The sequence below is a fragment of the Choloepus didactylus genome, chromosome 4 (assembly GCF_015220235.1).
Source record: "Choloepus didactylus isolate mChoDid1 chromosome 4, mChoDid1.pri, whole genome shotgun sequence".
NCBI lineage: Eukaryota > Metazoa > Chordata > Mammalia > Pilosa > Megalonychidae > Choloepus > Choloepus didactylus.
In genome coordinates this window covers 190,848,418-190,920,506 of record NC_051310.1, presented here as the reverse complement: position 1 = coordinate 190,920,506, position 72,089 = coordinate 190,848,418, and the positions used below count along the sequence as shown (strand labels likewise).

Genomic DNA, 72,089 nt, shown 5'->3' with positions numbered 1-72,089 from the left:
TTTATAATCCTCCCCTCTTTCCTGTTGAATACAATCAATCCTTCCCTAGGCCTCAAGACCCCATTTCCCACATTTATGCTATCATACCCATTGGAATGTCTCTATCTTTAAGCCCCTATAAGTGTCTTGACCAGTCCACCCAAAATTGTGGTGTACCTTCATACTGAGCCCTGAACTGGCTGCCATTCAGAACAGCCTGACTGACTTCCCATTCCATCCCTGTAAGTTTGCTGTGAATAGAAGCTCATGTCTCAACCATAACCAGCATCTTCTTTGTCCTCTCATGTGCAAAAGCCCCTTTGGGCTGTAACAAACTGGATGAAATCCAACTGATTGAAACCTCTTAGTCAATCATAGATGTAATCAACTACAGATATCAATCAATTGACTGATGATTTAATCAACACAGCCTTCTGGCTTATTAAACAGCTCTGAAATGTCCTTGCAGTAATAGTTAGGTCCATGCTGCTTGACCAGACAACTGGGTACCATCACCTGGACAAGTTGACACATTAACCCAACAATCATGACTGTGATAGAAAGCACAGTCAAGGGAAAAAATGAAAGGAATATATGAAGAAAAAACAATTTGAAATGAGAAAGAGATATAATAATTTGAAACAAGTGACAGAATTAAAAAGTTAAACTGTAATTTTCAAAATGTTAAAAACTGGGCTCATACAAATATAAAATGAACCCATGGCAAATATTTATTTACTCTTTCATTAAAAGGAGAATCAGCAGAAAGATAAGAATGTTTCAAAAAGCATTTGAAAACAGAGATTTATGGAATTTATTTTAAAAGATGCAACAGCATGAGTTTTTTTCCTTTTAAACTGTTATTGAAGATAAAATTCATATAGACAAGAACATGTACCATATGTAAGGGGATTTTGCAGACCAAGGACTAAAGAAAGTATGAGACATGTTCTGAGACATGAGCTTTTATTCAGGACTTACCTAAAGGGTGGGAAGTCAGTCAGATTGCTCTGAACTCAGGAACTACTCTGAATAGCAGCTGGCTCAGAGATCAACATGTAGATATCTGCAAAAGCAGACAGTGCCAGGGAGTGGTTTATTAGGGTTAGGGCAAAGACATTCAAATGAGTATGAGAGCATAAGCACAGGAGTGGGGGTCTTGTGACATAGGGAGGGATCAATTGTACTCAACAGGAAAGATAATATTATCTCAAGGAGTCTCAGGGAGGAGATAGTTTCAGGACAGAGGTAAGCTATAGATTACATTTACCACCAAAGGCCTGATTTTACAAGGACAGTAGGTCAAACCTTAACTGACCTAGATTATACAGGCCGCTGTGTACATAGTCTCCAAGGGCATCTGGGAAGGCCCTGGGCCTGGGGCTTCCATAATCCCCCCACACACAAAAATTTGCATTGACCATAGGACAGCCATTGCATGCATATTCCACAATAATAAAATAAACAACATAATATGAATGCACCAATACAGAGAGAAAGTAAACCTATTAATAAGTGACACCATGGCCAAGTTAAAGAATTAAATCATTTAGACAAAGGATCATCAGATAAATGTTCAATATTTTGTATATAGTTTTCAGTGATTAAGAGCTTGTGTAACATTTTGGGAATTATCAGGTATATTAACACAACATTGAATATCAATTAGAGCACAAGTACTGCCTTGGGCAGTGGTTAGAACATCTAATGCCATTCAGTTTTGAAAAACTACTTTTCTAAGTTGTAATGCTTCTTCATTAAGCAATGATATAGCTAGTTTTTACCATTTTCCAACATTGACTGCAGAAATAAATTTCCCTTTTGGCAAACTTTCTGTGACTTACTGTATTCATTCAGGTTTTGCCCCATATTTTCTCCTTCTCTTCATTCTGAAACAACCAGTCATTTAGGAAAAACAAAACAAAACAAAAAAACTACTTTCTTTTCCTTTTAATTAAAAAAAAATCTCCTTTATACCATTTATATTTGCTTGCCAAAATAATTTTGGAAACAGTTTTCAAGCAAACATGCTATAACATATAAATACCATTAAAATTAAAACCTTTAGAATAATGCTAAATATACAAAACACTTTATTTAGTGCATTATTGAAACAGTAATATACAATTTTTGACAAGAATTAATTGCACATGTAGGCATTAAATGGAAGGCTGGGTGGTTTAACAATTCATAAGCTAAGTTTTCATTAGTAGATAGAAGAGCTCCAGGTGATTTGGTCTTAAACTATATTTTCTCCCCCTCCAGTGGCAGGGAGTCTTTTGGGGTCAGATCTACAGTCAGTTTGTGGCATAATGCATGTTTACAAAGTTATGCATACAGTTTCCTTTGGGGTGGGGGTCCTTGATTGGTAATACAAATAATGTTTGACATTTTATGCAATTCTAATAAATCATGACTTAGAATTCTCAACCAGTGTGGCTGCATGGACCAGAACCAGAGCCAATTGACCTCATTTCCCCCATTTCTCATCTTGTGACACAGGCAACAGTAAATTTTTATCATTAACTCATTGCAGTTGTAAGGTTGCTGGTCCCTTTACCTGAATTTGCAAAGCTTGCATGGCCCAGCAGTTACTATGTTGACTGGAGCAGGAACATCCATCCTAGGCCTGAAGTTGATAATTATTAGTGCTGAATACAGTAATTGAGTCCATTGTGGTAGATAAGGTTTATCATCTTTCATCTGTTCTTTTAAAAGGCAATTATTTCTCTCAATCAACCATGACAAAGTGGGGTTTTTGGGCAGGTGGAATGTCCAGAGGACATCATGTTCAGCAGCCCAGGCTTGACTTAGCTGCCTAGTAAATGGGGTCTCTCTATTACTGTCCACATGTGTGGGGACCCAAAAGAAGACACTCAATTTTTCCAGGCCACATATTATGGCCCATTGGTTGGCCTTGCCCACCGGGAAACAACCCTGTAGCTGTATCTATGGTGGTGAAGGCATATTTTGCCCTTTTGGACAGAGAAAGGGGGCCAATATAGTCTGCTTGCCACCACATAACAGGGATCTGGTTTTGACTGATGTGCCCAAGTTGGTGAGGAAACATTCTGGGCCATCAGAGTGAACAGTAAGGGTCAGCATCAACTACTCCTGTTAGCTTTTGTGGGGTGATAGGCATCTGAAACTGCTATGCCAGCTTCCACAAGATCTGGTACCCTCACTGATCAGTTTTTCAATGCAGCCATTCAGCTGCTTCATGCATCATTGGTGTTAGGCTGCAGAATTTCACTAGTGCATCCAATTCTACATTGCCAATGAGTTAATATTATGGGTATAAATATGGAAATAATTACCTTACATCTCAGGCAGGCTGTCCAGGTATATTCCCACTGTTCCTTCACCTATAGGGGGTGGCTGACCACCATCCATTGTTCCCGCTTCCACGTGGCCATCTGTGCCAGTTTGAATGTATTATGTCCCCCAAACACCATTATCTTTGATGTAATCTTGTGTGGGCAGACCTATCAGTGTTGATTAGATTGTGATTCTGTGATGGTTTCTGTGGAGATGTACCCCACCCAGCTGTGGGTGATGACTCTGATTGTATAATTTCCATGGAGGTGTGGCCCCACCAATTCAGGGTGGGCCTTGATCAGTGGAGCCATATAAATGAGCTGGCAGTCAGAGGGAACTCAGTGCAGCTGTGAGTGATGTTTTGAAGAGGAGCTACAGCCAAAAGGGACACTTTGAAGAAAGCACAGGAGCTGCAGATGAGAGACAGTTTGAAGACAGCCATTGAGAGCAGACATTTGCTCCAGACAAACTGAGAGAGGACAAATGCCTGAAGTGCAACTGAGTGACATTTTTGAGGAACTGCAGTCTAGAGAGGAATGTCCTGGGAGAAAGCCATTTTGAAACCAAAACTTTAGAGCAGATGCCAGCCACATGCCTTCCCAGCTGAGTGGTTTTCCGGACACCATTGGCCATCCTCCAGTGAAAGTACTCAATTGCTGATGTGTTATCTCAGATGCTTTATGGCCTTAAGACTGTAACTGCGTAACCAAATAAACCCCTTTTATAAAAGCCAATCCATCTCTGGTGTTTTGCATTCTGACAGCATTATCAAACTAGAACGCCATCCATACTGTTATGTCTTGATATATGTCCCAGTTATCTGTGCAAAGAGTCAAGGTGTCTTCTGTTTCATGGACAATCACCATTCATACTACCCACAGCTCACACCACTGATTTGCAAATATTGAGTTTCCCACCAGACGGTGTAAGCATGTGGGTGGAGAGCCATAGCCACCCAGGTAGCAGGTTGCCCATGTGCCAATCTCTCAGTATACCATGCAGAGTCAGGTATACTTCCTTCTCCATCAGTGGTGGACAGGAGAGGAGCTACCAGTGGAGGATCAACAGGAAGTGGGGCATGCTGCTCTTCCACATGGGAGACTGGTCCTAAAATTTCATGCATCTCTGCACTCAAAGTGCTATTGTTAAAAATGCTGCATTGTAGGAGTTAGGCTTTTCAGTTTTTCAGTGTGCTTAGCTGGGCATTCCCTGAATGGGCCTTCTTTATAGTGCCCTGTATTTACTCCTGTATGAGTATGGCCATGTGTAAAGTGTCACTGGGCACCATTGAGTTAACCCTTCAGCTTGTAACAGAAAATTAAAAGCTGCACATGATTTCTTTTCCAAGGGGCTATATCTGAGATCTGTGCCCTTCCATAGTCGGGATCAGAATCCATTAGGTACACATTTAGCCTTTTGTCTATGCCACAAACCTGACCCAAATCCAGTACCAGTACTGTCCACTCCCAATTCAGGGTGTATCAGGAACCACCCCCATTGAAGCCCGTGCTTGTGCATTAGTTTGTTTAGCTTTTTTAAACACAGCCTCACACAGGAAACCCCATCCCCACACTTTTCCTTTTTTAATTAGTGTGTATAAAGTTTAAAATTTTGTATTAAATAGCATATAAACAGTTTCCAATAACCTAATAAACCAAGCAAAGCTATTAATTGTGTAGGAGTAAGCAGTGTCACATAATTTGTATTTTAACAACAGCTGAAGGAATAACTTTGGTTTTACCCAAAAGGACAAAACCCAAGAATTTTGTAGAGTAGTCAGACCCTGTTGGAGATTTCCATACTTTAAAATCTTGAGTTAATAAACCATGGCAGGTTGTAGGACTATGAATGTATCTTTTTTTAGAAGCAAAGCAAATGTACATTGTTGTCTTTCCCATGTGAAGGTAGATGTGGGTTGGCTGGAGGGATCTAAAGATATACTAAATAAAATATAAGCAAGGTTTAACACAAAGTTAAAATGGCTTAATTAAGTACTTATATACTGCAATAATGTAGCTATATTCAACAGAGCTGCAAACAAAGGAGGAGTTAGTATATTAAGTTTGTTCTAATTAGTAATCATTAGCCAAGTACCATTAGTTTTTTCATTGGCAAGATGGGGCTATTAAATGGCCATGGTAGTTTATACTGATATATTGCCTCAGTACAACTGGAGGAAGGCATCTTTTGTTGGACCAGAGGACATGCATGCTTACTTTCCTTAATTTTAATTTCCCAGTCAGATGGGGGCTCATTATCTTTTGATGAGGAATCAACAGATTCCCACACTTTGGAGTTTCAGTCAGAGGAAGCTAGGATATGCCTAAATTGACTTTTGGGAATCTTATGCCCTCTTACTTTAGTATACAGGTATGACAGTATTTCTAAACTTTTATCTGGAGCACCTTTCAATTCTGCTTGGGTCAATTGCATATCCCTTTCTAACATTAATTCTTCTTCCAAGTGGCAGAGTGCTTCACTGGTCATTAAGGCCTTTTCTGTAGCTGTATGCACAGCCTCCAAGAATGGCCAGAATACTGCAGTAGCAGCCTGGTGACTTACCTTTTTCTAATGAAATCCTACTAGTCCTGCATCCTGTTGCAAGGGGGCTATTAGTCCAACCAGAGAGTTATAAAGATTTCCATACTTCCTTAGCAGATTCCATTCATTTTGGAGGGTAGACACCCCTCCCTACATAGACATTCCTTCATTCAGAATGTTAGGCACCCCTCCCCAAATAGATATCACAGACCACCCTGGTATCCCACCTGGGGACTTCCCCTTTCCTTTCACCAAGTTCACATCAACAGTGCTTGGGATTTCTTTAGTCTCTGGGCTGGTGGCTAGTTGATCCTCCTGGCTATGGTCACCAGCTGTCATTATCCAAGGGGCTTTTGCAGCTGAAGAGCTAAAGAAAGCACCAGACATATTCTGAGGCATGAGATTTTATTCAGAACTTACCAACAGTGTGGGAAGTTGGTCATGTTGCCCTGAATTCAAGAGCTACTCTGAATGGCAGCTGGTTCTGAGCTCAACATGAAGATACTTTATAAAAGCAGGGAGTACCAGGGAGTGGTTTATAATGGTTAGGGCAAAGACATTCAAATGGGTATGAGAGCATAAGCAAGGGTGAAGGGGTCTTGTAGCATAGGGAGGGATTGTTTATAGTCAACAGGGAAGAGGGGAAGATTATAGATTATCTTTTTGTGGGAACCCCAAGTCCCCAAGTGCCTTGAAGACAGCACACAGCAGTTTTCTTGATCTAGGACAGTTAAGGTTTGAACAATTCTACTTGTAATATAAGGTGCTAAATGTAATCTATACCTGAAACTACCTCCACCCTCCCCATTTTATGATCTCATACCTGTTGGAATGTAGAGCCTTTATAACCAGCTTATTCAGCCCCTCAAAATGCAGACTATTTCCGCATTGTGTTCTGAACTTGCCACCATTCAGAGAGGCTCCTGAATCCATTCAGAGAGGATCCTGATTTCAGGGCAACATGACTTGACTTCTGACCCTGTTGGTGAGCCCCATAATAAAGGCTCATATCTCAGAACATGTCCAGTGCTCTCTTTAGTCCTTTGGCTACAAAAGCCATCTTAGGCCATGACAATTGGCATGCCACCCTGGAGACTAAAGAAATTCCAACCACTGATGACATGAACTTGGGGAAGGGAAAGGCAACATTCCCAGGTTGGATACCAGGATGGCCTGCAACACCTATGGGAGGAGGGGTTTCTATGCTCCTAGATGAATAGGGTATGCCAAGGACATATGGACATGCATATAACTCCACAGCTGGACTAATTGCCCTCCTGCAACAGGCTGCAGGACTAGTAGGATTTCATGAAAAAAAAAGGAAAGCTGCCAGTCTGCTGCAGCAGTAGCCTGGCTGTTCTTGGAGGCTGTGTTTGCATCTACAAAAAAGGTCTTAATGGCAGATTTGTCAGTCTGCTGCCTAGAAGAAGAATTGAAGTTAGAAAGGGATATGGAATTGACCCAAGTCAAATTGAAAGACACTCTGGATAAAAGTTTAGAAATACTGGCATGCCAGTACACTAGGGTAAGAGGGCATAAGCTGCCCAAAGGGTAAGTTGGGCATATCCTAGGTTTCCCTGACTGGAACCCTAAAGTGTGGGATCCTGTTGATTCCTCCTCAAAAGATGATGAGCCCCTGTCTGACTGGGAAATTAAAATTGAGGAAAGTAAGCATGCACATCCTCTGGTCCAACAAAAGGTGCCTTCCTCCAGATGTACTGTGGCAACATATTAGTATAAATTACCAGGGTCATTTAATAACCCTGTCTGGCCAATGGAAAAAAAAAAAAACACCAACAGTACCTGGCAAATGACTATTAATTATATTGAACTTAATTTAATAACTTCTTTGTTTGCAGCTGTGTTGAATATAGCTACCTTATTGCAGGATATGAGTACTCAACCCAATTACACTTTGTGTTAAACCTTGCCAATGCTTATTTTAGTATTTTAGATCCCTCCAGGCAGACTGAATTCAACTTTATATGGGAAACCAACAAAGAACATTCACTGTGCTTCCACAAGTATACCTCCACAGTCCCACCATCTGCCATGGACTGGTAGCACAAGATTTAAAGAAAAGGACACCCCCTATGTTTCATTATAAGGATGATATCATGCTAACCATTAATTCTTTTCCAGAACTAGAAATTGCTGCTAGCACAGTGGTGACCCACCTTGAAAGTCAAGAATGGGCAATAAATCAAACTGAATTACAAGAGCCTGGACATTCTATCAAGTTCTTGGGTATTGTCTGGTTGGGTAAAACTAAAGCTATTCCTTTAGCTGTTGTTAAAGTACAAAGGAGTCCTATACTGCTAACTCCTAAACAATTAATGTCTTTTCTTGGTTTATTAGGTCTTTGGAAACTGTCTGTACGCTATTTAAAAATTTTAAAACCTTTGTATTCCCTAATTAGAAAAGGAGAAGCATGAGAAGGGGATTTTCCACATCAGGCTGTGTTTATAAAAGCACAAGCACAGTCTTTAAGGGGGTGAATCCTGATATATCCTGTGAATTGAATGTGGCCATTGCCAATACTGGATTTGGATGGGGTTTGTGGCAAAGACAACAGGCTAAATGTGTAACTATTAGATGCTGGTCCCAACTTTTGAAAGGCACAGAGCTCAGATATAGCCCTTTGGAAAAGCAACTGTGCACAGCTTTTAATGCTCTGTGACAAGTAGAAGATTTAACTCAAAAATGCCCAGTGGCCACACTCATACAGGGATGAGCACAGGAGACTATAAATAAGCCCTATTTGGGGAGTACTCCACTAAGCATGCTGACAAAATGGAAGTCCTGTATCCTACAATGCCAAATTTTTAACAATAGCCCTGTGAGTACAGAGATTCATGAAATTTTAAGACCAGTCTCCAATGTGGAAGAGCAGAATGCCCTGCCTCCTGTTGATCCTCCTGAAGTGTCTCCTCCCATATCCACCACTGATGGACAATGGAGTATATCTGACCCTGCACGGTATACTGATGGATTGGCACTTGGGCAACATGCTACCCAGATGGCCATGATTGTCAGGTCAAGTACTGACGTCATCTGGTGGGAGACTGGAACTTTGCAAAGCAGCCAGTGGGCTAAGCTGTGGGTTGTATGAATGGTAATTGTCCATGAACCAGAAGAAACCTTGACTGTCTGCCCAGATAATTGGGCTGTATATTGAGGCCTAACAATATGGATAACCACATGGAATCAGGAGCAATGGATGGTGGTCAACCACCACCTATGGGGGAAGGAACTGTGGAAAGATATCTGGATGGCCTGACAGAAATGTAAGGTAACTGTTTTCCATATCTTTGCCCATAGTGTTAACTTATTGCCAGGTAATGCAGAAGCAGATACCCTAGCAAAATTCTGCAGCCTAACATCAATAATGCATGAGGTGACTGAATGGCTGCATCAGAAACCAGGCACTATGGGTACCAGACCCTGTGGAAGCTGGTACAGCAGTTTCAGCTGCCTATCACCTGGCAACAGCTAGAAGGAGTCAAGGATGCTGGCCCCTCTGGCTCACTGTGATGGCCCAGAATATTTCCTCACCAACTTGGACCCATCAGCCAAGACCAGGTTCCTTTCACCTGGTGGCAATAGACTATATTTGCCCACTTCCTCTGTCCAAAGGGGCAAAATATACCTTGCCACTGTAGATACAGCTATAGGACTGCTGCTAGTCTTCCCAGGGGCAAGGCCAACTAATGAGCTACCACACATAGCTTAGAAAAATTAAGTGTCTTTTTTGGGACCCCTACACATGTGGACAGTGATGGGGGACCCCTTCACAGAGCAATTAACCCAGGCCTGGGCTACAGAACATAATATCCTTTGGATGTTTCACTTGCCCTAAAATCCCACAGCAGCTGGGTTAATTGTAAGAATGAATGGTCTTTTAAAGGAACACTTAAAGGATGATAGAAACTCCTTACAACAATGGACTCAATAACTGTACCAGCTTTAATCCAGACCCAAAGCAGTGGCTCCTGCTCCTGTGGAAATGGTAACTAAGGTGCCCATGCAAGCCTTACAAATTCAAATAAGGGAGGCCAGCTGCCCTCAAGCTGCAGCAAGACAGTGATAACAATCTGCTCTTGCCTGTGCCATAAACACTGGAAATTGGGGATAATAAGTTCAATTGGCTCAGGTTTTGGCCAATGCAACCAAGCTGATTGAGAATCCTAAGCCCATGGTGTATTGTGCCAGAGGTTATTTGTATTCCCCATCTGGGACCCCCATCCCTCACGAAACTGTATGCATAACTTTGAAACCCCAAACTCTAGATCTGAACCTGAAGGGCTCCCCACAGGGGAGAAATTATGGCATTAAAAAAAAAAAAAGAAACCCTCACCTGGAACTCTATCCACTAATGAAAACAACTTATATATTGTTCCTACATGTGCTACTAATTCTTGTTAAAAAAAATTGCATATTACTGTTTCAATAATGCATTAACTAAAGTGTTGCATTTAGCATTATTCTAACAAGTTTTAATTTTAGTGGTAATTTTATGCTCTAGAATGTCTGCTTGAAAAGGATTTCCAAAATTATTTTGGTAACTTAAGTATAAGAGATATAAACAATGTTTTGTATGAAAAAGAAAAGGAATGTAGTTTTGTCCTAGATGACTGGTTGTTTCAGAATAGAAAAGAGAAAATGTAGGACAAAAACTTGGATGGTTATAGAAATTTTCAGAAAGTTTGCAGAAAGGTAAATTTATTTCTGTGGACAAAGTTAGGAAATGGTAAAAAATAAGAGAGATATAGAATAAAGCAGACTGCCTGGTAGTTTTATCCTTTAGCTATTTTAGCCCCAGGTGTGCCTGTGCTTTAATTAATATTCAATGTTGTGTATATGTACCTGATAACTCACAAAATATAACAAAGCTCTTGATCACATGCCAGATCATATACAAAATATTGAACATTATCTGATAATCCTTTGTCCAAATGGTGAAATTCTTTAACTTGACCATGGTGCCACTTGTTAACAGGATTACTGTCCATATGTATTGGTCTACTTGTACAGTGCTGTTCACTGTATTGTGAATTATGGATGAAATATCTGCCCTATGGTCAAAGCAAATTACTGTGTGGGGGTGGACTCTGGGAGCCCCAGGCCCCCAAGTGTCTTGAAGACTGTACATAGCAGTTTACTTGACCTAGGAGAGTTAAGGTTTGACCAATTCTACTTGTAATATCAGATGCTAAATGTAATCTATACCTGAAACTACCTCCTCCCTGAGACTCCTTGAGATACTGTTATCTAAATAATCTATAATCTGCCCCTTCTCCCTGTTGATTACAATCAGTCCCTCCCTACATTGCAGGGCCCTGCTCCCCACCATATGAACTCATACCTGTTGGAATGTTGAGCCCTTATAATCAGCTTATTCAGCCCCCCAAAGTGCAGACTATTTCCATTTTGTGTTCTGAACTTGCCACCATTCATAGCAGCTCCTGAATCCCATTCAGAGATGCTCCTGATTTCAGGGAAATGTGACTTGACTTCCCACCCTGTTGGTAAGCCCCATAATAAAGGCTCATGTCTCAGAACATGTCCAGTGCTTTCTTTAGTTCTTTGGCTATAAAAGCCCTCTTGGATTATGATATTTTTAGATAATTGTATCTCACAGAGTTTCAGGAAAGAGGTTGTTTCAGGAGGGAGGTAAGTTATAGATTACATTTAGTGCCAGAGGCCTGATTTTACAAGGATAGTAGGTTAAACTTAACTAACCTAGGTCACACAAGCTGCTGTGTACAGTCTTCAAGTCCCTTGGGGAAGGCCCTAAGCCTGGGGCTCCCACATAAATGTAAATGAGCTTTCATGAACAGAAAATAATTCTATAAACAGGACCAAAACAAGGGAGTGGATTATTGTCAATCATTCTGGAAGACCCCATTATGTTGTTTTCTAGTTAGGATTGAAAATGTATTTGTCTAGGAAGGATCCATGGTAAAGACTTTTGTCTGAGAGCCTAGGACCCACTGGAACTTCATGCAAAATTGAAATGTTTTTTGAGAATTTGGTTTGAGCAGACACACTGCCAGGCTGGAAGAAAGGAGACAGGGACAGGACAAAATGATGAAAAAATGACATCCATACTATAAATGTAACAGAGAAGTTAGGATTTAATGAATGATTATGACTACTGAATCATATAAATATGTCTTTTTCTTTCTATTATATTAGGGCAGACAGAGAGAAAATATCTGAAGTCTCTGAATGTCAGTTATGGAGTTGTCCTGATCCCTGAGAATGATTGTAAAAGCCCTTATCTTGTGCCTTTTTCTGTTTATTTTCACTTTAGAAACTTGTAAAGGCAAGGCCTTAATTCTAAGCGAGGTACTTGAGTTAGTCACTAACTGGTTCCAGCCCATTTTCACTCCTTTGCATTTGTAAATTGTTTCTGCCTGCACTTGCTGTTGAAATGATAGCTCTGTGTCCCTTCCTTGCTGCTTATACTAGCAATTGAAATTTTAATGAGTTCATCTCTCCTTGTTAAAATCCATAAAAACCTTGAATCCCCTAAAATCAGGGAGACAGATTTTTGGGCTGATAGGTTATATGCTCTCCTACTTCATGCCTAGCAATAAACTCTCTCTCTTTGTAACTCCAGTGCTTCAGGAATTGATCATTCAAACACATCAGGCAAAAAATTCATTGACTTCATCCTATATGAGAACCATGGAATACATTTCTCCACAGAGAAGTGTAGATATCCTCAGGGCAAGGGAAGATTTCCTGCCAAGCCCTTTGTTAGGACAGGATTTCTGACCCAACACTAGGAGGAATTGGGCTTACTATCAAAATATTTAGGGAGAGTTCATCTGCCACCCAGAAGTAGCATGTTGTGTTTCATACCCCATACTTCACAAGGAGTCTGACCACATTCCAATTCTTGGAGAAGGTGGGCCTAGACCCTGTTTTTTGCAGACAGTAGGACCACTGACTACATACAAGGAAAGGATGGGGCCCATCAATTTTGAAGGCCCTGAGGGCAAAGAATTGATTCACAGTTGACTATCAGACCTTGAAACATAATTGAGTTTACTAAATTTCAAACTTGCTTGGGAACATTCATTTCCTTTTTCCTTCCAATTTTTCCCCTCTGGACTGGGAATGCCTATCCTGTTTCACTCCCACTATTGTATTTTAGAATTATATAACTTATTTTCTAGGTTTCACAGATCCACAGACCAGACCATAATTATACCCCAGGGTGAATCATACCAACTGATTTTGATGAGACTTTGAACTTAGAGCTGTTAATGAAATAACTTAAGGATTGTGGGATATTTGGAGTAGTGAATATATTTTGCATATGGAGAGAACACGTCCTTTTTCTTCCCAAGAGAGGACTCTGGTAGATTGAATTATGTACCCCAATTTAGAATTTTTCATCTTATTTGCATTCCCCTGAGTGTAAACACTTTTATAAATAGAACCTCTTAAATATATTATTTTTATTAAAGTGTGGCTGTAAGGAAAATCATTTCTCTTGTGCAAACATTGTTTCACCCATTCCTTCCCCTTGTTTTCTGGGATGAGTAGAGAAAATATTGCAATGTCCCTGGAAAAGCCTCAAGGAGTAAGTGAGTATTTACTTAATCAGAAGGCACCTGGTATGCAGGGTCTATAATGCTGCTCAATACCCTGCCCTGTGACCCTGCAGGATATAATTATTTCATACAAAGACCCTGCTTACATGCATCATATGATCCCATATGAATTCTTGAATATGATTAATAAATCTGTGTTCTTCAATATGTTTGGTTCTGTTTCTTCTTTGTTCTCTTCATATATAAACCCCATGTAACCTGCTGCATACTGTGGAGCACTGCTTGGGGTCCAACAGTTGCCCTTGTTACTGGAGCTCAGCTGACACTAGAACCCATCTCCACTCAAGGCTTGGGGCCTCATCTGGAGAAAGAATCCAAAGACTAGAAAGCAAGTAGTAGCAAGCAGTGAGATTTATTAAGGACACAGTACATACTAAAAAATTTATGTTGGTGTGCTTAAGAGAGAGATGCACCCTGGAGAGTAGGTTCTGTTACCTTTATAGGAGCCATTGGTCAGCAGTAATTTTATGAGTTTCCCTCATGATTGCCAGGTGGCTACATTTGAAATGATGCTCATTTTTTCAAAAGACTTCTGTATTTTCAATCTTCCTGGTATGTACACATTATTTTTCTAGTCTGCTTGGGAAATGAGTTTTGCAAGCTTCATAGACTTGGGCTTGTGGTGAAGTCATGTCTCAGTTTGCCCTGGGTTGTAGGCAGGAAAACTTTTAACTCTCTCAGGACCTGGTGGAGGATGGGTGACCATTGCCTGGTGACCCTGTTCTATCCTGCCTCAATTCCCCCTGAAAAGGTTTTATGCCCTTAATCTGAAGGGGAGATTGAGGAGTGATGTTCAGACTTCTGGAGTTTCTTCCTGCTGTTTAGGAGCAGTGGGCCCTGCCTGCTAGAGTGTAGAACTCTTTTTCTATTCTCATGGAGGTTGGGATAGGAAGGTCACAGTCTGGAAGAGTTTAATATACATGGGGTGCATCAACTTAGTATGGAATCCTTTCAATCTGTTGTAGACAAATTTGACAAGGAGAATAAAATGCAAGGGCCAAACATGAGGGTAAGAAGAAAAGGAATTAAAGGTATCAAGAAAGGGAGAATCCAGGAAGTTAGACTGGGCATCTCTCAGAAGCTCCAAATGCTTCCAGCATTGTTTTAATCTTTGGAACTGTTCCCAGAGATATTGAAAATTTTCTTGGATTTGATCTGAATGTTTACTAGAAAACAAACAAACAAACAAACAAACACACACAAAAACATTCTTCTCACAAGAAGAGGCAAGTTCCCTCTTGGACTGCAGGAAGCACATCTAGAGCTCCTATCTTTCGGAGTACTGTGGCCACCAAGGTATCCACATGAGTTCAAAGGAGACCTCGTGTTCATGCAGTGGACTCTATACTTTGTGGAAATTCCAGGAATAAGTTGTGATGAAATTAGTGGCTAGGTATAAGTCCTCCTACTTCTAAACCTGTGGTGAATATAGTTCTCAATGAGAAGGATCAAGAGGGGCAAGGCTTGCTTTTGTGGAGAGAATGAGGAGAAGGAAGGGAGAAGGACTGGGTTAGTGTCTGGTAAAAAAAAAAAATGATAGTTCTGGACTTGCATATGCAAGGGAACAGTGTCACTCCCAGTATGGAATTAAAGTCCAATAGGTATTATTATAACAAAGGAAGAAAATGCCATTTATTCTGGTTTGTAACTGTTATGGATCCCAGAAGAATGATGACCTTTAAATCCAATCTTTTTTGCTGGAACCTTTTGATTGTTTCCATGAATATGTGACTCACTGAACTGTGGCTTAGGTCTTTGATTAAATTATTTCCATGGAGATATGACCCCACCCATTATGGGTGGGTATTCATTAGCTCACTGGACTCCTTTAAGAAAGCTCATGTTGAAAAGGAGCACAGAGAGAATCTGAGAGAGATATTTTGGAGAGAAGCTAAGAGCTGACATGGACCAAGATGCTTGGAGATTCTGGGAGATGTAGACTGAAGGATGTTTGGAGATGCTAAGCTGAGATGAAGCAAAGAGTTTGCCCTGGAGAAGCTATGAGAGGACCTCCAGATGCTTAGAGTGAAATGCCCTGGAAGAAAGAAGCAAGGATGCACAGGAGCTGAGAAAAAGGAACTAATTTAGGAGAACAGAGAAATTTTGGAGAAAGACATTTTCAAATGCATCCTGGGAACAAAGGACCAGCAGACACAAGCCACATGCCTTCCCAGCTGACAGAGGTGTTTCATATGCTCTTAGCTGTTCTTCAGTGAAGGTATCCTCCAGTTGATGCCTAGTTTGAACACTTTTATGGCCTTAGAACTATAACTTTTTTACCAAATTAACTCCCTTTGTAAAAGCCAATCCATTTCTGGTAGTTTGCATAATGGCAGTTTTTGCACACCACAACACCATCCTTTGGAGTGGGGTTTATGCTAAAAGTTATATATCTAAGAGGACAGTTCTTTTTTGGGGGGTTGCATTCTGAGGAGAGCTAAGGGAAGATTGGGTTCTCTTCTTTCAGTTTGCTAATGCTGCCATTATGCAGACTATCAGAAAAGGATTGATTTTCATAAGGGGTGGTTATTTGGTAATAAAGTTATAGTTCTAAGCTCATAAATGTGTCCAAACAAGGCATAAACATTGGTGTCCAGAAAATCTCTGTTAGCTCAGAAGGCACATGACTAGTGTCTGCTTGCTCCCAAGCTGTGTTTCAAAATGGTGTTCTCCAAAATGTCAGGATCAGCTTTCAATGGCTGTCTTCAAAATATCTCTCTAAGCTGTAGCTGCTTTGAGGTCCATCTGTTTGTGTGCTTTTATAGGAATCCAGTAAATTAATCAAAACCCATGCTGAATGGGTAGGACCACAACTCCATGGAAAAAATCTAATCAAAGTTATTACCCACAGTTTGTTGGGTCACATCTCCATGGAATCAGCCTAATCCAAAGACTCCAACCTAATCAACATGAATACCTTGGCCCCCACAAGATTGCATTAAAGAACATGGCATTAGGGGGGACCTAATATATCCAAATTGGGACAGGTACCCCAGGCATATAAGTCTCCTGACATAACATTTCCAACTTCTGCTTTTAAGTTCACTTGGCCCTTTCTACCTTCCTGGAAGATTGTGGTCTTCAAGCACAATAAAGATGGTACTTTATGCTGAGAGCCATTGTAACACTTGAGTTATGCTGCTGATGAAGGTGAATAATTATCACTTTGGAGGGAAACAGACAGCCCAAAGTGGAGATGATCTATTTAAGGAGAAGTTTAGAGACTGTGTTAGTGGTCTCTGTCCAAGTAACTAAGGCTTCCACCCACCCAGTAAAGTTGTCTACAAAAACTAGTTGAATCCTTGGCAAGGTGACGTGTGTGTAAAGTCAACTCGCCATTCACCCCCCCCCCACCCATGTAGGTTACTCATTACTGAAGAAACAGGGATGTTAAGGCTGATGCCCATGCAAGGTAAAAAGAATTTGGGTTATATCATAGTGATAGTCTTTATGGCCTTGGCCAAATTATTCCCTTCTAGAATTCTTTGTGCTAAGTATTAAAGTGCATCCCTGCCCAAGTAGGTAGATTGGTGGAAGCCCTTGAGAACTTTCCACTGGACCTCATCAGGCAAGAAAATTTTCCCTTCTCCAGTAAACCATCATCTGCCCCAGGCATGTACCACTGATCTTTTGCAAGTTATTTCTCCTTTAGGTGTATAACCAGGAGTGGTAGAGTGGAAGGAAATGGCAGGGGTTAATGCCATTATGGTGATAGGATTTGGAGTGGCCCTGTCCACATTATTTCCTTTACCTATCAGAGTCAGACTTTTGGTGCCCTCAACAGTGGATCACTGCATCTTCCTGAGGAAATAATAGAGCTTCTAGCAGGTGAAGAATTTCTAATCTGTGATTAACAGGGGACTTATCACTTGTGGGCAGCACCCTTTCCTTCCAGATAGCTGAGTGACATGCAATACTAAAAAGGCATAATTAGAATCAGTGTGGAGATTAACTCTTTTTCCAGCTGCTAATGTCAAGCTTCAAGTGAGGGCTATAAGTTCACACTTGCTTCAATAATTTCTTGCAAGGAAACAATAGCATATCCTGCCTTCTTTCTCCTTCCCTTATAAAGGTTCTCCCATCATTGAACTATTGTAATTCTGGGTTATCAAGGACAAGTACTGTAAATCTGGTTGGCTAGAGTAATTCTGAAAGAGACTCTCTGTAAATGAGTGCTCAAGAGATGCACTTTCCTGTTCTGAGTTCACAGACAGCAGCGTAGCCAGATTCAGGGTGGTACAAACTTGGAGTTGAACTTCTGACATTTGTAAAAGTTGGCCTTAATATTTCAGGAGCCTAGTGTTTGAGAGCCATTGGGTTCCTCTAGCCTTTGGAATGTCTCTGATTTGGTGAGGTGTATATACTATGACAGGTCTCTGATTTGGTGAGGTGTATATACTATGACAGTTTGTCCCCATGTTAGTTTAGTGGATTGGTCTATAAGTAAGACAGCTGCTCCTATGAGTCAGAGGAAGGACAGTCATTCCTGAGCAGTGGTATCTAATGGCTTTTAAAAGTATGCTACAGGCCAGAGGACATTCCCAAGCTTTTATATTAAGACTCTTACTACCACTCCCTTTTTCTCTGTCACATATAAGTAAAAGGGCTTTTCAAAGTCTGGAAGTCACAAGGCAGGCAGGCAGGGAAAAATATTCTTTAGATGGCAAAAGCAGTAGTCTGCTCTGCTCCCCACACTAAGTGTGTGCTACCCTGCCATACAACAGCTTCATACAGAGATTGATTTCTTCTATCAGGATATCCAGAATCTGTAATACCCTGCCATCACTAGGAAGGCCCTTAATTGCTTCTTGGTTTCAGGGAGTGACACTAAGAGTATGGCCTGGATGAAAAAGAGTGCTCACCTGGTATAAGGACAAACTCATGGTAAGGGACCTTCTGGAGGGCAGTCTGGGCTTTAGAAGCTGAAATCTGATACCCTCACTCAGCCAGGAAATTAAGGGTGGTAATGTTGTTCCTGAGGGAAGCTTTTCTAGTAGGACTGCATATTACCAGATCATCATGTACTGGAAAAGGGAGCTGGACTCAAAATGCAGGAGGTCTACATCCTAAGCTAGCACATTCTCAAAAAGATGAGGACTGTCCTTGAAGCCTTGGAGTAGGACTGTCCATATTAGCTGAGATGAGATAGCATTTTTAGGCCCCAACAATTCAAAGGTAAGCAGAAACTGGGAGCCTGGATATAAGGGAATGCAGAAGAAAGCACCCTTTAATTCATGGACTGAGTACAATATGGTGGAGCTGGGGATTTTATTTAGGACAGTGTAGTGTCTAGGTACTATAGAATGGAGGGAAATGACAAACTGTTTGATGGCCTGGAGGTTCTGTATCATATGGTAAGTTCTGTTTGGTTTTTGATGGGCAAAATGGAGGTATTATAAGAAGATTGGCAGGGGAGGAGAAGCTCTGCCTTTAAGAACTTTAGGATGAGAGGCTGGATGCCCTTGATGCCCTCATGTTTGAGGAGATACTGTCTCTTCCTGGGAAGAGACAAGTTTCATCTGTACTGGATTACAATGGAAGATACATGGATTACTTTCCCAGACTGTTCGTTTTCTAAACATGCTGGAAAGCAATACACCAGAAATATACCTTTATGCTTTTATGATGGGTATTGATTATTTCATAAATTTTATAGTTCTAAGGCCAAGAAAATGTCCCAATTAAGGCATCAACAGGAGAATACCTTCTCTGAAGAAAGGCTGATGGCATCCAGGGTTTCTCTGCCACATTGGAAGGCATGTTGCTGGCTGTGCTGCTCCTTCTCTCCTGGTTTTAGCTTCTGGTTTCAATGGATTTCTCCAAATGCCTCTGGGATTCTGTCTTAGCTTCTCCTGTGGATACTAGAATGTTTTCTTTCTCTCTTATGTTCTCTAAACGCTCTCCAAAATTTGTCTGCCTATGAGAGGACTCCAGCAAGGGGATTAAAACCCACCTGGAATGGGTGCAGTCACATCTCCATGGAAACAACCTAATCAAGATCCCACCCACAATAGGTCTGCCTCCACAAGATTGGATTAAAAGAACATAAACTTTTCTGTGGTACATAATAGATTCAAATCAGCACACAGACTTTGGTCTAGACCTGACTTTTTAACTCTGAGGGGAGGGACTCCAGAGTACTGTAAGCCCTAGTTAAACCAGGCTTAATGGCACAATATTTTCATCAGGGTACTCAGGTTCCCATTTTGGCAGACAGCTTATTATCTGGATTTGGACACACAAAGCTTTTAGTAAAACCCTTCCCAGAAGTGGGGTTGGGCACTCTGGTATTACTAGAAGTTGGTGACTCAGAAGAGTACTGCATTCCAGCAGGTGAGAGGTGGGATGAGACCACAAGCTCAAAGCTTCCCATTTACTGCTACTATAAAACAGTTTTCAATAGAAAGAGGGCCAGAGTGAGTGGTCATAATGGAACATGCAGCTCTGATATCAATTAAAAAATTAACAGTCTTACCTGCCATGTCAAGGATCACCTGTCACTCATCAAGAGTGGCCAGAAGGGCATTCAGACAGGTCCCATTCCCCCTTTGGGGCCAGCTCACTTTTAAGCCCAGTGTCCAGGCTTCCTGCATTGGAGATAGAGTAATGGATGCTCCTTCCATCTTTGAGGACATTCCTGTTTCCAATGCCCCAACTTCCAACATTGATAGCAGACTCCTAGGGCTTCCACTCAGGGGGGCCCTGAGGAGGCTGATTACTTTTTACAGCTAGAGCTAAAAGCCTAACTTTCTTCCAGTCCACCCTTGCTTTTTCTTCCAATGCATCCTTTTCTGGTAATTAAAGACAGAAGAGGTAGCATTCACGAGTTCATTCATGGGTATTTGGGGCCCTGCTGATTTTTTTGTATTTTTCTCCTAAAATCTGAGGCAAATTGACCTATAAAGTAGTTTCCTAATATAATTTGCCCTTCATCAGAGTCTGGATCTACATTAGTGTACTTTTGAATGGCTTCTATTAGCCTCCCTTGAAAGAGAAAAAGATTTTCCTTGTCTTCCTATGTTATGCTCTGCAACATATTTTAATTTACAGGTTTGCCAATATATTTTTTCATTCCTTCTATTATACAATTATTACATGGTTGCTGTACTTGAGACCTTGTTGGCCCAGCTTGTAATTTCAGTAGGGGTCTGTACTAAGTACAACTTCAGCACCTACTACCTACTGAACAAGCTGCTGTCCCATCAGCTGGTCTGCATGGCTTTGGGCTTCTGCCTAGAATCTCCTTTTCTCCTTGGGGGTGCAACAGAGGGATAAAATGACTTGGAATATCTCCCCATGTAAACTTATAGGTCAGAACTAGATTTTTAGTTCCTCCATGAACTTAGAGGTGTTCCCAGAAAACTTTCCCAATTATCTCTTACTTGAGCAAGATCTGCCATAGAGAACAGGACATGGATTCTTACAGTTTCTATGTCTCCATTAGCTACCACCCTGAGAGGGTGCATTCTGGTTCCATTTTCTCCTCTTTCTTTTCCAGGGGTGGTAGGGGACTCCACTGTGCATATAACCTACTGGGGTAGTATAAGGAGGTGATATAGTAGGCACAATGGCTTCACTGTCTGCTTTAAAGAATGTGGGATCTAGAGGGGATTCCATTTCTGTGGGTTTAGGATCTGAGTCTGGTGAGTCACTCCTCTGGGTGTGAGCTAGCAGGAAGTCATCTAAATGTTCTTTTCTTTCCCCTCCATTTTCCAAAAGGACTCTTCTATGCATTCTTCTTTTACATAACAGATTTTACTATTTCCTCTCATAGATGCATCCTGATAAAAGGCCACAAAAAGACAGACATAAGGAATTTCAGACCATTTCCCCTCTTTCTTGCACAAAAGATCTAATTGAGAATGGCATCAAAGCCCTGAGTGCTATTTTGTGGCCACTGTTCTCTGCATTCTAACTTATATTGGGGCCAAGCAATATTATAAAAAAGACAAGCTTTTTCTTTTTCAACTCAGTGGTTGGCAGGTCCTTCCGATTATTTAATAGACATCCTAGAGGGCTTTAAATTGGAGGCTGGATCCACTACCCATATTTTGGAAGGAGAGAAGAGAGATACAGAAATACTCACTTACTGAGGCCCAGAGTCCCAGACCTCTTCAGTAAATAGGTCTCACCTTGGAGAAACCCTTTCACCCTCAGACATCCCTGGTGGAAATAAACCTTGAGACTCAGAAGACAGGTGGCCCATGTTCTCCCTGAAGTTCCTGAGCCAAACCCCTGCCCTTATTCTGACTAAAGGAGGTTTTAAGATAGCCACCAGATAAAGCCACTTCTAAGAACCACCATAAACATAGGACACATAAGGATGGGGGCTCTTTTTGGCTTACATCCATGTCTCATCTGGGAAGGAGGACAGCTAAATCCAGGGTGGTCAGAGGAAACAACTGGCTTTGTCCTAAAGGTAATTTGCAAAGACAGAGGTGTGAGAAGAGTCTGTGGTAGTTATCTTCCAAAGACAAGCAAGGGAATAGGACAGAATATGGCTAGGGGTGGGAAACACTACATGGCAGGAAAGGATGTTCTCCCTCTTCCTCACAAGCAGTTTCTTGAGTCACAGATTTTAGTCAAACCCAACAATTCATAGGGAGAGAAGAGGAAGAACAGTGAAGCAGTCAGAGAAAGAGATGTTGGGTGGGGGAATTAGGGAGAATGAGATAAAGAGAGGGACAGAAGGTGTGGAGGGATTTCCACAGGAGAGAAGTAAGGTCAAGTGCCATGGTCATGCCATATGTTGGGGAACAGCCCAACCATGTGGGTATGCAGAAGACAATGAGACTGGAAAAGCAGAGTAAGATGGATACAGGGAAAAGAAAGACAAGAATAAATGGCAAGGAGGATTGACAGGAATCAGAGTCAAAGCCCAGATTCTGTTATCCAGTTTCTTACTTGAAGATGATGCTCCTGGCTGGATCACCAAAAAAGAGATGTTACCAGATCTCTGCCGACACTAGAGCTGGGCTGTACTCCAGGCTTGGTGTGTCATTGCATGAAAGAATTCAAGGACTAGAAAGAAAGTAGTAGCAAGTAGTGAGATTTATTAAAGAGATAGTGCATGCTAGAGAAGTTAAGTGTGGGCATGCTCAAGAGAAAGATGTGCCCTGGGGAGGGTAGCTTCTGTTAGTTTTATAGGAGCCATTGGTCAGCAGTAATTTTCTATTTTTGCCTCATGATTGTCAGTTGGCTACATTTGAAACAAGGCTCATTGTTCAAAAGAGTTATGTATTTGTAATCTTCCTGGTATGTACTTATTGTTTTTCCAGTTGGTATGCTTGGGAAATGAGTTTTGCAAGCTCCACAGCCCTGGGCGTGTGGTGAAGTCACATCTCAATTTGTCTTGGGGTGTTGGTGGGGAAAATTTTAATTCTCTTAGGGTCAGGTGGAGGACAAGTGACCATGGTTTGCTTACCCCATCATATCCTGCCTCACCATCATCCTTCCCTAGATAAACATTTATATGATTCATCCATTTTTGACAAGACATTTCTTGAACTCCTGAGCATGGGCAGTAACTCACTGGGACCTGAGACTGTATTGCAGCAACTCAGTTACCCCAATGAAGGAGGATGGATCTTAATTGATCTCACTGGGGAATTGATGAAGGGCAGTCACTGGAAGCAAGAAGTTGGAGGAGGCCACACAAAGAAATCCAGAAAGCAGTGGGAACAATAAGAGCAAAGCAAGGTAAAAGAGCAAGAACTCCATGCCACAGGAAGCAGAAATACAAACCCAAGATCCCCAAGGATTGCAGCAAGCCAGCACCTGAAAACTATAGATTTTGTGGATAAAGCAAGACTTGCTGATATCTTCATTTTGGACCTGTAGTCTTTAAAACCAAGAAACAGTAAATTACTGTTATTTAAGCCACCACATTGTGTGGTATTTATAATGGAAGTCTGACAAACTAAGAGGGTTTTTGACAGAACTGATACAATATACACTAAGAGTTTTGTTTTAGAAATTGATTCACAATGTGACCATGGTGATTGCCCAGTTTGAATTCTGTATTGCAGACTTTCAGTTGGAGACTCATATGAAGGTAAAGCTGAATTTCCCAGTGGAAGCTGGATGGCTGAAGTAGAAGCAGAAATTCTTTTTGACTTTTGAAATCCTCAGTTTTGACTTTTAAGACCTCCAACTAATTGGATGAAGACCCTCCTTACATTTTTGTGGGCAATTTTCTTTGTTGATTGTAGATGAGTGGAAGATGCATTCAACTGACTATAGATGCAAATCCGTCTATGAAATACCTTCACAGTGACAGTCAGGCAAGTGCTATCTTGATCACTGAACAAGTTGAAACATGAATTAACAATCAGAGTCCATTGCTTGTCAACTTGGCACTCATACACTTCTACTTAAGACCCATGTAAAGACAATAACATAGTCATATTCTGCATAACATGACAGAACTACCCTGCATACAGTAGAATATACACTAACTTTTTTCTGAGAAGAAGATGTAAGTCCTTCACAAAATTCACCTTTACCCTATAACTATGACATACAATTAATACAATTTATGTATATAATAAAGGGGTAAAAGTGTGAAGAAACAAAGATAGCTGATTCATATATATTTATACACACACACATATATATGTATATATTCATAACAATTTAAGGAAAAGTATTCAATGATTATAGTCATTGCTTCTGCAACTGGTCATGAGGTCATAACTAGTTCTTATAACTACCTTCATCCATTACCCATTTCATGTAACCTTTACCCTTAGTAAGCACCTCACCTGATTATGGTCCTTTGCTTGGTGGGTTGGTACAAATCTTCATTCATGAAAGATCTAGAAATTTATTAGTTCTGACTAGATTGGATTTTTGTAATATTCAATTGACTTTATAATCCCAGAGCATGAAAGTACTAAGAGATGCCCTAAGTGATCTCCTATATACCAGACATGCTTTCCCTTACTCCCAGTAACATCCAAATTTCCCCTTGGTAAGCAGGATGGATCAACCACATAAGTCAGTACAGCAACTCAAATTTTATCTATTGATTGACAGGTATGAGGAGATCAAATTGGCCAACTGGCAGTGTTATATTCCTGTAAAATGGAATCACTGTTGTGTTTCTAGTTCAAAGCACTCTTCTGTTTCAAGAACTCCAGTCCAAAAGTGCTTAAATTTGCAGGGACAAGAAGAAAACACATGGATACTGGTTCACATGGGTAACAGTGACTGATGCCAACCCCATTTCTACCCTGTGCCAGTTTGTATATATTATGTCCTCCAAAATGCCATATTCTTTAATGCGGCCTTGTAGGGGCAGAGGTATTAGTGTCGATTCAGTTGAAACCTTCTGATTGAGTGTTTTCATGGAGATGAGATCCACCCAACTGTGAGTGACAACTTTGATTAGGGTGTGACCTCTTTATTGAATGTTTCCATGGAAATGAAGCCCTACCCATTCAGGGAGGGTCTTAAGTTCACTGTAGTCCTATAAAAGAGATCACAAAGAAAGGGACCCTAGAGAGCAACCAAGAGTGACATTTTGAAGAGCAACTGCAGCTTATAGAGACATTTTGAAGATGGCCATTGAAAGCTGATGCTTTGGAGAATGCCATTTTTGAAACACAACCTGGGAGGAAGCAGTTACCAGCCATGTGCCTACCCAGCTAGCAGAGGTTTTCCAGATGCCAATGGCCTTTCTCCAGTGAAGGTACCCTATTGTTATGCCTTACCTTGGACACCTTATGGCCTTAAGACTCTAACTATGGAACCAAATAATCTCTCTTTAATAAAAGCCAATCCATTTCTGCTATTTTGCATAATGGCAGCATTAGCAAAGTAGAACACACCCTGTGATTCCTGCCCCCATGAATCCTGGTTATGGGAGAAACATCACCATAGAGTCCACTCAGATTTAGAGTATTTAAAGCACTCTGTATAACATTTCCCCAGTCCTGCAAGATATTGGTACCCTGATGACATTGTTATTGAATCTCCCAAAAGCCATTCCATGGTTCTATGATTCAAACTACTTCAGGATCATGGAAATTATTCTAAGGTCAATGAATCCCATGAAGAGAGGCACTGGCCATACTTCATTTGCAGTGAAGTGATTTCCTTGAGGAGAAGCATACTTGTGGAATACTATGATGATGAAAAAGACATTCTATAGTCCCACAGATGGTAGTTTTTGCAGAAGCCTGTATGCAGAGAAGGCAAATCAGTATGAGAGTTAGTCTCTTTTGCAGTAAATATAAAATGTTGCCCCTTAATGATAAAAATGTTCCAATGTATTCAACCTGACACCAGGTACCAGGGTGATCACCCTGGGGAATGGACATATTATGGACTGAGTGTTGGTCTCTTCTGCTAACAGATTGGGTAGTCAGAAGTGGCTATAACCAGGTCAGGTTTGGTGAGTGGAAGCGAAGTTGCTGAGCCCATGTATAACTTCCACCCATACCAATATGTCTTCATTGTTCATTATCCCATTGGGCAATGACAGAAGTGGCTGTAAAAAGAGGCTGCTATTAACATTACTGGTTACCCTATCTACTTGATTATAATATTCTCCTATGCTAAACATACATTAGTAGCATTCATATGATAAATGAATATCTTCATGCTTTTATCTCATTCAGAAAGTTCTATTCACAAACATCTCACCAGACCATTTAGTCACCAATTTTCCCATCATGTTCTTTCAAAACTTGGACCACTCAACAAAAACATTTTCCACACCACATAAATCTGTATACAAATGCATCCAGCAATTTCTCCTTCCAAGCAAAATGAACAACCAGGTATACTGTTTGAGGTTCTGCTGAGTTGGAGGATTTCCCTTCACCACTGGCCTTCAGGAATGTCCCAGAACAGGGCTGTCGTGCTGCAGCTAAACATTTTTTAATAGTGTCTGTATATTGAGCAAAATCATCTTTAAACAAGGCCCATATATCTTTGCTAAGAACTTCCCAAAACCATTAGCTATGGGCTGGGAGAGAAAAGATAATGTGGCAGGAGTGGGGAATGTGGGTATTTGAGCCACTACTTGAAGTAACTTACTTGTGTCTGTGAGACTTGTTAGATACTGACTCCATACAAACCACCTCCATTTGAAGTTGGAAGGTGGCAGTGCAACTTATGCCCAACTTAATAGCTTGGTGAGTTAGACAACACCCATTTCACAAGAGCAAGATCAGTTATAATAAGAGTTATGTCGCCCAGGATGAAGTATTCAGTCTCTACTAAGTCTCAGTAGCAGACAAAAACTGTTTATCAAAAAGAAAGTAATTATCTGCAGATTATACAAGTTTTGCTCCAAAACCCCATCTGCCTGTGCTGTGTTTCTCATATGGAGATTTCACAAAATCTCTGAACAGCATCTCCATTTGCACTGACACTTAAAGCAACATTTTATATACTAGATTATTATGGCCAAAATGACAAAGCAGCCTGCATAGAAGTCTGGGCCTGTTAGAGAGACTCCCCTTATTCCAGTACACACTAAAAAATAACAGCATTTAGTTTACTTGGTAAATAGGCCAGTGTAGCACACACAAATGAGAAATGTGTTGACTCCAAAATGCTTACAGGCCAGTGAGACATTCTCTTTTTTGGTTATAGGAAGGGCCATATTCAACAGCTTATCCTTCACGTTATATGAGGTATCTTGACATTGCCTTATCACCTGAGTGCCTAGAATTTTCACTGAGGTGGAAATTCCCTGGATGTTTGTTTTATTTATTACCCATCCTCTAAACTGAAATTGTCTTACCAAAAAGACTAGACACGTTGCTACTTCTGATTCACTAGTCCAATGAGTGTGTCTTCAATTTAATAGAACATTATGATGACTTCTGGAAGAGTAATTTGATTTAGTACCTACAGTCTAGATTATGAAACAGAGAAGAAAATTTGCTATACCCCTGATGAAGGACAGTGAAGGTGTTCTGCTGGCCTTGCCAGCTGAAAGAAAACTAACAAGTGTTGAAAAATAAAAGTATTTACCAATCAATAGTGTCATATCATGTACTTGGGGATGTATAAATTTGCTTAACCAATGGCACTATATCTGAAACAGTATCCACAATTAGAGTAACCATATGGTTTAGTTTATGGCAATCTACTGTCATTCTCAAAGATCCATCTGCTTTCTGAATAGGCAAAATAGGAGATTTGAATGGGAGTGTGATTGAATCGCCATCCCTGAATCCTTCAGGCCCTTGATGGTGGAACTAAGTTTAACCATATATGTGTGAATCTACTTCTGAACACTTCATTCAGTTTCATTGACCTAGGGATCTATATTTTCAACAAGAGCACACACTTGGGTATTTTAGCATTTTGATAAAACCTAAAATCATATCTTGTGAGACCTCTAATTTTATTCTGCTCCTTTAAAGTTGTTTTGACTAAGTTAATCCTTTGCGTTTCCATATAAATTGTAAAATCACAATGTTAATTTATGTGAAAATTGTTTAAATGTTAGTTGTGGTCATTAAATCTGTAGATCAATTTGAGATTGCATTTAATTAATAGGCAAATTATTCCCAAATTGCTCACTACCAATATCATATTTCTTTAGTTCTTTATTTTATTCAGATTTGTGCTGGTTTGGATATATTTTGTCCCCCAGAAAATCCATACTCTTTAATGCAATCTTGTGAGGAGAGACTTATTAGTCTTTTATTAGAGTGGAAACATTTGATTAAATTATTTCCATAATGACATGTGGACCCAATGATTCAGGGTGGCTCTTAATTAAATCACTGGAGTCCTATAAGAGAGATCACAGACAGAAGGAGCTGAGAGCAGCTGAGAGACTTTTGGAGAGGCACTTGGAAGCTGATACTTAGAGATGCTTGTAGACATTTGGAGAAACTAGCCCAGAGACATTTTGGAGAAAGCCATTTTGAAACCAGAACCTCAGAGCAAAGGATTAGCAGACACAAATCATGTGCCTTTTTAGCTAACAGAGATGTTCTGGATGCTATCAGATGTTCTTCAGTGAAAGTATCCTCTAGTTGATGCCTTAATTTGGACATTTTCATGGACTATGGAGTGTAAATTTGAAACTTAATAAACCCCCTTTTATAAAAACCAATCAGTTTCCACTATTTAGCATAATGGGAGAATTAGCAAACCAGAACAGATTTTATGCCAGAATTGCAGTGCTGCTGAGTTTGCATATGCCAAATATGTTGGCATGACTTTTTAAATGGATAAGGGGAAGATTCTGGAAGAATTGTGAGAAGCTTGATAAAAAAGACCTAGACTGCTTTGAAGAGACTGTAGGTAGAAATATGGACTCTAAGGATACTTCCAATGAAGGCTTAGACAGAAATGATGAATGTGTTATTGCAAACTGGAAGAAAGGAGATCCTTGTTTCAAAGGAGCAGAGGATCTGGCAAAAATGAATATTTGTATTTTATGGAAGGCAGAATTTGAAAGTGATGAGTTGGAATACTTAGCTGAGTAGATTTCCAGGCTAAATTTAGGAAATGCAGCCTGCCTTCTCCTTGCAGCTTATAGTGAAATACAAGAGAAAAGAAGATAAGCTGAGAACTGAACTCTTGGTTTCAAAGAAACCAGAAATTGGTGGTCTGGAAAAATATGGACTTCCAGAAAGTGAAATCCTAGAAGCTACAAATCCCTGTGAGGATTTGGCAAAACCTGGAACCTGCCGGCCACTTCAGTACAAGTCAGGATTGGAGATGGGGTTATCCAGAAAGCATATATGGAAAGTCCTATTATTCAATGGCTTTGACCCCTTTAAACTGCAGGCCAAGCAAAAAAAAAATTTTTTGTGAGATCTCAATAGACAGAATCAGTGTTGGTCTGGATTAGAGGGGGCAGAGAAGAAACAAACTGAAAGAAAATTTTCTTCAAATACAGAACCATGGAGTCAAGAAATCTCAGGCAAGGAAAGCAGAACATCCCATTCATGTGGAAAGGGTGAATCTGCCCTGCAGGCAGTGGGTGGGCCTTTTGCCTCAATGCTCAGGAAGTTTGCTGCCACCTGATGCCTCAGAGAGGGTGAGGTAATTTCTCTGGGGATTTGGGATATCCTGGCCACCATTCCACTCTTATGAAGGGGTTGGGCATGTGCCCTGGATATGGAAGAGAGTCTGGGTGGCACCCTGATATTTGACGAAGGTGGTGCCAAAAAGAAGGTGGTCTCCCCAATATGTGGACAAGTTGAAGCACTCATCCCAACTTTGCAGAGAAAAGGGCTGCTGTAAAGGCACTTGAGAGGGTTTGGACTCCTCTTCTCTCAAGCCCCAAAGATAAAACATCATTTTATAAATGATCCTCAGAATTTGAAATCCAATGGAGTTTGCCTTTCAGGTTTTTGGATCTGTTTTGGTCCCATGAACCCTGTTTTCCTTTCAATTTCTCCCTATGGTAATGGGAACACTGATCCTATGTCTGTACCTCCTTTGTATATGGGATGCAGAAAACTTCTGAGTTTTGCAGTTCCACAGCCAGAGAAGAATGTTGAGACTTTGTACTTATCTATATTGTGATGGAATTAGTGTATTTTTGCATTTGGAAAGAACATGTCTTTTTGGGGTCCAGGGGATGGAATATGCCAGTTTGGATATATGAAGTCCCAAGAAAATCCATATTCTTTAATGCAATCTTGTGGGGTCAGACTGATTAGTCTGTTGATTGGAGTGGAAACATTTTTTTTAATTATTTCCATGAACATGTAGACTCCACCCATTCAGGGTGGGTCTTAATTAAATCACTGGCATCCTATAAGAGCTCATGGACAGAAGGAATTCAGAGAAGCTGGGAGAGACTTTGGAGGGATGCTTGGGAGCTCATGCTTAGAGATGCTTGGAGACATTTGGAGACACTAGCTCAGAGATATTTTGGAGAATGCCATTTTGAAACCAGAACCCCAGAGCCAAAGATCAACAGATGCCAGCCATGTACCTTCCCAGCTAACAGTTTTTTTCTAGATTCCATCGGCCATTCCTCAGTGAACGTATCCTCTTGGTGACACCTTAATCTGGACATTATCATGGCCTTTGGAGTCCAAATTTGTAACCTAATAAACTTCCTTTTTAAAAACCAATCAGTTTTGGTATTTTGCATAATGGCAGATCTAGAAAACCAGAACAAGAGTCTATGACCAATATTTGATATCCATTAAGTTAAAATCTCTTGGTGTGAGACCAAGGTACTCATGTATTTTTCAATATTATATTGAGAGTTTCCCTTGTACATAGCCACGTAATAGCCAACAGGTTTCTATATGGTATATCCAAAATTAGGACAGACCATATAAAACCAAACATGTGATTTTTATTATTTTATTGCATATATGTTTATGAAACTTTTAAAGAATTATAGGGATTGTATTCCCAGCAAGGCAAAACTGGATTTCAGGAAATTTAAGCTTTTAACATAATGAACACAATAAATAGTAGAGCTAGGCCTATATATTAGAAAAATAATCATTTGATTACTTTTCAACTCCTATGCCCCACAGTTTTCACACTGATTGATCATTTTGTGTTAAAAATCAATGTGCTTTCATGTAGTCACTTTTATCATGTAGTTTGTTGTTCCAGAACTTTCACTTATTATCATGAAAAAAAATCTCATCTGTTTCCTTTTCTGTGTAGAAGACTGGTACTATATTTTAAACTGGCATAAATATCCAAATGTGTAATATTCACAGTGTATTGTAATGGAGTGACCAGTTAAGTTCCACAAGTAGGAGGAAAGGTTTTTCATCACTTCCACAATATTTTAGAAATTTTACCTATCAATCTCAACTAGTGTATATGCTTTAATAATTAACTTTGACATAATGGGTTCTAGTTTACTCAGCATTGTATTAAAAGTGAAGCATATGCCTTCCATGAAAAATAACAGAGAAAGTAAGAAGGTCTCTCTGTATATTTATGTCAATAGATCTACAAATAAGGAATTTGATTTAATTTTCTTGATAGAACATAAAGCAATATGGGCAGTAGAACTATGGGACTATATTTAAATATTAGGGAATTATTAAATACAGACAAATTTATTTTCAATCATCCTTTGGGTGTATGTCACTTTGATACACCCATAAATTTTTAAGGTAAAGGATAGTAAATGAATTTAAAATTCAATTTACTGGTTAGCTAACTTATCCAGATGGCATTTTGTTTTATTATTTTTTTATAATTTCATTGTCTTCAAAGTTTGGGGCTTTATAAAAAATCAAATAGTGAGGATAAAGTTTGTTGTGTTTCTAGGTGATAATGACTCTAGAATCTTGCCTGTCACAATGGGATTGTATATATGATTGGCTTAGCATGTGGAATCAGAGACATCTGAGCTTGAATTCTGGCAGTATTGGTAAATAACCATGTGAGTGTAATAAAATTTTATATCTAGCTTGGCATGACTTTTCATCTTAAAACATCACTAAATTAGTTTCCTAAAAGCTACATAGATTACATAAAATATTGCTACATAATTCATAACCCCTAGGAATCACCTGATAATATGTGGTAGCTCCTATCAAGCTTTCCTTCTCAGGTTTAATGTTTGTAAAACTGTACTCATGGATGTCTGTTATTTTATGTTTTCAGAGAGTAAGAGAACTGAGGAAATAGTTTCATTTGAGTGTTTCAGGTTGATCATTTTTAAGATTCTATATGCCACTATATACTCTTTAAGAGAAATAAGCTAAACTTAACACAACCAGTTCAAAAGTCCCAAGTATTAATTAACAGGAATACCTATGTGCAGATATGGTTGGATGAAAAGGCTAAAATCTATACATTTTCTCTACTGAGTTTCCTGTTTGTTACAGTATTGTAAAGAATTTCTGTAGTGGAGTATGGTTTGCTAAAAAAATTTACCTTCATTTGAAAATCAATTTCTTACTCTAAAAGATCAGTGACTAACAATTGTTGGAAAATGATGTTGTCATTGGAATCAAGAGAAAATAAAACATACAATCATTTCAATGGCATGTCCCTAAGCAGAATGTGGTGATAGAGATGAACCATTTTGGTCCCCTATGGCAGAGCACATTCTCAATAGAATCATACTTAACATATTTAATGTCATAAAACAAATATATGCATAACTTAAGAGAAATAACTTGCTACTGGTTTAGGGCCCATTAATTATGGAATGCTTCAAAGAAAAATAACTGATTTTATAACTGATTTTTTATTTATTTTAGATATATAAAATGTCAATATGATAATTCACTTTTATGTTTTCTTCTCATGTTTTAGTTTGCTAGGCTACTCAGGTCAATACCATGAAATGGTTTGGCTTTAACAATGGAAATTTACTAGCTTAAACTTTTTTTTTTTATTAAATTCAGTTTTATTGAAATACATTCAAACACCATACAATCATCCATGGTATACAATCCACTGTCCACAGTATGACAACTTGGTTATGCATTCATCACCACAATCTATCTCTGAACATTTTCCTTACATCAGAAAGAACCAGAACAAGAATAAAAAATAAAAGTGAAAAAATAACACCCAAATCATCCCCCTATTCCACCCCATTTGTCCTTTAGTTTTTATCCCCATTTTTCTACTCATCCATACACTAGATAAAGGGGGTGTGATCCACAAGGTCTTCACAATCACACTGTCACTCCTTGTAATCTACAATATTATATAATTGTCTTCAGGAGGCCAGACTGCTGGGTTGGAGTTTGGTAGTTTCAGGTATTTACTTCTAGCTATTCTAATACATTTAAACCTATGAGGTCTTATTTATATAGTGCATAAGAATGTCCACCAGAGTGACCTCTCAACTCCATTTGAAATCTCTCAGCCACTGAAACTATTTCATCTCATTTTGCATCTCCCTTTTGGTCAAGAAGATACTCTCAGTCCCACGATGCCGGGTCCACATTCATCCCTGGGAGTCATATTCTGCATTGCCAGGGAGATTTACACTCCTGGGAGTCAGGTCCCACATAGAGGGGAGGGCAGCAAGTTCACCTGTCAAGATGGCTTAGTTAGCGAGAGAGAGGGCCATATCTGAGCAACAAACAGATACTCAGGGGGAGACTCTTAGGCACCATTACATGCAAGTTTAGACTCTCCTTTGTGGTAATGAGCTTCATAAGGGCAAGTCCCAAGCTCAAGGGCTGAGCACATCAAACCGCCAGTCCCAATGTTTGTGACAACATCACCAGTCCAGGTGAGGATGTCCAACACATCCGCACCTTCCCCTAGATCCTCGGGGCTGGGGAGGGGGAGGCTGTAAATATATTTTTTATTGTCTGCCCAAATTACTCTGGGATGTGTCACTATTTCACTCCAGCCTATACTAACCTACTGTATCTCACTACCTACTCAAACTTCCATGCAATTGTAGTGTTTGAACAAATCGACTGTAGAGTGGTACCATTTAGAAAATTTAGATCCTGTACCAAATAGATATTTATTCCCTTGGTCTCATATGGAATTTGAAGTTTTAAAACACAATCAGTTTCAACCTTTACCTTTGGCCTGGCTTGCCCTGGTCTTAACCAGACCTGCTTAATTCATATCACAAATTTAAGTCTGGGCCCTTTTCAGCTATTTTTTTTTTTTTTTTTTTTTTGACAGTGGCTGTATGCACTAACACTGACATTCATATCTGCCGAGCTCTAGCTCTGAGTTTCAGGTGTCTCAGAGATATGCATTGTTCCAGAGACCAATCAGGTTATATGCTAGGGGATCAGCATCTCAAAGTTTAGAAATAGGCATTACAATTCAGGGATAGAGTTAACTGCTGTAACAGCTTACAATCTAGGGACTATTACAATTATTATGTCCATGTTAGGCTATGTTCTAACATTCAATTCTGAGTTTACACATTGTAGTTAGTCCATATTGGTGAGGCGTCATCCCTCTCACCATGTTTTCTCCAACACTTTTACTCCTATATATATATTTTCCTACAATTTTATAGAGTTATACTCACATACCATACATTTATCCACAGTGTACAATCAGTTGTTCATGGTATCATCATAAAGTTGTACATTTATCACCACAATCAGCACTTGAACATACTGATTACTCCAAGAAAAATTGTTTTTTTTAACAATAAGAAAAAAATGATAAAAAGAAAAATAACATGTCATACAATACAATATACTAGTAAGGACAGCAAATAACACTGCTACCAAGAATCCCATATTCCTCCCCTATATCCCCCTCTCATATACATTTAGCATTGGCATATTGCCTTTGTTACATTTAATGGAGGTATACTACAATTTTAATGTCGACCATAGACTCTAGTTTGCCTTGATTATGTTTTTTCCTGAATACCATCCCCTTTTTCAAATTTCTACATGGTTGATATTCATTTGCTTTCCCACATGCAAAAACATTTTTATTTGTATATTTAGTAACAGTCATTGGCCATTCCACTTTTTGCCATGTTATACAGTCCCAGTCTTTATCATCTATCTTTACCTCTGGCTGTCATACATTCTCCTATCCCACCTTTCAGCTTTACTCACAGACATCTTTGTTCAGTGTACTTACAATACCGTGCTACCATCACACAGTATTATGCTATCTATTTCTGGATCTATGCAATCAATCCTAAACTTTCTGTAGTCCTTCAGCATCAAATGGCTGATCTCTGCCCTCTTTCTATCTCCTGGTTGCCTGTGTTGTCAGCTTTTAATTCCCAAAGTTTGTTCATTAATGTCTGTTTATATTAGTGAGACCATACAGAATCTGTCCTTTTGTTTCTGGCTAACTTCACTCAACATAATGTCCCCAAGGTTCATCCACATTATCACATGATCCATGTCTTTGTTCTGTCATACAGTTGCATAATATTCCATCATGTGTATGTACCACAGTTTGTTTATCCACTCGTCCTTTGATGGACATTTGGGCTGTTTCCATCTCTTGGCAATTGTGAATAATGCTGCAATAAACATCAGTTTACAAATGTCTGTTGTGTCTTAAGTTTCTGTTCCTCTGAGCATATACCTAGCAATGGAATAGCTGGGTCATATTGCAAATCTATATTTAGCTTCCTGAGGAACCTCCATACTGTCTTCCAGAGTGGTTGCACCATTCTACATTCCCACCAACAATGAATAAGTGTGCCTCTTTCTCCACATCCTCTCCAGCACTTGTCATTTTCTGTTTTTTGGATAATGGCCATTCTGGTAGGTGTGAGATGATATCTCATTGTGGTTTTGATTTGCATTTCCTTAATAGCCAGTGAAGTTGAGCATTTTTTCATATGCTTTTGAGCCATTTGTATTTCCTCTTCAGAAAAATGTCTGTTCATATCTTTTGTCCATTTTTTAATTGGATTGTTTGTCTTTCTGTTATTGAGTTGCAGGATTCCTTTATATATTTGGGATATTAAACCCTTATCTGATATGTGTTTTCCAAATATCATCTCCCATTGTGTAGGTTGCCTTTTTACTTTTCTGACAAAGTCCTTTGATGTACAAAAGTGTTTAATTTTGAGGAGATCCCATTTGTCTATTTGCTCATTGGTTGCTCTTGCCTTGGGTGTGAGGTCTAAGAAACCACCTCCTATCACAAGATCTTTAAGATATTGCCCTACATTTTCTTCTAAGAGTTTTATGGTCTTAGTCCTAATGTTTAGGTCTTTGATCCACTTTGAGTTAATTTTGGTATAATGTGTGAGATGGACATCCTCTTTCATTCTTTTGGAAATGGATATCCAGTTCTCCAAACATCATTTATTGAACAGGCTGCACTTTCCCAGTTGCTTCGGCTTCACTGCCTTATCAAAGATCAGTTGTCCATAGATGTGAGGGTCTACTTCTTAACACTCAATTCGATTCCATTGATCCGTATATCTGTCCTTATGCCAGTACCATGCTGTTTTGAGCACTGTAGCTTTGTAATATGCTTCAAAGACAGGTAATGTGAGACTTCCCACTTCATTCCTCTTTCTCAAGATATTTTTGGGTATCCGGGGCACATTACCCTTCCAAATAAATTTAGTTATTGGTTTTTCTATTTCTGTAAAGTAAGTTGTTGGGATTTGAATTGGTATTGCATTGAATCTGTAAATCAGTTTAGGTAAAATAGCCATCTTAACTATATTTAGTCTTCCAATCCATGAACATGGTATGTTCTTCCATTTTTTCAGGTCTTGTTCAATTTCTTTTAGCAGTTTCTTATAGTTTTCTATGTAAAGGTCTTTTGTGTCCTTGGTTAAGTTTATTCCTAAATACTTGATTCTTTTGGTTGCTATTGTAAATGGGATTTTTTTCTTGATTTCCTCCTCTTGTTGCACATTACTTGTGTATAGGAACACTACAGATTTTTGCGTGTTGATCTTGTAGCCTGCTACTTTGCTGTATTCATTGACTAGTTCTAGTAGCTTTGCTGAAGATTTTTCTGGATTTCCTACATATAGAATCATGTCATCTGCAAATAGTGAAAGTTTTACCTCTTTCTCTCCAATTTGGATGCCTTTTATTTCTTTTTCTTGCCTAACTGCTCTAGCTAGAACTTCCAGCACAATGTTGAATAACAATGGTGATAGTGGGAATCTCTGTCTTGTTCCCGATCTTAGAGGAAAAGCTTTCAGTCTCTCCCCGTTGAGTGTGATGTTAGCTGTGGGTTTTTCATATATTGCCTTTATCATATTGAAGAAGTTCCCTTCTATTCCTATCCTTTTAAGTGTTTTCATCAGGAAAGGACATTGAATTTTGTCAAATGCCTTTTCTGCATCAATCGAGATGATCATGTGGTTCTTCTTCTTTGATTTATTGATGTGGTGTATTACATTAATTGATTTTCTTGTGTTGAACCAGCCTTGCATACCTGGAATAAATCCCACCTGGTCGTGATGTATAATTCTTTTATTGGGCTGCTGGATTCGATTTGCAAGTATTTTGTTGAGGATTTTTGTGCCTATATTCATTAAAGAAATTGGTCTATAATTTTCTTTTTTGTAGTATCTTTGTCTGATTTTGGTATCAGGGTGATGTTGGCTTCATGGAATGAGTTAGGTAGCTTTCCCTCTTCAACTTTTTTGAAGATTTTGAGCAGGATTGGTACTAATTCTTTCTTGAATGCTTGGTAGAATTCACATGTGAAACCATCTGGTTCTGGGCTTTTCCTTTTTGGCAGCTTTTTGATATCTGACTCAATCTCTTTACTTGTGATTGGTTTGTTGAGGTCATCTATTTCTTCTTGAGTCAATGTTGGTTGTTTATGCTTTTCTAGGAAGTTGTCAATTTCATCTAAGTTGTCTAGCTTATTAGCATATAGTTGCTCATAGTATCTTCTCATTATCTCCTTAATTTCTGAAGAGTTGATAGCTATATTTCCTTTCCCATTTGTGATTGCACTTATTTGCATCTGCTCTCTCTTTTTTTTGTTAGCCTAGCCAGCAGTCCATCAATTTTATTGATTTTCTCAAAGAACCAACTTGTGGTTTTGTTGATTCTCTCTATTGTTTTCCTGTTCTGAATTGAATTTGTTTCTGCTCTAATCTTTGTTATTTCTTCCCTTCTGCTTGCTTTGGGGTTAGTTTGCTCTTCTTTCTCCAATTCCTCCAGGTGAACAGTTAACTCTTCAATTTTTGCTCTCTCTTCTCTTTTCATATAGGCATTTAGGGCAATAAATTTCCCTCTCAGCACTGCCTTTGCTACATCCCATAAGTTTTGATAAGTTGTGTTTTCATTATCATTTGCCTTGATGTATTTACTAATTTCTCTTGTAATTTCTTCTTTTACCCACTGATTTTATAAGAAGGTGCAGTTTAGCCTCCATATGTTTGTGAATTTTATGACCTTCTGCCTTTTGTATCTAACTTCATCCCATTGTGATCTGAGAAAGTGTTTTGTATAATATTTTTAAGTTTGTTGAGATTTCCTTTGTGACCCAACATGTGGTCTATCCTAGAGAATGTTCCATAAGCACTTGAGAAAAAATATCCTGCTGTTGTTGGATGTAGTTTTCTATAAATGTCTTTCAAGTCTAGTTCATTTATCTTAAAATTCAATATCTCCATTTCTTAGTGATCCTCTGTCTAGACGTTCTATCCATTAATGAGAGCAGTGTATTGAAGTCTCCAACTATTATTGTAGAGGTGTCTACTTCTCCTTTCAGTGATCTCAGCATTTGCCTCATGAATTTTGGGACATTTTGGCTTGGTGCATAAATATTTATGATTGTTATGTTTTCTTGATGAATTGACCATTTTATTAATGTAAAGTGTCCTTCTTTGTCTCTTTTAATTGTTTTACTTTTGAAGTCTAACTTGTATGATATTATTATAGCTACTCCCACTTTTTTCTGGTTGTTGTTTGCATGAAATATCTTTTTCCAGCCTTTCACTTTCAGTCTATTTTTGTCCTTCTGTCTAAAGTGAGTTTCTTGTAGACAGTATATAGATAGGTGCTGGTTTTTAATCCTTTCTGGAAGTCTGTGTCTTTTTATTGGGGAGTTTAATTCATTTACATTTAGTGTTATTACTGTAAGGGCAGTTCTTTCTACTACCATTTTGTCTTTTGGAATTTATATGTCATATTTTTTCTTCTCTCTCCTTTCACCTTTCCTGATAATCTTCATTTCTGCACTCTTCTCCAACTCTCTCTCTCTTGTCTTTTCCTATCAGCCTGCAGCACTCCCTTTAGTATTTCTTGTAGTGCTGGTCTCTTATTCACAAGCTCTCTCAGTGTCTGTTTGTCTGAAAATGTTTTAATCTCTCCCTCATTTCTGAAGGAAAGTTTTGCCATATATGGAATTCTTGGTTGGCAGTTTTTCTTTTTCAGTATTTTAAATATATCATGCCACTGTCTTCTTGCTTCCATGGTTTCTGCAGAGAAATCTGTACATTGTCTTATTGACCTTCCCTTGTATGTGATGAATTGCTTTTCTCTTGCTGCTTTCAGAATCCTTTCTTTGTCTTTTACATTGGACAATCTGATCAGTGTCTTGGAGTAGATTATTGGGATCTATTCTATTTGGGGTATGCTGTACTTCTTGAAACTCTAATATTTTGTCTTTTATAAGAGTTGGGAATTTTCAGTGAATATTTCTTCTATTACACTTTCTGCCCCTTTTTGCCTCTCTTCTCTTTCTGGGATACCCATAACATGTATATTTGTGAGTTTCATATTGTCACTCATCTCCCTAAGACCCTGCTTGTATTTTTCCATTTTTTCACCATCTGTTCTTTAGTGTGCATGAATTCAAATGTTTTGTCTTCCAGTTAATTGATCCTTTCTTCTGCCTGTTCAAATCTACTGTTGTGTCCCTCCATTGTGTTTTTCATCTCCTGTACTGTGGTCTTCATTCCCATGAGTTCTGCCATTTGTTTTTTCAAGTTTATGAATTCTTCTTTATGGTCATGCAGTATCTTCTTTATATCCTTCGTCTCTTTCACTATATCTTCCTTCATTTCATTGAATTTATTTAGCATTAGCTGCCTCAACTCCTGTATCTCAGTTGAACTATTAGCTTGTTCTTTTGGCTGGTCCATATTTTTGTGTTTTCTGTTATGGTTTGTTATCTTAAGTTGTCTAGGCATCAGATTTTCTTGATTAGTTTATTCTGGAGCTTGTTTTCTATCTTTTACCTAGGGGTTTTCTTGTCAGTTGGCTTTGTTCTCTGGCCTCTGTTATTCAGTTGAAATTATTCTAGACCTCTAACTTAGGTTATATTTAGTTGATCAGAATTTTTCACCTCTTGTTTTTTCTGTTTCTTGCTCTGCCTCTATGTAGAATTTTTGTGAGAAGGTCTCCTCAGATATGGTTGACCCCAGTCAGATTTTCCCAGTCTAGTGAGGCCCAGGTCTCATTGGGAGGGTATGGAGTTTTCCTGAGAATAAGACCCTGCCATATGGCCTTTAGAATTGATGCTTTTCCTCTCCTGTCCAGCAGTGGTGCTTGCCAGCCCATAGCTCCCCCACCAGTGTAAGGAGGCACGGAGAATCTGGGAATCTGGTTCTCCTGGTGACTCTGATCCTATCAGGGGTGTGGCTGAATGAAGCTGGAATCTGAATTCCAGCCCCTGGGGTCTGAGTTCCCAGGAGGACTGCCAGTTGAACTGCATATCCCTCCACTCTCCCAATCCCAACTCCAGTTGTCTCTCAGGAGCACTATTTCCTTCTCCCCTCTCCTTTTTGGGGCATTTTCAGTTAGATTCTTTGGTCAGCCTAAGTTGCCAAATAAAGATGGGGGTGGAGATGTTCAGAAATGAATCTGGAACTCAAAGATGCTGTGGGTACTCTGTCTCCCCCCAAGCCCAGACTAGTCCCTCAACCTGGGCTTTCTGATAGAAAATAGCCACATATGTTACTCTTAGATTTAAAAAATAGAAAAGAAAAACAAGAAAAATAAAAATAAAAAAGGAGTCCCTTTTAAAAGTCTTTCTCCCAGCCTGGAAGTTTTGTCAGTGTCAGAATAGGGCATTTAAAGATGTACTTTGGGCTATTGTCTGATAATTACTCTCCAACAGCTTCAATTTCACCCTTGTTGGGGGCTATTGCAATGCAAAAAATAAGGACTCAGTGAGAAGCCAGAAGGGACAAAATGTAGGGAAAAAATGGCTTTTTTGGAGCCTAGGAATGGGTGCCCACTTCTATGTGCCCCCAATTCTCAGAGCACAGCCCTTCTTTAACACCCTCAGCTCCCAAAATTAGTTAATTCATTTATTAATTAATTCTGCATTTGAGGCTCGGTTGAGCCCCCCTTCTTGCTCTCAGCAGATTGCTGTTTTTTGTTTTTTTTTCTTCCCCTTTCAGAGAGCCAGCAACAAGACAGTCTGTGAGGTCTGGGTGGGGAGAGTTGCCAGACCCATTGTCTGGGGAACTTACAATGTTCACTGCATTCTCAGATTTTCCTCCAATTCCAAACTTTCATCCAATGTGTGACTGGTTACTGGAGTCCCCCAAAACACCGTTTCATATAGTTCTTGGGTAATTTCCAGCTGCTCTAGGGGAGAGATGAAATTCTGCACCTCACCACTCTGTCATCTTGCCCTGACCTCTGACTTTAAGTTTTAAACAGCATAAAAGTTTTAAAACCAGGTGGTCTACTTCTAAAAACAGCTTGCAGTAACTTAAACTGTGGTTCTGATGACTGTATAGGTTGATGTAAAAACTGGCACTGTAATATGTTTTCTTGTAGCCCATTAAATATGGGAAGAAATTGACCTATTGCAAACTATGGACTATAGTTAACAGTAATATTTTAATACTCTTTCAATTATAGTAACAATTGTACCACACCAATACCTTGGGTCACTAATAAGGGTGATAAGGGTGTTCCAGTTTGCTAAACCAACCATTAAGTAAAATATCAGAATTGGATTACCTTTTATAAAGGAGATTTATTAGATTGAAAATTTACAGTTCTAAGACCATAAAAGTGCTCAAATTAAGGAATCAACAAAGGGACACATTCACTGAAGAAAGGTCAATAGCATCTGGCACATCTCTGCCATCTGGGAAGGCTTGTGGCTGATACCTACTTGTCCTTTGCTCATGGGTTCTGGTTTCAAAATTTCTTTCTCCAAAATGTCTCTGGTCTTTTGTCTCTCTTAGCTTCTCTCAGCTCTCTATTTGGTTCTCTTGGGATGTTTCTCTATAAGTAGCTAGGACTTCTTTCTTAGCTTCTCTAGGGCAAGCTCTGAGCTGCATCTCTTAGCTTAGTGTCCCCAAACATATTTATGTGTGCATATCCAAATATCTGTGCCTGTGTGTGCTCTTAAGTTCCTTTAAGTACTCCAATAAACTAACCAAGACCCACCCAAAATGAGTGGGGTCAAACCTCCAGGGAAATAATCTAATCAAAATGTCTCACCCACAATTGGGTGAGCCATATCTCCATAGAAACAATCTAATCAAAACTTCCCAGCCATGATAAGTCTGCTCCCACAAGAATACATTAAAGAGCATAGTCTTTCCTGGGATGCCTAATAGTTTCAAATTGACACAAAAGGTTATGGGGGAATTTGGGTTTTCTTTTTTATTTTTATTTTTTTTCTGGAGTAATGAACATGTTCTAAAATTTCTCATGAGGATGTATGCACAACTAGGAGATGATTTGGTAAGCCTGTGATTGTATACTTCAGATGGGTTATATGGTGTGTGAACATATCTCAGTAAAATTGCATTAAAAATAACAGTCTAAGAACAGTTAACATTTCCTGGGAGTCTTTAAGTTTTTAATAACTGAGTTTTCAGGTGTGAGCTCAGAGCAGGTTAACATTTTGTCACAAAATGTAGCAAATGAAATAACCAAATTTCCTTTTCTGTTACATTGTTACATATTTTGCTTCCCTGAAAGTGCTTGCAATCATGTACAGGTCAGAGCTTTACCTTCAGCAAAATAAAGCAAGCCCTTATATTGATCATGTTTCACCTGTCACTTACATAACCCTGGTGAAAGTGAAATGGTGGGATTGGGTCAAATGCCTTAACCAAGAGGACCATTTAAACATCTTCAAAATAACTTCATGCAGTCCTGGCAACCACCAAATTTAAGCTTATCCAATTGCATTTAAATATTTTCATTGTTTATTTGTGAAAATCAAGATTGAGCTTTAATTGTCCTCACTCTAAGACACAGGAGTCAACAGAGACCCATATATATGAATACTTCAGTTGGATTCTAAGCTCCTGCATTCCCAGTTGTCTGAAAGCAGAACCTCTGCTGCCAAATTAGTTGAGACATCAGGTGATTTGGTTGAAGGTCTCACTTTATGGTTAAAAAAGCCACGTGCTGTTCACCAGGTTGTAATTTCAAGGAAACAACAGCATATGTGAACTATCAGGCAGACTTCTTAGGAAATCATATTGTTTTCTCCTTGAAATATCCAAGTCATCTGCTGTAATACTTTACATCCCCAAACATGTTGCCACTGCATTGAAGAAGTTGTGCCTCAAGATTGTGATGTGCTTTCTCAGTGTTTATCAATATTCCTCTCCAGGAGCAGACTTACAGAAAACCCTTGATTAAACTGGACTTGACCTTATTTGTAGATGTGACTTATCTTAGAAACAGATAAATGTCAGGCTGGCTATGCAGAAAACAATACATTAGAAGCAATTGAATGTCAACAAGCTCTTGGCCTCATCATGACCTTGCAACCTAAGTTAAAACATTTACATAGAGCCTTTCATGTAGCTAAAGGAAAAGCTGTTGATATCATACTGGCAACAGATAAGCATTTGGAGTAGTTCATGATTTTGGAGAGCTATGAAAATATTGGGGATTCCTGACCTCATCAGGAACACAAATAAAATGTTAAACAAGTATTTGAACTATTAGAAGCATTGTTATAACCTTTAAATAAAGAAAAATAGAAACTCACACTCCCCAAACTGAGCCAGAATATAAGAAAAGCCAAAAACAAAAAGGAGCAGTGCAACAAATTTTATAGGCAACAAGGTTTTGTACCTTAAATAAATTCCCTTATAAGACCATTCCAAATTAATTAACCATGAACAAAATGCTTCTGAATTTGAAAAAGACAAATGGTATCAGCAGTGTTATAAAATACATTCTGGGATAGAACTCTGGTTGCTGTTTGCATGAAATAACTTTTTCCAACCTTTCACTTTCAACCTATTTTTGTCCTTGTGTCTAAGGTGAGTTTCTTGTAGACAGCATATAGATGGGTCTTGTTTTTTAATCCATTCTGCCAGTCTGTGTCTTTTTATTGGGGAGTTTAATCCATTATCATTTAGTGTTATTACCGTAAGGGCAGTACTTTACCATTTTGTCTTTTGGATTTTATACATCATGTTTTGTGTTTCCTCTATCTCTTTTTACCCTTCTGATAGTCTTCATATTTATACTCTATTCCAAACCTTTCTGTCTTGTGTTTTCCTCTCAGCCTGTAGTTCAACCTTTAGTATTTCTTGTAGCACCAGTTTCTTATTCAAAAACTCTCTCAGTGTCTGTCTGAAAACATTTTAATCTCTTCCTCATTTTGGAAGGATAACTTTGCTGGATATAGAAATTTTGGTTGGCAATTCTTCTCTTTTAGTATCTTAAATATATCATACCACTGTCTTCTCACCTCCATGGTTTCTGCAGAGAAATCTGTACATAGCCTTATTGAGCTTCCATTGTATGTGATGGATTGCTTTTCTCTTACAGCTTTCAGAATTCACTCTTTGTCTTTGACATTGGACAATCTGATCAGTAAGTGTCTTGGAGTAGGTCTATTGGGGTCTATTCTGTTTGGGGTGCACTGTACTTCTTGAATCTGTAATTTTCTGTCTTTCATAATAGTTTGGAAATATTCACTGATTATTTCTTCTATTATTCTTTTTGCACATTTCCCCCTCTCTTCTCCCTCTGGGACACCCATAACATGTATATTTGTGCATTTCATGTTGTCATTCAGTTCCCTAAGACCCTCTTCGTATTTTTCCATTCTTTTCACCATCTATTCTTTCATGTGTGTGAATTCAGATGTCTGGTCTTCCAATTCACTGATCCTTTCTTCTGCCTGTTCAAATCTACGGTTGTTCCCTACATTGTCTTTTTCATCTCCTCCATTATGCCCTTCATCCCTTAAATTCTGCCATTTGCTTTTTCAAATTTATGATTTCTTCCTTATGGTCATCCAGTGTCCTCCTTATATCCTTCCTCTCTTTTGCTATATCCTCCCTCAGTTCATTGACTGGATTTTTGAATTTACTTAGATTTGCCTGAACATCTCCAATTAGTTCTTCCTTCAGTTCGTTTAGCAACAATTCAATTCATTTAGCAACAATTGCTTCAACTCCTGTATCTTGGTTAAACTATTTTTTCCTTAGCCTGGTCCATATTTTCATGTTTCCTAGTATGGCTCATTATCTTAAGCTATCTAGGCATCTGGCTTTCTTGATTAGTTTATTCTGGAGCTTGTTTTCACTCTTTTATGTAGAGTTTTCTTGTTGGTTGGCTTTGTTCTCTAGCCCTTGGTGTTCAGTTCAGCTTACTCTAGACATTTAATTTAGATTCTGTTTAATTGATCAGAGTTTTTCACAACTTGTTTACTGTATCTTTCCCTGCCTCTATGTCACCTTCTTGTGTGGTGGTCTCCTCAGATATGGCCATCCTCAGTCAGGTTTTCCCAGTCCAGGGAGACACAGTTATCAGAGGAGAGAATGGAGTTTCCTTGAGAATGAGACCTGCCTTTGAGGCCTTTAGACTTTGTGCTTCTCCTATGCTGTCCAGCAAGTGGTGCTTACCAGCCTGCAGTCCCCACCAGTGTAAGGAGGTGTGGAGCATTTAGTTCTCCCAGTGACCCAGATCCTGTCAGGGGATTGGCTGACTGAAGCTGGTTTCTGAATTCCAGCCCCTGGGATCTGCATTCCCAAAAGGATGGCTACAATTGGAGATGGGCCAGGCTCCCCTTTTCTTGGGAAGTTATGGTACTTTGTGAATTTTCTTCCCCACTAGACTTATTGTTTTGTCTCTCAGAGCTATCTTACTTATGCTCTTTTCTGGTCACAAATTGCAAGTCTTTGAGGCTTTCTGTAATGGGCTTGTTAGAATATTTGTTTTAGAGAAAGAGAAAAAGTTTAAAAAAAAGAAAAAACAGAAAAAGGAAAAGAAGGGCCCAATATGGGCTGTTTACAGTCCTTGCAAATCTAGTAGGCTATTGAAATGCTAAAAGACAAGGAATTGAGGGTGATTAAGGAACAATCAAGAAAGCAGAGAAACCCCTTTTCAGACAAGGGCTCTCACTGCCTGGATTTGCATATATACCTGATTCTGTTTGAACCCAGCCCTTCTCCATAGTATGTTCACCCCAAACCCCAAAAAGTCTCTGATTAATTTTTGTTTATTTTTTATTTTTTTTATTTTAATTTTTATTTTTTGCTGTTTTGCTAACCCTGTCTCCTCTCTGCCAGGCTCACTGCTCTCGGATTCTCTGGCGTCTGGTCTGAGTCTATCTATGGTTGGAGTTCTTGTTCAGCACTCTAAGATTTTAATCAGTGCTGTAACTTCAGTTATCCCTCCTATTTCCCAGCACTGATGGACCCTCCTTCCACAGGACTGTGCCTGGTAGGGAGGGGCATGCAACCCCTGGTTGTGAGAACTTACAGATTTCACTGATCTCAGCTGTTTCACACATTCATGAGTGTTGTATGAAGTATCTCCAAACTCAAATTGCTCTGCAGTGTCCAGTTCATTCAGTTCCTGGCTTTCTATCACCTTCCTCAGAGGAGTAACTAAAACCCACTTCTCACCACTCCACTCTCTTGTTCCTGCAAATTGCTTTTTGTCTCTGTTCTTGGGAGTATGAGAGCAGTGTTCCCAACTGAAGGAGATTTCCCACAAAGGAAAGCCCCATGGAGAACTATTCATGAAGCTCTGAAGGTCCTGAGAATGATGATGATAGACACTTCATTATAAATCACTACCCAAGGGCAGGACATGGTTGTGAAGGTCCTGTTTCAGATATCATGAAACAGGGAACTCCCCAGGGGAAGACCCCCTGTCCTATTATTGTCTTCCAGGATGATTGTGGGGAAGGTGGTGGATAAGTTCCCCATAATGTCTGTTGAGTGTATATAGCAAAAAGTGTCAGTTCTTATCACAGAGCCAGGCTCAGAGGGACAGGAGATTAGAATGGGTAGTTGCCCTGAACAAAGTGCCATAACAGAAATGCAAAGTGTGACTGGGGAAAGACAAAGGACGGACAAAGTTTGCTCACTGTGCAATGTGGACTTGGTTTCTCAAGCAAGTGATAGATAAAGGAGAAATTTATGGGTTTCCTAAAAAGAGCTCCACCAAAACTATTTGATGAAGGGGTTCCATTTAAGATATGCATTAAGGCACTCTTATGAAAAATAAGGGAACATGAGGAAGAGAGATCACAGAACTAGAAATGTGTATCCTGCATCACTGCCCTCTAAGTCTTTGTACCCATTCAGGGTGGTTTGAAGCAAAGTTGAAAATGCTCCCCTGTGTCCCAGTGAGGAAGAGGTTTTGACTATGAGCCCAAAGCATTGGATAGAGAAGATGACTCCCTCACTTGTATCCTGATCTTACCCCCTTTAAGAAGAATGATCAGGGGCAGGGCTAAGTTTTCCATGTCCTCTCCAGTGATTACTGGTCCTAGATCACTTTGGGTAGAAGAGAAAAAGAGGAAGGATTTATGTGACATTTAATTTTTTAAAAAAAGATTGAAATTATAGCCAACACTATACTGTGAATGTGCTTGTGGGTGGTGTCCTTTGGGACATTTTATGCACTAGTGATCACATTTCCTCCTCTAGTGCATTATAAGTGTCAACAATTAGCTACCTGTGGCTAGGAAGACCAGCATCAACTGAGGGCTTTCAACCTCTCTTTATGAGAATTTCCAATGCAAATCATGAGATGTATCAACTCCTGCACACCACCAGTGTGCCATAGCCAAGCTTTTTGTTCAACAAAAGCAGAACCATCTCCCTGCTGGGCAAAATGACGTTACTTTGTTGATTCATGACTCAATTCAGACAGAAGTGTTAAAAGCTACCATGTCACAGTTTAACAAACCCTGTCTTGGCCAGAGTAAAAAGACTTCAGGAGCCTAAAAGCAGACAATAGATTACCATAGATTAAGTGCTGAATGCTGTCCTTGGCCCTGAGCACCAAACCTGATTTTAAGATCAGAGCTGCCCATGTTCACTTGGGTACTCACTAATCCTACTAACCAAGCTGGACAGGCTCAGCAAAGCTCCATCATTAAATAGAAAGATTATATTAAAGACCTACCTGCCTGGGGTCTCAGGATGTCAATGAAACTCCATGAAAAATAGCTGATTTGCTTAAGGGAGATGAATGGCCCACTGGGGCTCCTTCTGCCCATCTCTTGGTCAAGTGAGGCCCCTGTTTGTAAATGTACCAGCTGGTCAGTATAACTTGGTTCACTGATGGATCTACAAATCTGCTGCTGCCATCCATTCCAAGGACAGCAACCTACTGACTAAGACTGGATGAGGGCCTTTTGCCCAAAGAGCAAAACTGCATAAGGTGGTGATCATTGTGCAGGCCACTTCAACCACAACTTCCTGCTAAATAATTACAGACTCATGGGCCATTTTAAATTGGATTTACCCATATGGTCTTGTGACTGACAAATCAATAATTAGACTATTAAAGTCTCCCTCATTTGAGGACAGGAGCTGTGGCATCATATTCCTAGCTGGAAAGGAGACCTATTCATCACCCATACAGATGTCCAAGACAAAAGTCCATCTAAATTGAACATGAGTGGAATTCCCATGCTGAACAAGCATGTATTTAACAGGTTGCAATGACTGCCTGTTTGATCCACACTGGAATGGGACACAGAAGCCCACCTCAGTGGTAAGAGTGAGCCAAAGCACATGGGAGGAAGCAGAAGCCCAAGTTGTAGCCTAGTTATGTGGCTTCTCTCAATGAAACCAAAATGGTAGCTGGGCTACATCAACCAGGGCTTATGCCTTACACAATGCTGCAGCTCAAACACATGGGACACCTGTCTCTTAGGCACAGGTTCTGGTGGTGTCTCACTGCCTTAGACACATATTCCACATAAGAGGCAGCAATTCCCATGTGTCACCACACCATTGCAACCTTACAGAAACAGCTGTGCCATGTGTTCTTATACCCAACCAGACTCCATTCATATCAAGGTACATTATTTACAGCACACATGGCCAAGCAATGGGCACACTTCCAATTTATGAGACAGACTTGTCATGCTTCCTATCAACCCTGAAGAAACACAGCAATAGAATATTGGAATGGAAAACTAAAACAAATAGGCAAAGCTGATCAGGAAGTACAATTTACCCTGTGGTACCCCCATTTTTTGGACACTAAATACTGTATTCCTGCAGAAGAGAAGCATGGCAGTTCAGTGTGTATTGGGAAATAATACCTTAGATGGGAAAGGGGACCAGATAGGAAGTCACCTGATTAAGGTACACCTGAGGAATGTCAATCCCATTATACTCAACTGCTTTTTCTCTTTTTTTCTGCAAGAGTGCCTCAACAGGAGGGGAGGGTTGTGGGAAACGCTGTAGTGGTATTACCACAATGACCACCCAATTCCAACCTGGATATGATGATACCCTTGTGGCGCCACTCTCTAGTGGGATTCAATGGGAAGATAAATGGTTGATGAAAAATAAATGGGTTTATTAGTGTTCTCTGTACAGTTATTTCATTTTATGTTTAATTTTTGAATGTAACGAGTAGCAAACATATTAATTAATATTATTAATTAATTAATAATAAATTAATAACATTTAAAGGAAATATTGCAAGCCCACTGCAAATTTATAAAATTATTTCTAATGATTTTCAAATTTATGAACAGCAGTTTCTTATGATGCTACTTTCAAGCATTAAAAATAAGAATTCTACATAGAAAAATAAAAAGAAAGAATCCAAATTTTTCTTCAAAATTTAATATTTTAACCTGAATCTGTTGAACTGTAATGTAGTAGACTGGATTCTTGAAGATGATGGTATAAACATATAGCTTTTATCATGTGACCATGTGATTGTTAAAACTTTGTGACTGATACTCCTCTTTTTTCCAGTGTGTGGACAGATAATAAAATAAAGAGAAAAAATGTATAAATATTAAGGAGGGTTAAGGGTATGGGTTTGTTTGGGGTGTTAATTTTAATTAAATTTTTATTTTTTGGAATAATGAAAATAGTCTAAAATTGATTTTGGTGATGAATACGAACTATACGATGATACTCTGAGCCATTATTTGTATACTTTGGATGAATTACATCATGTATGACTATATCTTAACAAAAATGCATTAAAAAATGAAAGGTGGACAACAGCCTTGAGATCAAAAACATAACAATGACTCAGTAATAGCATGAGTGTATTAACAATTATTAAAATACACATTAGATGGATTGTAAAAAATTGCCCCAAATTTCCTTCTCTTATATCAACAACCACTGCAATTTGACTCCATGAAACTTTTGATTCCATTTTCCTACTCCATTCAATCTGGACTGACCTTTGACTTTCTTTGGCAAAAATAATGAGGCTGAAGCACAGTGTCCCAGTTGTAATTGTAGGCATCCAGAGGCTTACACACTGCATCTGAATTCCTTGGATTCATGTAACCATCATTTAAGTAAACCAGAGTTAAACTTCTGGAGAATGAGAGAGGACATGGAACAGAGATTGATATTCTCAATCACAGTAAACTAGACCAACTGACTCTTATTTATAGCTGACTTGCCAAACAGAAGCAGAAGAGACTGTTCCACGGTCCCAGATCATCAGCAAACACACAAGGAACTACATATGTTTACTGTAACAATCTGAAAAGGTTTTGACATATATACATCATATATATGTGTGTGTGTATATAAATATATAAATGATTATATATATACACATATACATATATGAAAACCCTCAATTACAGTCAAGACAATGGACATAGTCATCACCCCTCAAAAGTTTCCTTATGTTCCTCCCTATATTCAGACACTACTAATCTGCTTTCTCTCAATATAGATTAGACCACATTATCTGAAATTTATATAAATGGAAACAAACATTGTATACTGTATTTTCTCTGGCTTTTTTCACTCAGTAACATTAAAACAGACCAAGGATTGGCTAAATTGCATTTGATCATATGCATTTTTATTTTAGTCTACTTTTGATTCTCATTGCTAAAGTTTGGTTAAGGGTCTTGGAATCTTCTATTTATGCTGAATATTTGTCTGTAATTTTAAAAATATGGTTCCCTGATTTGGATATCAGATAGTACTGGTCCTCATAAAATTAGTGTCTCTGTCTAAAAGACAATGCTACAAATCACTTTCCTGATTATCTTACAGAAAATTTTACACAGTTGCATTTTAATTCAGAATTTTGAGGAAATAAAAACAGCCATGCTCTAATTGTTTGGTAAAATACATGACAATGTTTTGAATGTTGGGAAAAAAATATATTGACTAAATAAACACAACAACAATGGTATAATAAAGAATATTTTATTTGAAATATTTTTGTCAAGGTTTTATCCATATATTCAGTAAAATATTAATTCTATATTTTTATTCTTATATATTCATAATTTTATATGTCCATGGAAAGTGGTCTGAAATAATTATAATTGTCATTATTTTGCAGTTTTTTTACTTCTTTGATATTTTCTGTTTTACTGATTTTAAAATTGTTTGCATTTATTTGGTGCATTAGAATTCAATTTCATGCCCAATTATAAATATATAAAACCATCTAGTAATACTATTAGATGTTGTGATATATATTTATTCCATCTCTCTCTTTCATTCTGCCTATCTATAACTACCATCTATCTATCATCTATCTCTCTTTAGTAACCTATTGCATATAGAGGTTTGTGTGTAGCTGATTGTAATTGAGTGTGAGGGTGTATGTGCTGTTATAGGTTTTAGTCGAAACATGTTCCTATATTCTGCCTCCTTGATATACTTTGGGAATGAAAAAGATATGTTTTTCTTGCAATTTTTTTGAGATATAGTCACTACCATACAAATCATCTGAAGTGTACAATCAGTTGTTCACAAGCATCATCAGGCAGTTGTGCAATCATCCTCAATAATTTTGAACAGTTTCATTACCACCAAAAATTATACAAATAAGAATAAAAATAAAAGTAAAAAAGAACACAAAAACAACCCATTTCCCCCATCCCACCTGTTATTCATTTACTATTTTGTGCCCATTTTCTGCTCATCTCTCCATCCTCTGAATAAAGGAAGATTGAGCGACCAAGGTTTTCACAATAACATGTTCACACCATATAAGCTATGTAGTTTCACACTTGTCTTGAATCAAGTTTACTGGGTTGCAGTTCAATAGCTTCAGGTATTTCCTTCTAGCTATGCTAATATAATGAAAACCAAAAAGGGATTTCTGTATAATGTATAAGAATAAACTCCAGAATGACCTCTTGACTCTATTGAAATCTCTCAGTCCCCTGAAATTTACCTTGTTTCATTTATCTTCCCCATTTTGGTCAAAAAATCTTTCTCAATCCCAAGAATACCAGGTCCAGGCTCATAACTCAGAGTCATGTCCTTCATTTACAGGGAGACTTACATCCTTGAGAGGTCATGTCCCAAATATGGGGGAGGGCAGCAAGTCCACATGCCAGGTTGGCTTAGAGAGAGAGTCCACATTTGAGAAACAACAGAGGTTCTCTGGTGATGACACTTAGGCACATTACAAGTAGGCTTAGACTCTCCTTTACAGTAAACAAGCTTCATGAGGGCAAGGCCCAAGATTGAGGGCTCAGCATACTAAATTGGTGGTCCCCAATGCTCGTGAAAAATATATGGAATTCCCCAGGTGGGTAAATTTAATATTTCCACCTTCCCCCCAGTGCCTGAAGGGGGCTTTACAGCTATAATTTTATCATATGCCCAAATTACTCTGGGATATATTGGGGCATCACATTAACCTGTACAAACACATCAGGGGTTCCATATAATAATGGTGTGTGAATAAACTGACCATACAAGTTAAATAACACAGTGTGCTACAGAAAGTAAAGATTTCCACCAAATAAACATCTATATCTTTGGTCTCACCCAGAAGTTGAAGTTTTAAAAGCACAGTCAATATCATCCTTTACACTTTAGCCTGATTTACCATAATCCTAACCAAGGTCATTTTGTTCATATCTCTAACTGAAGTATAATCTCTTTTTCAGCTTCTTTGACGGTTTGCTCTGTGGAGTAATTTTAACATTCATAGCTACTGAACTGTAACTCTGAGTCTCAGCTGTCATAAAGATATGCAAAATTCCAGGAACTGACCAGGTTATACACAAGAGCTCAGCATCTCAGAATCTAGAAATAGCTGTTACAACTCAAGAATAGAGGTAACTATTATAAGAGCTTGCAGTCTGGTAACCATTACAATAAGCCTTCCCCTGATAACCTACACTTTCAGATTCAATTCTTAGAGCTTGCACATTATAGTTAGTCCACATTAGTGAGATGTTATAATGTCCTGTCTTTACATTTCTGGTTATTTCATGAATTATACTGTCCTCAAGTCCATTTACATAATTGCATATCACAAAACTTAATTTCTTCTTGCATCTGCTCAATATTCCATGGTATTGTCATGGATTTGTCTCTTTACACCTCAAACCTGTGATCTCCATTAGAAAATGTCTGAGACTTATCTGGTCATGATTCTGTCACTTTGGTTTTCATGAAGTAAACCCTCACTCAATGAGGAGTATAATTAAAAAGTAAATAGCACTCAAGACAAGAATTCAACTTCCAAACATTTTTACTAAAGGATTACTTAAAATAAAAAGAACAAGTTTACAATGTAAAAATTAATAGATACATTACCAGAGCCTGGGAGCCCTGCTCCTCAAGATGCATCTGGACATGAGATCAGACAGCTCCCCCCTGTCTGTGTTACAGAGAATTTATAGAACTTTTGGTTTACATTCAATCAATTCATATTCTATTTTACATTTGAACCATGAGTGGTTCACAAATCATCTTGATCCATGAGTGTTTTGAGAAAAAAGGAGGGTATTCACAGTATTATCAGAGATGTAGACTTGAAATGTCTGCAAAACTCTACAGATAATATTTCTACTAATTAAGCTATTACCTCTATAAGAGCAATATGACATGCTTTCTTCTTACTTGAAATCTAAATATTAGAAGGTTACTATTATTTATCTCTAACTTACTAATATAGTTCTATTTCATTCTATGATTAGTTTAGACATTACATCATGTTGATAAACATACATTTGATTAGAACTGTATTCAGTCTTGCTACAATACTTATGACTTCTCTATTATTAAAGTAACATCTGAAACTCTGTTTCTGTTTTCTTTTCACACAGAGAACCAGAAGGTTAGATATTAACTATATCTAAGAAGTTTGAGAAGGTCTTACTGCTTTCTTGAAAATATTCATAGCTTTTAACTGCTAAACTTCTGCTTCAGTATAAATCTTCTAAAATAGGACTCAAAGGATACGAACCATCTGTCCCAGTTATTATAGTAAGGCCTTTCCACTTTTATCATTTGGAAATTGTGCTTGAGTGTTTTCAGGTAAAATTTCTGTTAAAAGTTCTGCTATATCAGAAGAAATAACTGGTTCTTCACTATCAGAACAAAACATCAGGTGGTATATGAGAGGCAGCATAGAGAAGAGCCAACATCCTCATTAATCATATACCTCAGGAGAGATATTATTATGCAACTGTGTGTATACACCACAGTTCATCTTTCCATTCATAAGTTGATATACACTTAAGCCACCTGCATCCATTGCAAATCATGAATACTGCTGTCATAAACACCAGTTGTACAAATGTCTATTCATGTCCCTGCTCTCAGTTCTTCCATTATGCCCATAAAGGGTTTGAAAAACCATATGGAAACCCTATACTTTGCTTTCTGTGGAACCCCAACACTTCCCTCCACAGGGGATGAAATCATTCTACTTCCACACCAGCAGTGATTAAGTACATCCCTCTCACCAAATTTTCTCAATCAATTGTTTCCCTCTGTTTGTTTTGTCTAAAATCTCATCCTAAGTAAACAATCAGTGGTTCCAGTATAATCATATAATTGTGCATTCACCACCACAAAATATATGCAGACATTTCCATTTCTTCCCCCAAAAATTGAAGAACAGAATAAAGAAACAAATGAAAAGTAAAATAAAAAATGACAAAGCAATAAAATAAAAAGATAAAAAAATTACATTAAAAGGCTCAAACAACACCACCACCACCAAGAATCCCATAACCCCTTTCTTAAACCCACCTTTTAGAGACATTTATCTTTAGTATATTGCCTTTGTTATAATGAGAGGAGACATTACAATGTTCCTGTTAACTATAGACTCTAGTTTGCATTGACTGCATTTCCCTGAAATACCATCCTATTATCTACACCTTGCAAAGGTGACATTAATTCTTTCGCCCTCCTGTAAAAAACATTCTTATATTTGCACCTTTATTCAACATCATTGACCACTATAGTTTACACTAAATTATACAGTCACAGTCTTTATCTTCTATCTTTCCTTCTGGTGTCCTATATGCCCCAGCCTTCCTCATTCACCTGTACTCACACACATCCTTGTTCAGTGTAATTAAAATATGGTGCTTAACATCACACAGTATCATGTTATCTATTTCTGGATCCACAAAAATCAATAATGTTGAAATATTCTATACTCCTTCAGCATCAAAAGCCCAGTCTCTGCCCTCTTTTATCTACTGATAAACTGTGTTCTCAACTTTAACTGTCAGAAATTTGCTCATAAATATTAGTTCATATTAGTGTGACCATACAGTATTTCTACATTTGTTTCTGGCTAATTTGACTCAACGTAATGTCCTCAAGGTTCATCCACATTATTATACCACATGATTATATGCTTTATGACTTTTTATTTTATTCAGTCTTACAATGGCATAATATTCCATTGTATGTATATGCCACAATTTTGTTATCCACTCATCAATTGATGGATGTTTGGGCTGTTTCTATCTGTTGGCAATCATGAATAGTGTCACTATATATACTGGTGTGTAAATGTCTGTTCATGTCCTTACTTTCAGTTCTTCTGAATACATACCTAGTAATGGGATTGATGGATCAAAAGACAATTCTATGCTTAGCTACCTAGAGAACTACCACACTGTCTTCTGGAGAGGCTACACAATTCTACATTCCCACCAACAATGAAAAATTGTGCCTCTTTCTCCCTATCCTCTCCAACATTTGTAATTTTCTGTTCATTTCTATAATGGCCATTCTATTAAGTGTGAGATGATATCTCACTGTGGTTTTTATTTGCATTCCCCTAATAGCCATTGAAACTGAGCAACTTTCATATGTTTATGAGCCATTTGTATTTCCTCCCCAGAAAATTATCTGTCCCTTCTTTTGCCCATTTTTAATTGGTTTTTTTTTATTTTTAATTTATGTAAAAAATTAAAATAGACAATAAAAAAAACATTTCAAACAAAAACCAAAGCAAAGGAATAAGAAAAAATCAAATAACCTAAAATAACTTCATTACTCTAATATGTTTTCTATTCTACCTACCGAAGAAAATTTACAAACTATAACCCAGGAAAGGATAAGAAAAATGTATAATCTAAGATAACACCTTTCTGTGAACTTGTTCCTACCATACCCACCAGAAATTAACAAATGATAGTCATTCCTGAGCATTCCCAGAATGGTTTAAATGTACCATAGTAACTTATCTGTTCTTATTAAATTATCATTCCCCTTCAGTAATCGCTATCTATCACTAGGTCCCCTACATTCTACACTATGAACCATTTATTTTACATTTTTTCAGTGTTCACATTAGTGGTAACATATAATATTTCTCTCTTTGTCCCTGGCTTAGTTTGTTCAGCATTGTGTATTATAGGTTCATCCATGTTGTAATATGTTTCATGACCTCATTCCATCTTACTTCCACATAGTATTCCATCATGTTGTATACCACATTTTATTTATCCACTCATCTTTGAAGGACATTTGGGTTGTTTCCATCTCTCAGCAATTGTGAATATTGTGCTATGAACATTGGCATGCAGATATCTCTTCATGTCACTGCTTTCAGTATCTGGCTAATTATGTTGACAAGTGCAATTGCTGGATCAAAGGGCAATTCTATAACTAGTTTTCTAGGAACTGCCAGACTGACTTCCAGAGTGTCTGAAACATGACACATCCCACAAACAATGAATAAGAGTTCCTATTTCTCCACATCCTCTCCAGCTCTGTAGTTACCTGCTTGTTTAATAACAGCCATTGTGATTGGTGTGAGATGGTATCTTATTTTGGTCTTAACTTGCATCTGTCTAATAGCTATGAGCTGAACATTTTTCATGTGTTTTTTGGCTATTTTTATTTCCTCTTCAAATTGTCTTTTCATATCCTTTGCCAATTTTATAATTGGGCTGTTGTACCACTGTTGTTGTTGAGGTTGTAGGATTTTGTTATATATGCAAGATAGGCAGCCTTGTTGTCAGATCACATGGTTTCCAAAACTTTTTTTACCATTTAGTTGGTAAAATTTTTCCCATTGAGTTGGCTGCCTTTCACCATTTTTGACAAATTCCTTTCAGGTACAGAAACTTCTAAGCTTGAGGAGTCCCATTTATTTATTATTTTTTGTTGTTTATTGTGTTTTGGGGTGCAAGGTCTAGGAAGTGGCTGCCTAATATAAGGTCTTGAAGAAGTTTTCCTACATTATCTTCTAGGAGTTTATGATACTGTCTTTATATTGAGATCTTTGATCCACTTTGAGTTAATTTTTGGTAGGGTGTATGGTAGGCTCATCTTTCATTCTTTTGGATATGGATATCCAAGTCTCCCAGCCCATTTGTTGAAAAGTGTGTTATGTCCCAGTTCAGTGGCTGTGGGGTCTTTGTCAAAGATCAGTCAGCCATAGATCTGGGGGTGGACAGACACTTTTTCTGTACAGGAATTACAAATAACTTTAAAACATATGAAAAGATACTCAACTTCACTGGCTATTAGGGAAATGCAAATCAAACTACAGTGAGATATCATCTCACACCTACTCTAATGGACATTATAAAAAATAGAAATTACAAGTGCTGGAGAAGATGTGGTGAAAGGCACACTTATTCACTGTTTGGGATAATGTAGAATGGTACAGCCACTCTGTAAGGCAATGTGGTGTTTCTTCTGGAAACTAAATGTAGAATGGCCATATGATCCAGCAATTCAATTACTGGGTATATACTCAAAGGAAATAAAAGCTAAGAACTAACAGACATTTGTAAACTGATGTTTATAGAGGCATTATTCATGATTGCCAAGAGATTAAAAGAGCCCAAATGTCCATCAACAGATGAGTGATAAACAAACTGTACTGTACACATATGATAGAGTATTATGCAGCGTAAGACTGAATAAAGTCACAGAGCATATAACAATGTGGATGAACCTTGAGGATACTATGTTGAGTGAAATTAGCCAAAACAAACAAACAAATAATTCATGGTATCACTAATATGAACCAATATTAATGAGCAAACTTTCAGAGTTAAAGCAGAGAAGACAGGATATCAGGAGATAGAAAGGGGGCAGAGATAAGACATTTGATGCTGAATTAGTGTATAGTGCACAACAGGATTGATTTCATAGATCCAGAAATGGATAGCAAGGTAATGCATGATGATAGCACAATATTGTAAGTTCACCAAAGATTGTTGTGAGTAAATTTGAAAGAGAGAGCTAGGGTCACATACACCAGCAGAAGAAAAGAAGAAGATAAACACTGGGACTGTATAACTTAGTGAAATCTAGAATGGTCAATGATGGTGATTAAATGTACAAACATAAAAATATTTTTACATGTGGGAGAAAAAATGAATGGCAACTTTTCAAGGAGTTGAAAATGGGATGGTGTTGGGGAAAAATATCCAAGGAAAACTAGAGTATATAGTAAAGAGTAAAATTGTAATATGCTTCCATTAATGGTAACAAAAGTAATATAAAATCTAAACATTTACAAAATGGGGATAGAAGGGAGCAGTATGTGATTCACTGAGGTGGTTTTGTTGTCTGGCCTTTTAATTTAATATAATTTAATTTTTATTTTTTGTTTTATGCTTTTTATATTCTTATTTTAATTATTTTGGGGGTAATGAATGTGTTCAAGGGCTTATTGTGGTGATGAATGCACAACTGTATGATGATACTGTGAGCAATTGATTATACACCATAGATGATTGTATGGTATGAATATCTCTCTATAAAATTGCATGAGATATAATAACAGAGGGATACAACTGCTGAAGAAATGTGGAGAGTGGTATGTACCTATTCACTGTTGGTGAGGAAGTAGCATGGTGCAGCCCATCTGGAAAGCCCTGTGGTGATTCAACAAGAAGCTAATCATGGGGTTGCCATAAGATCCTGCAACCTCATTATTGGGTATATATTTGAAAGAATTGAGGATAGGAAGGGACATTTGTCCACTGGCATTTATGGCAGCAGTTTCATGGTTTGCAATGGATGCAAGTGACATAAGTGTACATTGACCCATGAATTGAATGGTGGACTGTGGTTTATGCATACAGTAGAATATTGAGCCACTGCAAGGAATGAAGTTGTGAGGCATGCCACTAGGTGGATGGATCTTGAGGACAATATTTGAGTGGAAATATGCTAGAAACAGACAGGCATAATAATGCCTTACTAATATAACTAACTATAATGTGAAAATGTTGAGAATTGAATCTTGCAGCACACATAACAGGGAAAGGCTTGTTGTAAATTTCCCTAGATTGTTAGCTTTTGCAGCAGTTACATCTACTTCTGAATTGTAACGTTATGTCTAAGTTCTGAGATGCTGACTTTGTGTAAAACATGGCCTGTCCTCAGGACTTTGAGTATCTGTATGACACCTAAGACTCAGAGCTGGAGTTTGACAGCTATGAATGTCATTATTATCCTGTACAGCAACTGTTAAAAAAACTGAAAGTGTTCAGAATTCAATTATAGTTACAGATGAAGTAGGTCTGGTTAGGAATAAGGCAAGTCAGACTAAAAGGTCAAAATGATATTAACTGAATTTAAAACTTCAAATTGTGTGAGATCAAAGGACAATATGTTCATTTTATAAAAATCTATTTTATTGAGATATATTCACATATCATGCAATCATCCATGGTGTACGATTGTTTACAGTACCATTATATAGTTGTGCATTTATCACCAAAATCAAGATTTGAACATTTTCTTACCACACACAAAAAAAAAAAATTAAAGTAAAAAAGAACACCCACAACATCCCATACCCCCTCCCTCCCTATTATTCATTCTGTTTGTCCTCAGTAAGATCACATGTCTCTGGTGTAACAAAAGAGATGCAAGGAAAAAGTGAAAAGGCAAAGTTTCTTTCAAGCAGTCATAATATTTATGAAAGATTCAGAGCAGATCTCAGAGTGGCACATGGGGAAGTTGTTTAGATACTTGAATAAATTGATGATAGATTAACTAGATCAATGGATGGGTGGATGGACAGAAAGACAGATATCTAGATACATAGGTGTAAAAATGTTAGAGAAAATATTGATAAACTCACCCACAGTCACCAGATGATTGATATTCTCCAGCATAACATCTCTGAACAGCTTTCTCTGGGCTGTGTCCAGCAAGGCCCACTCTTCCCTGGAAAAGTCTATAGCTACATCACTGAAGGTCACTGATACCTAAACATAAAGGTATTTGGGTTCAGACAATTCAATGCTTACAAATATCCATAGTACATTGGTTAAAAGAGAGGGTTTTGTATATATAAAAATCTTAAACTGTGTTTGGGATTCCAGTTAGATCATTCTTACTGCTAACCTGACATTTTCCTTCAGATACATTTACAGAGACATACAGACTTGTTCTAGTTTGCTAATGCTGCAGAATACAAAACACCAGAGATGGATTGGCTTTTATAAAAAGGGGGTTTATTTGGCTACACAGTTACAGTCTTAAGGCCATAAAGTGTCCAAGGTAATACATCAGCAATCAGGCACCTTCACTGGAGGATGGCCAATGGCATCCAGAAAACCTCTGTTAGCTGGGAAGGCATGTGGCTCATGTCTGCTCCAAGGTTCTGGTTTCAAATGGTTTTCTCCCAGGATGTTCCTCCCTAGCAAGCTTGCTCCTCTTCAAAACATAACTCACAGCTACACTCAGTTCCCTCTCTTTGAGTCAGATCATTATATGGCTCCATTGATCAAGGCCCACCCTGAATGGGTGGGGCCATGCCCCATGGGAATGTCTCATCAGAGTCACCACCCACAGCTGGGTGGGGCACATTCCAAGCAAACCTAATCAGCACCAAAACTTCTGTCCCACAAGACTACATCAAAGATAATGTCATTTGGGGGACACAATACGTTCAAACTGGCACAACACTCAATACATAAATCTTCAACATAAGGCAGTATTGCATAACATGGTGTGATACAACTTGAAAGTTTGCCAAGAAACTGATAATAATGACTTCCAGATAATGATCATGCAATTGCTCTTGAGCATCCATAAATAAATCTCCTCCAGAAATTTGAAGTAAATCCACAGAGCCATCATAAGGGAAGCATTATTCATCATCTACCACTTTCTAACATAATGATTGTTCACTTATCCCCCTCTGTCCTATCAAAATATTTTGTGTTCTGCCTTAACATCCATGTTAGTTCACAAGCCACTTGCCTCAACACTGATTTGGGCATAGTTCAGTTTTCCATCCCCACAGCCTAAACTCCCCAAAAATAATCCTACATATTTGGCCACCACCTCCATCACTGGCATGCCTCACTGTGAACGCACAGGTGGTCACAAATAGTAAGGTATCCATCCCTACAACCCTGGGATCCCAAGTACCCTTCCCTTTTCAAGGTACTTGCTTAAACTAATCAGTCACTGACTCCTCTGGAAAATATACCAACCTACACCTGATCCCCATTAAAAGCATAAACCCATGATTCCGTTTTGCTCTGCTTGTCTGCTGCCCACACCAAACATGGCTGTTCACACTTTCCACCAACTCCACATGGCACCCATCTCACCCTAGGGCTTGGGAGTAATAAACTACTTTTTTTTCATGTATTTTTCTCATTCTCACATTGTGTGCTATCTGACCTCCACCTGGACAAAAATTGAAAATCCAGCTTAAACAAATTGAGGCACATGCAATGATCTCAGTTTCCTTGTCTATGAAATGGTTTAACAAAATGTAACAAGTTTTGAAAAATCCAATGAGCTGATGATTCCTGTTCTAGTTTGCTAATGCTGCCAGAATGCAAAACACCAGAGATGGATTGGCTATTATAAAAGGGGGTTTGTTTGGTTACACAGTTACAATCTTAAGGCCCTAAATGTTCAAGGTACCTTCATATCAACAATCAGGTACCATCACTGGAGGATGGCAAATAGTGTCCAGAAATCCTCTGTTAGCTGGGAAAGCATGTGGCTGGCATATGCTCCAGGGTTCTGGTTTCAAAATGGCTTTCTCCCAGGATGTTCCTCTATAGGCTTCAGCTTCTCTCCAAAAGGTCATTCTCAGATGCTCTTGGGGTGTTTGTCCTCTCCTAGCTTCTCTGGAGCAAAAGTTGGCTTTCAAAGTCCAACTCCAAAATGTCTCTGTAAACTGAAGCTCCTCTCTCAGTTCCAATGCATGCTTCAAAGTGTCCCTCTTGGCTGTAGCTCCTCTTCAAACATCACTCTCAGCTGCACTGTATTCCCTCTGCCTGTCAGCTCATTTATATGGCTCCACTGATCAAGGCCCACCCTGAGTGGGTGGGACCACACATCCATGGAAATATCTCATCAGAGTCACCACCCACAGCTGGGTGGGTGAATTCCAAAGAAACACTCAAAGAATTACAATCTAATCAACACTGATAATGTCCACCCACACAAGATTACATCAAAGATAATAGCATTTGAGGGGACACAACACATTCAAACTGGCACACTCCACCCCCAGACCCCAAAATGACATTATCTTTCCACATACAAAATACATTCACCCTACAACAATATCACAGAAACTTAAATTATTTCAGTAACAATAGTTAAGTACAAGATCCCATCAAAATCAGTTATAGGCATGTTCAGTCCTAAGGTATAATTTTCCTTTAGCTGTGAATCTGAGAACTTAGAACAACATATGTCCTTTCAATATACAAAGAAGGGACATTCATAGGACAAGCATTCTCATTGCCACAAGGAGAACAAGCAAGGAAAACAGGGTTAACAAGATAAAACTGTTCATAAAACCTGCAGGACAAACTCCATTAGATTTGAGAGTCATTTACAGAATGATGTTGCATCCTTGGGGCTTAAGGGAGTGGGAGACTAACCCTTCCTAAAGGACTTTGTGGCAGCCTTTCCTCTCCAAATGCTTGCATGACTGCTCCCCACATCCACACATTGGGGAGACCACCTTATCAGCCCCACCCTCCTCAAACATTGGGGCAGCTCCCAGATTCCCTTCCATCTCCAGGGCACATGCTCAACCCCTTCAGAAGAGTGTGGTGGCAGCCAGGCTCTCCCCAATTCCCGGGAATGTGCTCCACCATCCTTGGGCTTGGTATTGCAGAACATTCCTGAGCATCGAGGCAGAAGGTCCACCCTTGACCTCCAGGGCAAACTCACCCTCTCCATGTGCTCCACTCTCCCAGCCTGAGACCTCTTGACTCCAGACCTCAACCTCCATGGCTGTCTTTGAAGAAATTTTTTCCTTCAATTTGTTCCTTGTCTGTATCCTCCAGTACAGACTGTCAATGGCTCTGTCTATAAATCTTGCAAAAATTCTGTTGGCTTTGCATGAAGCACACAGTTGTCAAAGCCATCAGACAATAGGACTTTCCACAAATCCTTTGCATAACTCCATCTCCAACCTTGGCATGTATTGAAATGGCAGCTGGGTTCCATGTTTAGTTAAATCTCATGTTGGGCTGTAGCTTCTGGGGATCCACCCCCTGGAAGCCTGGAATTTTCCAAACCATAAGTTTCTTGTTTTTTGAATCCAAGAGTTCAGTTCTAAGTTTATCTCTCTTCACTTCCATTTTACTGTAAGCTGCAAGGAGAAGCAAGGGTACATCCTCCACACATAGTCTGGAGATCTCCTCAGCTAAGTATTCCAGGTTGTTGCTTTCAAATTTCCTTCCTCTGACACCATGACTCAAATTTGCCAAATTCTCTACCACTTTAAAACAAGGATCAACTCTCTTCCAGTTCACAACAACATAGTCACCATTTCTGTTCAAGTCCTCATCAGAAGTATCTTTAGAGTCTGTATTTCCATAGACAGTCTCTTCAAAGCAGTTTAGGACTTTTCTATCAAGCTCCCCACAATTATTCCAGAATCTTCCCCTTATCCATTTAAAAAACCATTCCAACATGTTTGGTATTTGCAAACTCAGCAGCAAAAGCCCCCCACTTCTAGTACCAAAATCTGTTCTAGTTTGCTAATGCTGCCAGAATGCAAAACACCAGAGATGGATTGGCTTTTATAAAAGGGGTTTATTTGGTTACACAGTTACAGTCTTAAGGTCATAAAGTGTCCAAGTAATGCATCAACAATCAGGTACCTTCACTGGAGGATGGCAAATAGTGTCCAGAAACCTCTGTTAGCTGGAAAGGCATGTGGTTGGCATCTGCTCCAGAGTTCTGGTTTCAAAATGGTTTTCTCCAGGATGTTCCTCCTATGATTCAGCTTCTCTCCAAAAGGTCACTCTCAGATGCTCTTGGGGCAGTTGTCCTCTCTTAGCTTCTCTGGAGCAAAAGTCAGCTTTCAAAGGCCATCTCCAAAATGTCTCTATAAGCTGAAGCTCCTTTCAGTTCCAGTGCATGCTTCAAAGTGTCCCTCTTGGCTGTAGCTCCTCTTCAAAACATCACTCTCAGCTGCACTACATTCCCTCTGCCTGTCAGCCATTTATAGTGCTCCACTGACCAAGGCCCACCCTGAGTGGGTGGGGCCACACATCCATGGAAATATTTCATCAGAGTCATCACCCAGAGCTGGGTGGGGTGCATTCCAAAGAAACACTCAAAGAATTACAGTCTAACCAACACTGATAATGTCTGCCCACACAAGATTACATCAAAGATAATGGCATTTGGGGGGACACAACACATTCAAACTGGCACAATTCCTATTTAACCTAGACTCATTAAGTACAAGTGATAAATCTATTATTCATTAAATGGAACTTTTTATATTCCAGTCACTGTGCTGTGTTTACACAGTGATCCACTAAGAAAATTTTTGCTTTCTGTCCCTCCAACCTTAAGCTCTGATGGTCTACAAGTCTTAGTTCCAAAAGGAAGAGTGTTTCCACCAGGAGAAATAACAATAATTCCACTGAACTGGAAATTAAGATTGCCACCTGCCACTTTGGGCTTGAATCAATAGGCAAGGAAGGGGATAATTTTACAGGCTGGGGTGATTCATCCTGACTATCAAGGGGAAATAGCACTGCAACTACACAATGGAAGTAAAGAAGAGTTTTCCTGGAATACAGGAGATCCCCTAGGGCATCTCTTACTAACCTGCCCTTTGATTATAGTCAATGGAAAACTGCAACAACCCAATCCATGCAGGGACACCAATGGTCCAGAAACATTAGAAATGAAGGCTTGGGTCACCCCACCAGGTAAAAAGCCATGGCCAGCTGAAGTGCTTGCTGAGTGTAAAGGGAACATGGAATGGGTGTTGGAAGAAGGTAGTGATAAATTTGAACCAAAACCATGTGACCAGTTACAGAAACAAGGATTGCATTTCCTCATTGTTTTACTATGAGTATGTTTGTGTTCATCTGTAAAGTAAATATCTTTGTATTTTTCTTTGTGTTATCCCCTTATCATAGGACATAAGCTATATTGTTCATTTTCCAGTATTTAAGTTACAGGAAATCAAGTTTAAGAGTTAATGTTACCCAAGGACTTGCATCATGTTCTGGAAAGATTTACTGCATTTCTGCTTGTACACAGGACAGCTGAGTGTTGTTAGGTGAAACATATGTTTGTTATTGTGCTCTATTTAGAATTTAAGTATGATTTAAGATGAAGTGTATAAATGACAAGTTGAAAAGGGGAGGACTGTGATGGTTAGGTTCATGTGTCAACTTGGTCAGGTGATGGTGTCCAGGTATCTGGTCAAGCAAGCACTGGCCTAAACATTACCGCAAGGACATTTGTGGCTGGTTAGTAAATCAGAATGCTGGTTTATTACATCATCAGTCAATTGATTGCACCTGTGACTGATGACATCAATGAAAGTTATGTCCTTGAATTCAATCAGCTGTATTTAATCCACTCAGCTGAAGAATTTTAAGGGAGAAAGGGAGAGAACTTTCACTTCTTTGGCTAGTCAGCATCTTCTGAGGAATTCATGGAACACCTTCAACAGTGTTGTCAGTTTGTTGTCTTCCCTATGGAATTTGGACTCATGCATCCTGCCCTAATGAATTTGGACTTGTGCATCCTGCCCTACAGAATTTGTACTCGAGCATCCCCACAGTTGTGTGAGACATTTTTATAAAATCTTACACTTATAGATGTCTTTTGTTGGTTCTGTTTCCCTTGAGAACCCTAATACAATTTTTTTCATTGATTTGGGAATTCTTAGCCATTAATATTTTAAATGTTCCTTCTTCCCTTTCCCCTATTCTCTTCTTAAACTTCCACTATTATATCGATGTATCCCATAGGTCCCTTCACCTCTGTCCGTTTTCTCCTTTATTTTTTTTCTTTATGCTCTCCACAGTAGAAAGTTTCAATAGTCCTATCTTTAAGATCACTAATTCTTTTTATTTCTGCCAGTATAAATCTGCTTTGAACATCTCTAGGAATTATTTATATCACTCAGTGTATTTTTCACTCCAATATTCCTGCTTGATTCGTTTTTGTGGTTACTATCAGCTTATTCATATTCTCACTATCTTCATATACCATTATCCTGCTTTCCTTTATTTCTTTGTCCATATTTGCTTTAGATCTTAGGGCACATTTAGTGCTGTTATTTTAAATTCTCTGTCTGGTCTGTACAATGTCTAGTTTTCCTCATTGATGGCTTCTTTGGCTTTATTTTGTTCTTTTCTATGATCCACCTTTTCCTGTCTTTCCCCATGCAGCCTTGTTTCAATTATCTCATAGAGCTTTAATGACCCTGTCACCCACTTGTATTTGTAGAGTAACTTCTGGGACAGGTGAGGGAGACACAAGTGTCTTACATTAGGCCTTCACTGCCAAGAGATGAAGTGGAGTGGCTATGCATTCATGCCAGTATGTAAATAAAGGTCACTCTATTCTCAGAAACCCAGAAAAGGGACCATACTGGGAGCATGGACTGGTGCCACATGGCATGGAGAGGAGATATAGGAAGGGCTAGTAAGGGAGCCTTGAGGTTATCCTACCATTTTAAGTTGTCTTTTTCTTGATTCATAATTTGCTTGCTTACTGTAACCTTTTGAATATTCTTGAGTTCAAGAGTTCTGAGAATTTTCATTTTGCCAATTATAGCTAGTTTTTCAATATGTCTTTAGATATAACAAAAAGTTCATAGCTTCTTACTCTACTATCAAGCTGATGTCAGTATGCTCCTTTCCTTCATTTCTAAAATTTGTACATAATTTATTAATTCCTCATAATTAAAGGTGAAAAATTAGTATACTTACTAACAAATTTAAACTCTGATTTTATGTAATATATATTTCTATCATGGAAAAGTATACAGTATTCACATATTGTTGTGCTATTATTATTTAACCATCCATGTTTTGCATGTAGAAAGATTCCAAAAATTTAAATAACAACTTTAGACAGTTTCAGCATGGAAGCAGAAGAACATAGGAATAGATATTGCATAATAGAGCTGGTTTAAATTTACAAAAAGTAGTCTAGCTTTTTTATCTTTATGGTATTCAGTCAGTGAGCACTTGTGGACCCTGGAACAATGGGAATAACCACCAAGGTGAGGCAGCTCTCAATTTATCTGGTACAAATATCCAGAGAAAATGGGGCAATGTAAATTTAACAATCCAGGCTAAAAGAAGCTGGGGCATGGTGCCCTGATCTAGTGGAGGAGATCTGTGCTGGACACAACAGTGACCATCCTCTGTATCCTCACTGGCACCAACAGAATTCATGCTTTCATTCTTTCATATCTAAATTGTTGAGATAATGTCCTAACTATTCTTCTGATTCCACTCTTGTTCTCACAAGATAGCTAGAGTTATCATAATAAAACTGAAGTCTCCCTGTTTCACTCACTAGTTTAAAGAACTTTCAGCATCTCCCCCATTGTCCTGAACATCAATCCTTAACAGGACTGTAAAACTGTTTTTGATCTTCCATGTTCCATGTCCCTCCAGCCTCATGTCTTGCTACTTGTACTGTTACCCTCTCAGTGACCAGCACAGTGCCTTGCACACAATGGGGGCCCAAAAATAGTTGTTGAAAGAGTGGCTTTATTGGTAGCTACAATTCTACTGATTTGTTCACATTTCCTAGTTATGTAATACTCTTTTTGACCTCCTGTGGTTTGTAATATGTTCCCACTCCTAGGAATCCTTTTACCCCATTCTTATATCTATTTACCCTGTGAAATCCTTTCCATCCTTCAGGATGCATCTTTATGTCTTTCATGGTGGAGACATTTCCTGACCCTTTCCTGGCCTGTGCTGGGTTTTCCTCCCATGTGCTTTAATAAAGCAACTAGCATGTTGTAATTTATGCCCTCTTTTGGTTATGGATCATAACTTCTCTGAAACATTGCAGCATGTCAATATCTGAGTCTCTTTTTATTAGTCACTGAAACCCAGAAATTGTCACATTACCTTGTATGTTTATTGGGCTCAATATTTGTTAGTTAATGAATGAAGGAAAATAAGAAGTAATGGAATATGTTAATTTAAAATTGATTTTTTGTAGGCTAAGCCATACATTTTTTTACAGAGCATCATTTAATCCACAGTGTTACCAAAAAGTAAACTGAGTAACAGAGAAATACAATATATATAACCCACATTAATAAAATAATTAAACCATGCTGACAGCAAGAAGAATACCAAAGTAAACTATTTGCTCATTCACTGTGAATCCTTGTTTTAATTTATTTCTCATTCCCAAGTTTAAGCAAGAGTAAATGGTAGTGATTACTCCATGAGTTGTAGTGGGATTTCTCCATAGAGTCTGAGTCAAAGTAAGCCACAATTCACTAGCATGCAACATTATTTATTTTGGCTTATATTTATCCAGTGTTTGTGTCTGACTTACACTCTTCTACATTCATTCAGTAGTTAGTGTGTACCACCTGTTATGCTACTTTGTCAAAATAATTACATCTTGTCAGCAAGTATTTATGTAGTAAGCCTGCATATTTAACAAATACCTATTTTTGCCTGACTTTCAAATATTATTTGATTAGATTGTATCTTCTGGGTTATAACTTTATATGGGTTACTTGAGAAATACAAGTTGTTTCTGAAGCCCACATGGAATAATTTTTATTACATACAAATCAGAGACTAAAAGCTTCTTGCTTGTATAGCTCTGAATTGCATTTCAATACCATGATGCTGCAGGCAGCAAATAACCATGAATTTTGTTATATAAAAATAAGCAGTTATTACTGAAAAATTATTAGATTTAAATCTCTAGAGAATGAAATGATATATACAATATGCATAGCACATTGTTTTAATATGTAATTGCTATTATAATTATTTGACCTTTCTGTCGTCGTCGACTGGTGGCATCTCACAGCTGTTAAGAGAATAGCTGTGAAATCAGTCAGAAAACACATCTGTTTTGTTATGGTCCTCTTTCAATCAGCACCCCCCCCCACACACACACACACAATGATAACAGTGTCTAACTCTTCAGATTATTATAGAGAATTTTTTCCCAATACCAATGTATTTTGTTAATGTTTTTTATTGCAAGAAGAGTCTATGACATCATAAACATGGATGAAGCAAATAAAGGTTTCCTTCAATTTGGCAGAATTTTCCAAAAATGCAAAAAAATAAAAAAAAAAAAAGATCCTCCTTTGGGTTTTCTCCAATTTCTTGCACTTATTTTTGCATCCTTCAATGATGATTGTATGAACTGTAGTGATTAGTTTTTTTCTTCCTTCAGTAAGTATTCCTTGTGGAGATAATCCCAAATACCTTTTTCATCCTTTCCTCAGATGAAATTTGTTGAGCTCCAGATACATTTACTTGTAACCTGAAATAGATTTCCTACTGAACAGTTTCCTAAAGCATTTCTCATCTGGTCATTTCTTAAGGTATAAATTAAGGGATTTAACAAGGGAGTTATTATAGCGTAGAATACAGCAACTGCTTTATCAATGGATAGAGTAGCTGCAGGTCTCATGTACACAAATATGCAAGGCACAAAGTATGAGATGACCACTGTGATATGGGAGATACAGGTAGACAGGGCTTTGCACCTTCCCTCCAAGCTGTGGTTCATTAGGGAGCACAGGATGACCACATAGGAGACAAGCAAGAGTGTGAAGTTTAACAGGCAGAGGAACCCACTGTTAGCAGCTACAAAAAGCCCTAGAGTGTAGGTGTCAGTGCAGGCAAGATTGAGCATAGGATTCAGATCACACATGAAGTGATCTATGATGTTAGGGCCACAGAAAAGTAACCATAAAATGAAGAGGATCTGAATGGTTGCATGAAGAAAACCTCCCACTCATGACACTCCCACAAGCAACCCACACAACCTCTGGTTCATGATGGTTGTATAGTGCAAGGGCTTGCATATGGCCACATAGCAGTCATAGGCCATCACAATAAGCAGAATGACTTCAGCACCTCCAAAGAAATGCACTCCAAAGGCTTGGGTCATACATCCATTGAATGAGATGGTCTTATTTTCATGGAGTGAATCTATGATCAGGTTTGCAGTACTGACAGAAGAGTAGCCAGCATCTATAAAGGAGAGAGAGGTCAGGAAAAAATACATGGGGTATCCCAAAAATGAACTGGCAATAATAGTGACCACAATGACTATTTTTCCTATCACAGTGGTGATGTAGATGACAGGAAACACAACAAAGATTTTCTGCCTTTTTAGATTCTCTGTAAGGCCCAGTAGAATAAATTCTGTCACATTGTTTCTGTTCTCCATGAATTTCAGGTGGCTCTTAGTTACATTACCTGAAAAGAAAACAACTTTTTATTAATGCAACTTTGAATTTATTAAGCTTTCCAATTATAAGAAATAATAAATGTCAGTATTGTATTGATTTGTTTGTCCTTATGAGTTTTCCTTTAGATGGAAATAAATGTTATGAATTCTTGAAGCTTATAAAATTTCCTCACAATTGAAATTCTGGTAAGAGTATAATTATGAAGAAATTTTGTAAACACATAGGGCAGTATATCATCTGTGTTCACTGAGGAATAGTAAAAATTTAGAAGTAGTGCAAAGTATAAACATTTGCAGATGACTCTGGAAATGTAGGCAGAAGATAGATGTAAAGGTCATGAATATAAAGTTAAAAAGTTTACCCTTCATCTGTGGGTAATAGAGAAACGGAAGATATTGAGAAAATGAGTGGAAGCATAAAGAGGAATCTGGGGAAGGAAAAATTTTGGGATATTGCTATTGTAGAGATCTTTGTGTATCTTGGGGGAAGAATGAGTCAGAGAAACTAGATACGAGACTATTTACAGTAATTGACTCAAGGAATAACAGAAAATGGGTGTTGGTAATGAAAGAAAACAAAAAAGGCATTGATTTATAATGTTTTTTTGTCTGAAGGCAATTACTTATATCATAGCTAATAATATATTTATTTTAAGGATACTTTGCTATGTATACAGCATGGTGGTATGAGTTTTGTACATATGATTTCATTTAATCCTTGTAACAAGCTGTGTGGTTGGTATTGCTCACCCATTTTGCACATGAGGTAAGAGTATCCAATACTAATACTAATAGTTATAGTAACAATGATAATATGAGCTGTTCACATTGTGTTCTAAGTGGTTTGCAAACATGGCTTATTTAGTGCTCTCTCTATACCTTTGAGATGGGTATGTTTATTAATTTTATACTTATTTTAGACAACAGAAATAGGAAGCAGTGAGAGATGAAATATCCTTCCC

General features: G+C 38.5%; 1 protein-coding gene and 1 pseudogene across 1 annotated transcript; both read right to left on the bottom strand.

Moving 5' to 3' along the window:
• Nucleotides 1-23,397: 23,397 nt before the first annotated feature.
• Nucleotides 23,398-61,764, bottom strand: LOC119533058 (zinc finger protein 573-like). The gene is made up of 4 exons (XM_037835201.1): nt 61,666-61,764; nt 60,539-60,665; nt 53,770-53,833; nt 23,398-23,768 (listed from the first exon to the last, which is right to left on the bottom strand). The coding sequence occupies exons 1-4, from the start codon at nt 61,762-61,764 to the stop codon at nt 23,594-23,596; spliced, it is 465 nt and encodes a 154-aa protein (XP_037691129.1). The 3' UTR covers nt 23,398-23,593.
• An 8,416-nt stretch (nt 61,765-70,180) lies between these two features.
• LOC119530825 lies at nt 70,181-71,106 on the bottom strand (annotated as a pseudogene).
• Nucleotides 71,107-72,089: the final 983 nt, after the last annotated feature.

What these genes read in the sequence shown, in the direction of transcription:
- LOC119533058 (XM_037835201.1), bottom strand. Translation starts at nt 61,764, where the DNA reads ATGCCAGTGATGGAGGTGGTGGCCAAATATGTAGGATTATTTTTGGGG. An exon ending in ATGCCCAAATCAGTGTTGAG is followed by an intron (nt 60,666 to 61,665) that starts GCAAGTGGCTTG and finishes CTTTATGTTTAG; the next exon opens with GTATCAGTGACCTTCAGTGA. An exon ending in CAATCATCTGGTGACTGTGG is followed by an intron (nt 53,834 to 60,538) that starts GTGAGTTTATCA and finishes TCTGTAACACAG; the next exon opens with ACAGGGGGGAGCTGTCTGAT.